General features: G+C 48.5%; 1 pseudogene; it reads right to left on the bottom strand.

The window, feature by feature from the left end:
* Positions 1-26064: 26064 nt before the first annotated feature.
* On the bottom strand, positions 26065-31256 carry LOC119338607 (annotated as a pseudogene).
* Between the last annotated feature and the right edge of the window lie 40833 nt (positions 31257-72089).

Genomic DNA, 72089 nt, shown 5'->3' with positions numbered 1-72089 from the left:
GCCATCAGGTCAGGTTCGGAAATCTTAACTACACGGCCGACATCCGTGGAGACTTGATCTTCGACGGATTCGGGCCTGCGTCAGGAGCGCTGAATGGCCACAACGAGCATGACTAAGATCTGCCGTTGGACAGTGTTCAGGATATCACACCTGCTGCAGCTCCGGACTTCAATCTGGAGCAGATCGCGCAATCCGAGGACGGGTGGATGGACCCCATCACGGAGGCCGCACACTCATCGGCTTTGGAGCCGAACACAGACTCCGCCTCTAAGGAAATCTGTGTCGCCAGACCCCCGGACTCGTCTCCGGCTTCAGGGTCTGAACCGCGTGCATCCGTGCCCATCGAATCTGATTGGGCACCGATCATGGAATTCACCGCCGCGAACATCTTTCAGCACTGACACCTCCGAGACGTGCTAAAGTCATTAAGGTCTCTCTCTTTGTCAGGAGACTTGGCTGAACTATATCCGGCTCGAGTGGGAAGCGGATGACGAAGAAATTCGTTACCCACCCACCACCCAGTTAATAGCGACTGTCGATGATTTAACCGACGTGCTCGACTTCGACTCCGAAGACATCAACGATATGGACGACGATGCAGGAGAAGAACAGGAACCACCGCCCACAGGGCGCTGGCAGCCACCTCTTCATATGATATATATATATGGTGGACACCCCCAAAGAAAACAATGGCGATGAGGCAACAGAGGATAACCCCTTAGGAAAGCAATCAAAGCATGGGCGTCATCGGCGCCGCTCCAAGACCCGCCATAGCAATATCAGTTGGGGAACGTAGCAGAAATTCAAAATTTTCCTACGTGTCACCAAGATCTATCTATGGAGAAACCAGCTACGAGTAGAAGGAGAGTGCATCTACATACCCTTGTAGATCGCTAAGCGGAAGCGTTCAAGTGAACGGGGTTGATGAAGTCGTACTCGTCGTGATTCAAATCACCGATGATCAAGTGCCGAACGCACGGCACCTCCGCGTTCAACACACGTACAGCCCGGTGACGTCTCCCAAGCCTTGATCCAGCAAGGAGAGAGGGAGAGGTTGAGAAAGACTCCATCCAGCAGCAGCACAACGGCGTGGTGGTGGTGGAGGAGCGTGGCAATCCTGCAGGGCTTCGCCAAGCACCGCGGGAGAGGAGGAGTACTTGTGAGAGGGGGAGGGCTGCGCCAGAACTTCGTCTGTAGCTCCCATGCGCCTCCCCACTATATATAGGGGTGGAGGGGCTGGTTTCTTGCCCTCCAAGTCCATTGGGGCGTTGGCCAAGGTGGGAGGAAAGAAATCTCATTATTTCCTTCCCCACCGATTGTTATCCCCCCTTTTTAGGGATCTTGATCTTATCCCTTCGGGATATGATCTTATTCCTTCTAAGGGGGGATCTTGGTGCGCCTTGACCAGGGGTGTGGGGCCTTTCCCCCACTACCCACGTCCATGTGGGTCCCCCCATGCAGGTGGGCCCCACTCCGGAACCTTCTAGAACCTTCCCGGTACAATACCGAAAAATCCCGAACATTTTCCGGTGGCCAAAATAGGACTTCCCATATATAAATCTTTACCTCCGGACCATTCCGGAACTCGTCGTGACGTCCGGGATCTCATCCGGGACTCCGAACAACATTCGGTAACCACATACAAACTTCATTTATAACCCTAGCGTCATCGAACCTTAAGTGTGTAGACCCTACGGGTTCGGGAGACATGTAGACATGACCGAGACGTTCTCCGGTCAATAACCAACAGCGGGATCTGGATACCCATGATGGCTCCCACATGTTCCACGATGATCTCATCGGATGAACCATGATGTCAAGGACTTAATCAATCCCGTATTCAATTCCCTTTGTCTATCGGTATGTTACTTGCCCGAGATTCGATCGTCGGTATCCAATACCTTGTTCAATCTCGTTACCGGCAAGTAACTTTACTCGTTCCGTAACACATCATCCCGTGATCAACTCCTTGGTCACATTGCGCATATGATGATGTCCTACCGAGTGGGCCCAGAGATACCTCTCCGTTTACACGGAGTGACAAATCCCAGTCTCGATCCGCATAAAACAATAGATACTTTCAGAGATACATGTAGTGCACCTTTATAGTCACCCAGTTACGTTCTGACGTTTGATACACCCAAAGCACTCCTACGGTATCCAGGAGTTACACGCTCTCATGGTCGAAGGAAGAGATACTTGACATTGGCAAAGCTCTAGCAAATGAACTACACGATCTTTTGTGCTAGTCTTAGGATTGGGTCTTGTCCATCACATCATTCTCCTAATGATGTGATCCCGTTATCAACGACATCCAATGTCCATAGCCAGGAAACCATGACTATTTGTTGATCACAACGAGCTAGTCAACTAGAGGCTCACTAGGGACATATTGTGGTCTATGTATTCACACGTGTATTACGATTTCCGGATAATACAGTTATAGCATGAATAAAAGACAATTATCATGAACAAGGAAATATAATAATAATACTTTTATTATTGCCTCTAGGGCATATTTCCAACAGTCTCCCACTTGCACTAGAGTCAATAATCTAGTTCACATCGCCATGTGATTAACACTCACAGGTCACATCGCCATGTGAATAATACCCAAGAGTTTACTAGAGTCAGTAGTCTAGTTCACATCACTATGTGATTAACACTCAATGAGTTTTATGTTTGATCATGTTGCTTGTGAGAGAGGTTTTAGTCAACGGGTCTGAACCTTTCAGATCCGTGTGTGCTTTACAAATCTCTATGTCATCTCCTAGATGCAGCTACCACGCTCTATTTGGAGCTATTCCAAACAACTGTTCTACTTGGAGCTATTCTAAATTATTGCTCCATTATATGTATCCGGTCTCTCTACTCAGAGCTATCCGGATAGGTGTCAAGCTTGCATCGTCGTAACCTTTACGACGAACTCTTTTACCACCTCCATAATCGAGAAAATTCCTTAGTCCACTAGTTACTAAGGATAACTTTGACCGCTGTCCTGTGAGCCATTCTTGGATCACTCTTGTACCCCTTGACTGACTCATGGCAAGGCACACTTTACGTGCGGTACACAGCATAGCATACTGAAGAGCCTACGTCTTAAGCATAGGGGACGACCTTCGTCCTTTCTCTCTATTCTGCCGTGGTCGAGCTTTAAGTCTTAACTTCGTACCTTACAACTCAGGCAAGAACTCCTTCTTTGACTGGTCCATCTTGAACACCTTCAAGATCATGTCAAGGTATGTGCTCATTTGAAAGTATCATTAAGCATTTTGATCTATCCTTATAGATCTTGATGCTCAATGTTCAAGTAGCTTAATCCAGGCTTTCCATTGAAAAACACTTTCAAAATAACCCTATATGCTTTCCAGAAATTCTATGTCATTTCTGATCAACAATATGTCAACAACATATACTTATCAGAAATTCTATAGTGCTCCCACTCACTTCTTTGGAAATACAAGTTTCTCATAAACTTTGTACAAACCCAAAATTTTTGATCATCATCAAAGCATACATTCCAACTCCGAGATGCTCACTCCAGTCCTTAGAAGGATTGCTGGAGCTTTGCATACTTATTAGCATCTTTCAGGATTTACAAAACCTTCCGGTTGTATCACATACAACCTTTCCTCATTAAAATCGTCGAGGAAACAATGTTTTGACATCCTATCTGCAAGATTTCATAAATAATGCAGTAATCGCTAATATAATTCCAACAGACTCTTAGCATCGCTACGAGTGAGAAAATCTCATCGTAGTCAACTCCTTGAACTTGTCGGAAAACATCTTAACGACAAGTCGAGCTTTCTTAATGGTGACATTTACCATCATTGTCCGTCTTCCTTTTGAAATCCATCTGTACTCATTAGCCTTACGACCATCGAGCCGTTCTGCCAAAGTCTACACTTTGTTTTCATACATGGATCCTCTCTCGGATTTTATGGCCTCAAGCCATTTATCGGAATCCGGGCCCACCATCGCTTCTCCATAGCTCGTAGATTCATTGTTGTCTAGCAACATGACCTTCAAGACAGGATTACGTACCACTCTGAAGTAGTACGCATCCTTGTCATCCTACGAGGTTTGGGAGTGACTTGATCCGAAGTTTCATGATCAATATCATAAGCTTCCACTTCAATTGGTGTAGGTGCCACAGGAACAACTCCCTGTGCCCTGTCACACACTAGTTGAAGAGACGGTTCAATAACCTCATCAAGTCTCCACCATCCTCCCACTCAATTCTTTCGAGAGAAACTTTTCCTCGAGAAAGGACCCGATTCTAGAAACAATCCATATTTCTTTCGGATCTGAATTAGGAGGTATACCCAACTGTTTTGGGTTTCCTATGAAGATGCATTTTATCTGCTTTGGGTTCGAGCTTATCAACCTGAAACTTTTTCATATAAGCGTCGCAGCCCCAAACTTTTAAGAAACGACAACTTAGGTTTCTCTAAACCATAATTCATACGGTGTCATCTCATCGGAATTACGTGGTTCCCTATTTACAGTGAATGTGGTTGTCTCTAATGCCTAACCCATGAACGATAGTGGTAATTCGATAAGAGACATCATGGTACGCACCATATCCAATAGGGTGCAACTATGATGTTCGGGCACACCATCACATTATGGTGTTCCAGGCGGTATTAATTGCGAAACAATTTCCACAATGTCTTAATTGTGTGCCAAAACTCGTAACTCAGATATTCATCTCTATGATCATATCATAGACATTTTATCCTCTTGTCACAATGATTTGCTACTTCACTCTGAAATTACTTGAACCATTCAATAATTCAGACTTGTGTTTCATCAAGTAAATATACTCAACATTTACTCGAATCATCTGTGAAGTAAGAACATAATGATATTCACTGCATGCCTCAGCACTCATTCGACTGCACACATCAAAATGTGTTACTTCCAACAAGTTGCTATCTTGTTCCATCTTACTGAAAATGAGGCTTTTCAGTCATCTTGCCCATGTGGTATGATTTGCATATCTCAAGTGATTCAAAATCAAGTGAGTCCGAACGATCCATTTCCATGGAGTTTCTTCATGCATATACACCAATAGACATGGTTCGCATGTCTCAAACTTTTCAAAAACGAGTGAGTCCAAAGATCCATCAACATGGAGCTTCTTCATGCGTTTTATACCATTATGACTTACATGGCAGTGCCACAAGTAAGTGGTACTATCATTACTATCTTATATCTTTTGGCATGAAAATGTGTATCACTACGACCGAGATTCAATAAACCATTCCTTTAGGTGCAAGACAATTGAAGCTATTATTCAAAAATAGAGTAACCATTATTATCCTTAAATGAATAACTGTATTGCGATAGACATAATCCAATCATGTCTATGGTCAACGCAAACACCAATCTCGGTGGTAGAGGGAGCGTGCGATGCTTGATCATATCAACCTTGGAAACACTTCCAACATATATCGTCAGCTCACCTTTAGCTAGTCTCCGTTTATTCCGTAGCTTTTATTTCGAGTTACTAACACTTAGCAACCGAACCGGTATCCAATACCCTGGTGCTACTAGGAGTACTAGTAAAGTACACATTAACATAATGTATATCCAATATACTTCTATCGACCTTGCCAGCCTTCTCATCTACCAAGTATCTAGGGTAATGCTGCTCCAGTGGTTGTTCCCCTTATTACAGAAGCACTTAGTCTCGGGTTTGGGTTCAACCTTGGGTTTCTTCACTAGAGCAGCAGCTGAATTGCCGTTTCATGAAGTATCCCTTTGTTCCCTTGCCCTTCTTGAAACTAGTGGTTTCACCAACCATCAACAATTGATGCTCCTTCTTGATTTCTACTTTCACGGTGTCAAACATCATGAATATTTCAAGGATCATCATATCTATCCCTGATATGTTATAGTTAATCACGAAGCTCTAGCAGCTTCGTGGCAATGACTTTGGGGAAACATCACTATCTCATCTGGAGGATCAACTCCCACTCGATTCAAGTGATTGTTGTGCTCAGACAATCTGAGCACAAGCTCAACGATTGAGCTTTTCTCCCTTAGTTTGCAGGCTAAGAAAATCGTCGGAGGTCTTATACCTCTTGACGTGGGCACGAGCCTGAAATCCCAATTTCAGCCCTCGAAACATCTCATATGTTCCGCGATGTTTCGAAAACGTCTTTGGTGCCTCTACTTAAACCATTTAATTGAACTATCACGTAGTTATCAAAACGTGTATGTCCGATGTTCGCAACATCGACAAACGACGTTGGGGTTCAGCACACTGAGCGGTGCATTAAGGACATAAGCTTTCTACTGATCGCATAATCACTACTATCAACTTTCAACTATATTTTCTCTAGGAACATATCTAAACAGTGGAACTAAAGCGCGAGCTTACGACATAATTTGCAAAAGGTCTTTTGACTATGTTCAGGATAATTAAGTTCATCTTATGAACTCCCACTTAGATAGACATCCCTCTGGTCATCTAAGTGATCACATGATCTGAGTCAACTAGGTCGTGTCCGATCATCACGTGAGACGGACTAGTCATCATCGGTGAACATCTTCATGTTGATCGTATCTACCATACGACTCATGCTCGACCTTTCGGTCTCCGTGTTCTGAGGCCATGTCTGCACATGCTAGGCTCGTCAAGTTAACCCTAAGTGTTTTCGCTGTGTAAAACTGTCTTACACCCGTTGTATGTGAACGTAAGAATCCATCACACCCGATCATCACGTAGCACAGTTAGGGGAGAACACTTCTTGAAATTTTGTAAGGGATCATCTTATTTACTACCGTCGTCCTAAGCAAACAAGATGCATAAACATGATAAACATCACATGCAATCAAATAGTGACATGATATGGCCAATATCATTTTTCTCCTTTTGATCTTCATCTTCGGGGCTCCATGATCATCATCGTCACCGGCACGACACCATGATCTCCATCATCATGATCTCCATCATCGTGTCTTCATGAAGTTGTCACGCCAACGACTACTTCTACTTCTATGACTAACGCGTTTAGCAATAAAGTAAAGTAGTTTACATGGCGTTCTTCAATGACACGCAGGTCATACAATAAATAAAGACAACTCCTATGGCTCCTGCCGGTTGTCATACTCATCGACATGCAAGTCGTGAATCCTATTACAAGAACATGATCAATCTCATACATCACATATCATTCATCACATTCTTCTTGGCCATATCACATCACATAGCATACCCTGCAAAAACAAGTTAGACGTCCTCTAATTGTTGTTGCATGTTTTACGTGGCTGCTATGGGTTTCTAGCAAGAACGTTTCTTACCTACGCAAGACCACAACGTGATATGCCAATTGCTATTTACCCTTCATAAGGACCATTTTCATCGAATCCGTTCCGACTAAAGTGGGAGAGACTGGCACCCGCTAGCCACCTTATGCACCAAGTGCATGTCAATCGGTGGAACCTGTCTCACGTAAGAGTACGTGTAAGGTCGGTCCGGGCCGCTTCATCCCACAATACCGTCGAAACAAGATTGAACTAGTAACGGTAAGCATATTGAACAACATCAACGCCCACAACTACTTTGTGTTCTACTCGTGCAAAGAATCTACGCAATAGACCTAGCTCATGATGCCACTGTTGGGGAACGTAGCAGAAATTCAAAATTTTCCTACGTGTCACCAAGATCTATCTATGGAGAAACCAGCTACGAGTAGAAGGAGAGTGCATCTACATACCCTTGTAGATCGCTAAGCGGAAGCGTTCAAGTGAACGGGGTTGATGAAGTCGTACTCGTCGTGATTCAAATCACCGATGATCAAGTGCCGAACGCACGGCACCTCCGCGTTCAACACACGTACAACCCGGTGACGTCTCCCAAGCCTTGATCCAGCAAGGAGAGAGGGAGAGGTTGAGGAAGACTCCATCCAGCAGCAGCACAACGGCGTGGTGGTGGTGGAGGAGCGTGGCAATCCTGCAGGGCTTCGCCAAGCACCGCGGGAGAGGAGGAGTACTTGTGAGAGGGGGAGGGCTGCGCCAGAACTTCGTCTGTAGCTCCCATGCGCCTCCCCACTATATATAGGGGTGGAGGGGCTGATTTCTTGCCCTCCAAGTCCATTGGGGCGTTGGCCAAGGTGGGAGGAAAGAAATCTCATTATTTCCTTCCCCACCGATTGTTATCCCCCCTTTTTAGGGATCTTGATCTTATCCCTTCGGGATATGATCTTATTCCTTCTAAGGGGGGATCTTGGTGCGCTTGACCAGGGGTGTGGGGCCTTGCCCCCACTACCCACGTCCATGTGGGTCCCCCCATGCAGGTGGGCCCCACTCCGGAACCTTCTAGAACCTTCCCGGTACAATACCGAAAAATTCCGAACATTTTCCGGTGGCCAAAATAGGACTTCCCATATATAAATCTTTACCTCCGGACCATTCCGTAACTCCTCGTGACGTCCGGGATCTCATCCGGGACTCCGAACAACATTCGGTAACCACATACAAACTTCCTTTATAACCCTAGCGTCATCGAACCTTAAGTGTGTAGACCCTACGGGTTCGGGAGACATGTAGACATGACCGAGACGTTCTCCGGTCAATAACCAACAGCGGGATCTGGATACCCATGATGGCTCCCACATGTTCCACGATGATCTCATCGGATGAACCACGATGTCAAGGACTTAATCAATCCCGTATTCAATTCCCTTTGTCTATCGGTATGTTACTTGCCCGAGATTCGATCGTCGGTATCCAATACCTTGTTCAATCTCGTTACCGGCAAGTAACTTTACTCGTTCCGTAACACATCATCCCGTGATCAACTCCTTGGTCACATTGCGCATATGATGATGTCCTACCGAGTGGGCCCAGAGATACCTCTCCGTTTACACGGAGTGACAAATCCCAGTCTCGATCCGCATAAAACAATAGATACTTTCGGAGATACCTGTAGTGCACCTTTATAGTCACCCAGTTACGTTGTGACGTTTGATACACCCAAAGCACTCCTACGGTATCCAGGAGTTACACGCTCTCATGGTCGAAGGAAGAGATACTTGACATTGGCAAAGCTCTAGCAAATGAACTACACGATCTTTTGTGCTAGTCTTAGGATTGGGTCTTGTCCATCACGTCATTCTCCTAATGATGTGATCCCGTTATCAACGACATCCAATGTCCATAGCCAGGAAACCATGACTATCTGTTGATCACAACGAGCTAGTCAACTAGAGGCTCACTAGGGACATATTGTGGTCTATGTATTCACACGTGTATTACGATTTCCGGATAATACAGTTATAGCATGAATAAAAGACAATTATCATGAACAAGGAAATATAATAATAATACTTTTATTATTTCCTCTAGGGCATATTTCCAACAATATCGGCACAAGAGACAACAGCAATCCGGATGGTGCCAAAGATGAATACAACCCTGATCAGCCTAACTTCGAGCACGCCGAACAGGACGGGCAAGCTAGCCCAGACGAACAGGCAACGGACGGAGACTCGGAGAACGACAATTATATGCCTCGCTCCGAGGACGAAGTGAGCCCTGGCGTCGACGAACTTGTCGTGCCTGAGGATCCCATCGAGCAAGAGCGCTTAAAGCGCCTTCTTATAGCCACTGCAAGAATCCTGAAGAAGAAGCAGCAGCAGCTCCAAGCTGATCAAGATCTGCTGACAGACAGATGGACTGAGGTCCTGGCAGCCGAGGAATACGGACTCGAACGCCCAACCAAAAGTTACCCAAAGCGCATGTTACTACCTCAACTCGAGGAGGAGGCACTAAAGCCCGAGCACCAGCCTGCACCCCGCCGCCAACACACTACGGCCAGGGGCTACATGCAAGACCTGCGAGACATACTGGAAAACAAAGCAGAATAGCCAAGATCGATCTACGGATCGCGAGGGCGCGCCACAACACGTGACGATGACCATCATGCCGGATATACTAACAACAAATCCGGCCGGTCCAAACACAGCAGACCAGACTTATTCAAACTGCATCGTGACATAGCCCGGCATGGAGGCGCCGAACACCCCCTCTGCTTCACTGAGGAAGTAATGGATCATGAATTCCCAGAAGGGTTTAAACCCGTATATCGAATCATACGATGGCACAACAGACCCCGCGGTATGGATTAAAGATTTCCTTCTCCACGTTCACATGGCCCGTGGCGATGATCTACATGCCATCAAATATCTCCCACTTAAGCTCAAAGGACCGGCTCGACATTGGCTGAACAGCCTGCCGGCAAACTCCATTGGTAGTTGGGAGAACTGGAAGACGCGTTCCACGACAACTTCTAGAGCACTTACGTGCGACCACCGGACGCTGATGACCTAAGTCACATAATCCAACAGCCCGAAGAGTCAGCCAGGAAATTTTGGACTCGGTTCCTAACTAAAAAGAACCAAATCATCGATTGTCCGGATGCCGAAGCCCTAGCGGCCTTTAAGCATAATATCCGCGACGAATGGCTCGCCCGACACCTCGGCCAAGATAGGCCAAAGTCCATGGCAGCCCTCACGACAATCATGACCCACTTTTGTTCGGGCGAAGATAGTTGGTTGGCTCGTAACAACAATACAGCAGACAATCCTGGCACATCAAAGGCCAGAGATAGCATCAGAAAACCTCGACGCAACAAACATAAGCGTCGCAAGAACAATGATGATGCCCAAGATACAACAGTCAATGCCGGATTCCGTGGCTCTCAGTCCGGTCAGCGGAAAAAGACACTTCAAAAGAGTAATTCAGGCCCATCCGACCTGAACCGCATACTTGACCGCCCATGTCAAATTCGCGGTACCCCAGGAATGGCAGCTAATCATACCAATAGAGAATGCCGGGTCTTCAAACAAGTCGGCAGGTCCGTCGCCGAAAACAAGGAGAAGGGGTCTCCAAGCGACAAGGACGGCGAGGAGCCCAGATCATCATACAATAGAGAGCAAAAGAAATTTCTCCCACAAACCAAAACGGTGAACATGATAAACACCATCGACACCCCCAAATGGGAACGGACGTGGACTCTTCGGGAGGTCGACTCCACAAAGCAAGTCGCCCCACCGCATAAAAATACGGCCGATCATCTTCGATCGTATAAACCATTCGGCCAATATCAACCAGGGCAATGCAGTCGCACTCATCCTCGACCCAATAGTTTGCGGGTTCCACCTCACACGAGCCCCTATGGGCGGAGGCAGCAGTCCAAACCTGCTGCACCAGGACACAATGTGCCAGATAGGTTTTGATTGCTCAAGGATCAGACCCACCAAAAACATCTTTTACAAGTGTCATACCAGGTGTGAAGGTCAGTTGTATAGGCCCCATCACTCTGGAGGTAGTCTTCGGATCACTAAACAATCACCATACCAAAGGGCTAGTCTTCGACATTGTACCTTTATGCAGTAACTATTACGCACTACCAGGGCGAGCGGCGTTCAACGCGGTATCACACTATGCCTATCGCAAGCTTACAATATAAGGCCCACGTGACGTGATCGCAATTATGGGCAAGGCCGAACTCGACCTCGGCACGGAAGAGTATACCACCACTTTAACGACAGAAGCAGCGAGTTGTGCCTTTTAATCGAACCCTGATTTGACAGCCAAACTCCCGGACTCCGACAAAGGAATCCGAACTACTTCACGGCGCGATAGCTCGGCTCGACCAGGGCTCAATCAAACACTCCGGCATAAGTTGGGAAGGGCCACACCCCGCGGTTCAACTGCTCCGTGGCACACAAATGTCCCTAGCATTTTCTTTGCAGGTTCGCTTTTGCTAAAAACAGGACTAGCAGCATGGGATCAGCTCGGACACGCAAAGGGGGAATATTTCGACATTCCCCCCCAAAGATAATCCGGATATAATTCGGATTCGCACACAGCTCCCTTCCGCCCGGTCTAAGCAGGTTACGCCATCATACCTCCTTTTCTTTATAAACATCAACCGTACTCATACGCATAGACGTATTACTCGAATACAACATGTAGAGTTATATGACGCTTATCTGCTATCATTTCTCATTGACACCTTTCGTCATAACGGCATCCGTACATCGTGTCATGCCTTAATACGCCAGGGGCTTCATTATACCCACACTATGGCAACAAAGTCCGACCACCTTCTCGGTCGCTTGGCACCCCGAACTTATAGCATTATATGCATCAGCTCCGAATCATGTCTTGGGTCAATAGTTGGGTTTGCCCAGCTCCCATGTTTTGGTACCTTACGTTTCGCTATATCGGCTAAGGTAGCGCTGGGAGAACTACTGCAATTGTGTCCCGGTTCTTCCGGACGAGCACCTCAGTAGATAAAGCCGAAAACTGACTGTCATGATAGGGCGAGAGCTGGTCAGCTGTTTGAGAGGTTGTAAAATCTTTAAGGATTTATTCCGCATAATGCCGTAACCAATATAGTGTGCGACGGATCGGTCTTCCGATCAGGTGCTGATAGAGACCCTCGTGCGGTCTTCCGAACACCAGGGGCTGCGCCTACCTTACTTAAACTCCTATGGCTACGTGAGAGTGATAAAGCCCTATAGTCTGATTGTCTGGTTCGTTGTGCTGAACACCTCCTTCAAGGACCCAAAAATGGGATCAAGAGTGTTCAGGTTTATCCCGAACACCCCCGTACTTTCTACGTGGGGGCAGAAGCCGACGACTGGCCAACTCTCAGGATATATATATATATATATATAACGGCCGCACAAGAGGAAAAACTTTCAGATAACAGGCAACACATAATAAAAGTGACTTTGTTCCGCCTTACAAAGGACAGCATGACTGTCTTCATTGAAATACAATGTCTTTGGTACATTGCTCCGCCACAAGGCGGGCTCCTTTCAGGACACTATCATAATATAATTCGGGCTTGCGGTGCTCCTTCCCCTCCGGCGGTCCCTCAGTCATCAGCTTTTCAGCGTCAAGCTTCCCCCAGTGCAGCTTCGCGCGGGAAAATGCCATTCGCGCACCTTCTATACAGACTGACCGCTTAATGACTTCGAGCCGAGGGCAAGCACTCACAATCCGCTTCACGATCCCGAAGTAGCTGCTTGGAATTGGCTCGGTGGGCCATAGCCGGGCAACTAAGTCCTTCATGGCTAGTCCGGCCGCCTTGTGCAGTTCGATCAGCAACTTTAGCTGATCGACAAATGGCACCGGATAATTCGACGCCAAATACTGCGACTAGAAGAGCTTCTCTGCAGTCTTCTTCTCCGCATTTTGATAGAATTGAGCAGCGTCAGATATGCTGCGTGGCACCCCCGCAAATGCCCTTGAAGAAATAAGAATTCAATTTGCCACCTTGAATTTCTCCTGTCACTACATAATAAATGCCTTGAATAAGAAAAAGCCTTACCAGACGCAATCTTCCTCGCCTCCTGAATGTCCTTTAGAGCACCTTGGGCTTCCTCCCGAGCATCATTTGCGGCTTGGAGAGCTTGGGCGAGTTCGGATTCTTTCCCTGATAGACTCTGCTCCAAAGTCTCGCTTTTCTTCATGGCCTCCTGGAGCTCTCGTTCGGCTTCAAGGACCCTGGCCTCGTGCTTCTCGCAAAGGGCCTGCTCCGCGGCTGCCTTCTTTTCGGCTTCGGCCACCGCCTTCTGAAGCGCCTCAATTTCGGCGTTCGCCCCTAGAGCACACAATACAAATACTTTCATCAGGCACGCCTAGTCATTTGTGCTACAATTAACAAGGTTTCAGCATACCTTGATTGTCCTCCAACTGCTTCTTCACTCGGCCAAGTTCTTCTTCGGCCCACTCCAGACTCTGCTTCAGTCCGGGTACTTCTGCAGTATGAGAGGTGGCAGTCGCTACAGACGCCTGTTTATAAAAAAAGAGATATATGTCATTAAGTGAGTCTCCTGTGAATGGAAATTTGATCCTCTGTCCGGTTCTTTCTTTCACCGGACAGCGTATCAGGGGCTACTATCCATACTATGACAATCTTCAAAAGCTCATAAAACATACCTCAAAGCCTTTTATAAGGCTGATGCAAGATTCATTCAGTCCACTCTCAGCGGACCGAATCTTCTCAATCACCTCACCCATAAGGGCGTGATGTTCATTGACGATGGAAGCACTCTTTAGCGCCGTTGATAAGCTGCCCTGCACCTCTGGTTGGGCAGAGGTGGTTGGCGGAGCAGGCTCGCCCCCTCCAGTGAAGGGGGGCTGCCTGCCTGATCCTGGAACCTCAAAGGTTTCCGAGACTGTGTGCGGCTGTGGGCCGAATTCAATATCACCCCCACCGTCGACGCTCATGGGAGCCATCGCTCCCGTGTATCCCGCCCATGAGGTATGCCCTCCCTGGTCTGGCTCCTTCTGGGAAGACACCTCGGTGTCATGCCCAGGCTTCGGGGAAGGGACCTTCGGAGGTGTCTCGCTCTCCAGGGCATCTGAGCTCAACGAGTCCTCCGACGAGGACTGTTCGGTGCGAGACCTCGCCGGAATGCAAAAAGTGTGGCGCAAATTAAAATATTATGCCTTAATGATCCTGGACACATAGGCGTGTTCGAATTTCGTGTGCTCACGAGTTTAGCAAGGGCTGGTCCCTGGGATCCCACTCCGGGCTGCTATCGGTAGCCGTGGTGGACGCCTCTGGAAGGGGGGTCTTTCCCCTATTAGGTAATTCAGCCTCCAAAGATGAGGAGGCCGTCCTTTTTTCCCTCCCCCCATGGGGGACTCGTATTCTTCCTCATCCTCGTCATCTTTGGAGGAAGGATGGGCGTTGGAGTCTTCAGATTTTGTGTCCAAAGCACCGGGGCGACGGAGGCCGCTCCTGGTCTCCTTGTCCTCCTTGAAGTCCTCTTTCTTCGGCGCATTGTAAGGCGCTGTGACCAGCATCTTCGTTAAAAGTGGTCCTGTCGGTTCTTCTGGCAGCGGGGCCGGACAATGTATCCGCCCCGCCTTCTTCGTCCATCCCTGGGATAATTGTGGAAAGCATGATAAAGCGTCTTCCTCGGTGTCGGTGTCAAAACCGGCGGCTCTCGGGTAGGGGGTCCCGAACTGTGCGTCTAGGCGGATGGTAACAGGAGACAAGGGACACGATGTTTTACCCAGGTTCGGGCCCTCTTGATGGAGGTAAAACCCTACGTCCTGCTTGATTAATATTGATGATGTGTGTTACAAGAGTAGATCTACCACGAGATCAAGGAGGCTAAACCCTAGAAGCTAGCCTATGGTACGATTGTTGTTCGTCCTATGGACTAAAGCCATCCGGTTTATATAGACACCGAAGAGGGCTAGGGTTACACAAAGTCGGTTACAATGGTAGGAGATCTACATATCCGTATCGCCAAGCTTGCCTTCCACGCCAAGGAAAGTCCCATCCGAACACGGGACGAAGTCTTCAATCTTGTATCTTCATAATCTTGGAGTCCGGCCGATCATGGTAGTTCGGCTATCCGGACACCCCCTAGTCCGGAACTCCCTCAGTAGCCCCTGAACCAGGCTTCAATGACGACGAGTCCGGCGCGCATGTTGTCTTCGGCATTGCAAGGCGGGTTCTTCCTTTGAATAATTTATAGAAGATTGTGAACACCAGGATAGTGTCCGGCTCTGCAAAAATAAATTCCATGTACCACCGTAGAGAGAATAATATTACACAAGTTCAATCTGCTGACGTATTTTGTGGCATGACGTCACACCATTACCAAGCCTTTACTCGAATTGTTTTTATCGTATGACCTCAGCGCATTTAGCGAGGCGGTTTCCTTGGCACGTCTTGTCGAAAAGAGATCGTGTTCCCCTTATTCCGGGATTCCCATCAATACAGACGTGGGCAACCCAACCGCACCATTGATTGTGACGCTTGGGAGATAAGCGAGTTTTACCAGGCCGGTGGGGACACATGTTTTTGTCCGCCCATATAAGGGGATAAAGATCCAACCCTTTTACCTGCGCCTTCTTCCTCCTTGGCTTATCCATCTCCGCGAACTCGAGCTCCAGCGCCCAAGTCCGCACTTCTCACCTCAACCTTCTCCAACTATGTCCGGAGCGGGAGGCAAGTGGATGGCCTCCTCCGTCACAGAGGGGCAGATCCAGAAGCTGCGCGACGCCGGATATTTGTCCAGCGACATCGCGCACCGGCTCCCCGACGAGGGAGAGCTCATCCCCACCCCCCGGCCCCATGAGAGGGTAGTATTTCTTCCCCATTTCCTCCGCGGACTAGGCTTCCCACTTCATCCCTTTGTCCGGGGGCTCATGTTCTACTATGGCCTAGATTTCCCTTATCTGGCCCCGAATTTCATCCTCAACATCTCGGCGTTTATTGTCGTGTGCGAGGCCTTCCTCTGCATCCAGCCCCACTTCGGCTTGTGGCTCAAGACCTTCAGTGTCAAGCCGAAGGTTGTGAAGGGCAGCCAAGCGGAGTGCGGAGGCGCCATGGTGGGCAGGATGTCCCACGTTACGTGGCTGGAGGGCACTTTCGTGGAAACCATCAAGGGGTGGCAATCGGGGTGGTTCTATATCACCGAGCCGCGTGACCCTGATTGGGCAGCGGCCCCCGAATTTAGATCCAGCATCCCTACACGGCTCACCTCCTGGAAAGAGAGTGGCCGGATCTGGGGCAATTCGGAGGAGCTGACCGGACTCCAAGCCTGCATCCAGAAGCTGGTGGACAAGAAGCTCAAGCTTGTCAACGTAGTCTAGGTCATGCTCATCCGCCGGATTCTCCCGTGCCAACGACGGGGCTTCAACATGTGGGAGTTCGATCCGGCGCAGCACTAGACTTTGAGCGGGCTCTTTGACACTACGTACGAAGATGTCTGGAAGGTGCTGTTCAAGGGCGTCGAGGCTCCCACATCCGCTACCGAAGATCGCGGATTCCGCTCGCAGCGTCCAGCTGACGAGGTAAGTGATCTTGCCATTGGTTTCCATAGTTTGACTCTATGCGGGATCTAAACTCCCTTTACCTTTGACAGGACTGGCTGGTGAAGGCCGAACGGACTATCTGTCCGGCCCCATTACCAGAGGACCCAGCGGACGCCCGCCTAACGGGGCTGCTGGCTCCGGCACCCCACGTGGTGCCGGAGAAGAAGGCCGAGAAGAAGGCCACGGGGACTCGGAAGAGTTCCCGTTTTCAGGTGCTACGGATGATGAATCCGAGGCCGACTCCTCCCACCAAGGCGAGGAGGAGAAGAAGAAAGCCTCTCCCCCAGCGGGGGGAGGGAAGAAAAGGAAGGCCTCCCCAACAAGGGAGGCCGATGGGTCCAAGAAGGGAAAAACTCTTCCCCCGGACTGCTCTGCCAATGCCAGTGACGACGACAAGGACTGGCCTCCAAGGGCCAAGCCCCTGGCGAGATTGTAAGTATCCGGACTCCCGAATAACTTCAAGGTTTTTCTTTTTCGCCACATAATGTCTTTCTAATGCCGCATATAACCCTGCAGTCCGCCCAAGGATGATCTTCCCGCTTCGTCGAGCGGGTCCTTAGGTGCGTCGGATATGGATTCTCTTCTGACTGCCTCCACCCCCCGTGTCGTGGACGATGCCGAGGTGGGATCCCAGGAAGGGACCCACCAGGAGGAGGAGGCTCCGGAGGTGTCACAGGACAACCTCCCGGACTTTGCACCGGACTCGGCCCAGGAACCCACAGTGGCTCCGGAGTCCAGCGGTCAACCCCTTCGCAAGAAGGGCAAGATCGTGACGCTGGGTGCCTCCGTCCAACCGGAGGTGCCGGATAATCTGCTGGAGGCGCTCAACGGCGCCTCCATCGAAGAGGAACACCACACTGTTATGAGTGCGGTGATTCAAAAGGTTCAGCTCGCCAAGAGTGGGCTGACCGAAGCCTGCAGCAGCCTTCTAACAGGCTTTGAGGTAAGAATTTCAATATGTATAAAATGGTACCACATAGACAGTAGCCCCTGATGCTTGGTTCGGTGTTAGGAAAGAAAAGCCGGACTAAGGATCTAAAAAGATATACGCAGGAGTCATAATAAATATGTCAATATGGGATTGCAGGCTGCACTGCTGACCTCTTCCGCACTCACTGCGGAGGTCATTCGTTGAAGGAAAGCCTCGAGCGGTCTGAGAACGAGCTTGGTCGTGCCAAGAAGCAGCTCGAGGACAAGGAAGGTGAGTAACACCTTACTAAAATTGTACCTTACAGAAAAGGATTTTGGTTGCAAAAAGAATGACAAGGATAACGTGGGTATTGCAGGGGCCACTAACGAGGTGGTGACCCTGAAAGAGGCGGTGGCCACGGCTGAATGCAATGCGGCCGCGGAGCACACCGAGCGAGAGAAGCAGGAGGCGCGGGTGGCGGAGGTACAGCAAGAGCTCCAGGATCTCGTGAAAAAACATGAGAGCCTGGAGCGTGACTCGAAGACTCGAGAGTCTGAGCTTGCAACGGCTCTTCAGAGTGCCAAAGCCGCTAAGGCCGAAGCCTACAAGGCCCTCCAGGAGATTGAGGCGGTGAAGAAAATAGCAGCGGGTAAGGCATTTTTCATGCAAAGTAAGCATGTGAGTGTTAATTACCTGTTGCTTACCCGAATTCGGAGCTCTCCAGGAGCGTTCGCAGATCTTCCTCGCAGCGTGTCCGATGCTGCCGCATTCTACCGGGCCGAGGAGGGGAGCTCGACGGAGAAGGTCTTCTGGTCTCAGTATGCTGAGGCCGGACATCCGGTGCCCCTTAGCGACCAGCTGAAGCAGCTGGTCGAGCTCCACAAGGCGGCCGAACAGGCCATGAAGGGCCTCATAGTTCGGCTGTGGCCTAAGGAGGCCATGCCTGGGAGCTACTTCGGCCTGGTGCATCGGCTGATGGATGCGTGCCCGTGGGTTGAAGTCATCAAGCACTCCGCCTGTATTGAGGGTGCCCGTCGGGCCCTTGCCCGCGCAAAGGTGCACTGGGGCAAGATTGATGCCTAGAAGCTTGTGACGGACCCGCCACCAGAGGGCAAGGAGCATCGCACGCCCGAGATGTATTATAAGAGTGTGCTGAAGGGCGCCCGCACTATTGCGGGGGAGTGCTCCAAAGTTGTAATTTTTGAGTAGACTCGCATTTTGTTATCCTGTGCGCTGATAACTTAGTTCATATGCGCTAAGCAACGCTTGTTAATTTAAAATTTTACCTTCTGTGCGGCTGTTTATCAAATCTGAGAGATGGCAAGTCATCAGCTTCAGCCCCCATGCCACGAGTGCTGGGGTGTTCGGGATAAACTTGAGCACTCTTGTTCCCATTTTTGGGTCCATCTAGGGAGGCGCTCAACACAGCGAACAAGGCAACCGGACTTATAATGCTTGAACACTCTCACTTATCCATAGCATTCTATAATTTTAAATTTCGGCGAAGCCCCTAGTCTTCGGAAGGCCGAAATTGGGGCGCTATCCACGCCTGGGCCGGACAAGATCCGGCTCCTCGCTCTAAGCGGCATAAGTCTTTAAGGACTCGCAAAAAACCTCTTCGAACAGCGACCGACTCTCGCCTCATCATGACGGTCAGTTTTAGCTTTCTCCACTGAGGCGTTAACCCAGCTCAACCGGGGCACAATCGCAGTGGTTCTCCCAGTGCTACCCTAGCCGATACAACGAAACGTAAGGTACCAAAACATGGGAGTCGGGCAAACCCAACTATTGACCCAAGACATGATTCGGAGCCGATGCATATAGTGCTATAAGTTCGGGGTGCCGCACTTGTGAAAGTGTTCGGACTTATCACCCCATGATGCGGGAAACATAAGCCCCTGGTGTATTTTAGCCGTACCAAAGTGTACGGATGCAACATGTCGTAAATGAACATATGTATAAAAAGGAAATGCAATTATAAGCAAAAAGGCGTTGCATTGTTTATTTAAGAAAGACTGCTGTAAGTGCAGAACGATACAAATGGTGCGATAAGCAAGGGATGGGACTGTTAAACATGTCCCCCTCCAAGGGTAGGCTGCCGAATGGTGCGTAAAACAGATTTAATGCTCGTAATGGAGACCACCTGGATATTCGTTGTAGCTTTTATCCTTCCCTGGCTGTTGCATCGTTAGTTCGGAAGGTCTGCTGCCGGACAGGGCCTCTGACAAACGGAGTCCTGTGGGTAAAAAAGGAAAAAAGAAAAGAAAAAAGAACGACACACTTGAGAACCCCTGGTGTGGTTGAGCCGCAGTCTGGGCTTATCATGGTCGTGCCCCTCTCCCCATGCCCATGGTATCTTCAGAGCGTAATGGTGTACGCGAAGGACCTGTTTTGACGTTTTACAGGGGCCGGGGTTGGGGCCGCACTGCTACGCGTGCTCGGAACGTGCCTGGTGGTCTTGTTGTAGGTTACTCCGGGCGCGCTTAGCTGTGTCCGGCCGCTTAACGGCCGGACTCAAGAATTGCCTTAAGAGGCTGCATTGTACTTCTGCCGCGAGAGCCGCTGTATGTTCCTCCGTTCGGAGAGAACGTTCAGTGTTTCCGTTGACCGTGATGACTCCTCGAGGGCCTGGCATCTTGAGCTTGAGGTATGCGTAGTGCGGCACCGCGTTGAACTTTGCAAACGCGGTTCGTCCGAGCAGGGCGTGATAGCCGCTGTGGAACGGGACTATGCCGAAGATTAACTCCTCGCTTCGGAAGTTATCCGGGGATCCGAAGACCACTTCCAGTGTGACTGAGCCTGTACAATTGGCTTCTACACCTGGTATGACGCCTTTAAAGGTCGTCTTGGTAGGTTTAATCCTTGAGGGGTCTATGCCCATTGTGCGCGCTGTATCCTAATAAAGCAGGTTCAGGCTGCTGCCGCCGTCCATCAGGACTCTGGTGAGGTGAAATCCATCGACGATTGGGTCTAGGACCAATGCGGCAAATCCGCCGTGGCGGATGCTGGTGGGGTGGTCCCTTCGGTCAAAAGTGATCGGGCAGGAGGACCATGGATTGAACTTCGGGGCAACTGGCTCCATCGCGTATACATCCCTTAGCGCACGCTTCCGCTCCCTTTTGGGTATGTGCATTGCGTATATCATGTTCACCGTCCGCACCTGTGGGGGGAAACCCTTCTGTCCTCTATTGTTCGGCGGTCGGGTCTCTTCCTCGTCATCGCTATGCAGCCCCTTGTCATTGTTTTCGGCAATTAACTTGCCTGCCTGCTTGAATACCCAACAGTCCCTATTGGTATGGTTAGCTGGCTTTTCGGGGGTGCCTTGTATCTGGCACAAGCGGTCGAGTATTCGGTCCAAATTGGACGGACCCGGAGCAGTTCTTTTGAATGGCTTTTTCCGCTGACCGGGTTTAGAGCCTCTGAATCCGGCATTGACTGCCGTATCCTCACTATTGTCGCCGTTAATGCGGCGTTTGTTTTTGTTACGACGCGACCTGCCATTACGGTCCTTGATGTCCGGACTGCCAGAATTTTATCTGAGGTTGTTGCTGCGTGCTAGCCAGCTGTCCTCACCCGCGCAGAAGCTGGTCATGAGTGATGTGAGGGCTGCCATGGATTTTGGCTTTTCCTATCCCAGGTGCCGGGCAAGCCACTCGTCGCGGATATTATGCTTGAAGGCTGCGAGGGCCTCCGCATCTGGACAATCGACGATTTGGTTTTTCTTTGTTAAGAACCGTGTCCAGAATTGTCTGGCCGATTCGTCTGGCTGCTGAATTATGTGGCTTAGGTCATCAGCGTCTGGTGGTCGCACATACATGCCTTGGAAGTTATCGAGGAATGCGGCTTCCAGGTCTTCCCAACTCCCAATTGACTCTGCTGGGAAGCTGTTAAGCCAATGCCGGGCTGGTCCTTTAAGCTTGAGGGGGAGATATTTGATGGCGTGAAGATCGTCACCGCGGGCCATGTGGATGTGAACAAGATAGTCTTCGATCCAAACCGCGGGGTCTGTTGTGCCATCGTAAGATTCGATATTCACGGGTTTAGACCCTTCGGGGATTTGGTGATCCATTACCTCATCTGTGAAGCATAGTGGGTGTGCGGCGCCTCTGTACTGGACGATATCACGACGGAGCTCAAAAGAGCTTTGTCTGTTTTGTTCGGCCCGGCCGGACTTACTGTGTCCGGCGCGACGGTTGTCGTCACATATCGTGGGGCGCCCACGCGATCCATAGATCGATCTTGATTGTCTTGCCTTATCCTCCAATATATCTCGCAAGTCCGGAGCGTTCCCCTGTGGCCTTGTGCTTTTCGAGCGATGCCGGGGTACGGGTCTAGTGAAGGTCCTAGAGGCCTCTCTGTCGCGACCACGGGGTGGTCGGTCAGCCGTATTGTCTCCTGGTGATGCGGGTTCATACGCTTCCTCCTCTAATCGGGGGAGCAGCTTGCGTTTAGGGTAGCTTTTGGAGGGGCGTTCGAGCTCATGCTCTTCGGACGCGAGGACTTCAGTCCATCTGTCGGCTAGCAGATCTTGATCATCTCTAAGCTGTTGCTGCTTTTTCTTGAGGCTGTTCGCCGTGGCCATAAGCCTGCATTTAAAACGCTCTTGTTCGACAGGATCCTTAGGCACGACGAATTCATCGTCGTCGAGGCTTGCTTCATCTCTGGAGGGAGGCATATAATCTTCTACCTCTTCTTCTGCCGCTCTCTCAAGAGGGCTGGTGTCTCCGCCCTCCTGCGCTGGATCTTGTTGGAGTGGGTTGTCTTCGGCGCTGTCCGGTGTATCATTATCTCCAGTGCCGAAATCTTCATTCTTGCTGTGGCGGGATTTAGAGCGGCGCCGCTGACGCCGGCGCTTGGGCTGTTTCTTGGAGGGGTCATCCTCCGCTGTTCCTTCGCCATTCCCATCTTTTGGGATATCCACCATGTATATATCGTATGATGAGGTGGCTTTCCAGTGCCCGGTGGGCGCTGGTTCTTGGTCGTCTCCGGCATCGTCGTCCATACCGTCGATGTCTTCGGAGTCGTAGTCTAGCATGTCGGTTAGATCGTCGACAGCGGCTACCAAGTGGGTGGTGGGTGGGCTTTGAATTTCTTCATCGTCCGCATCCCAACCGTCCTGACCGCAGTCCGGCCAGGGCTCTCCTGATAATGAGAGACACTTTAGCGAACTCAAGATGTCGCCGAAAGGTGAGTGTTGAAAGATGTCCGCTGCGGTGAACTCCATGATCGGCGCCCAATCAGATTCGATCGGAGGGGGCGTAGGAGGTTCGGAGTCCGGCGAGGAGTCCGACACCTCAGAGTCACGAGCTTTATGAGGGACAAGGTCAGTGTTCGGCTCTATCGCCGTAGAGGTTGCAGCCCCCGAGGCGGTGTCTAGCCATCCGTCCTCGATCTGCGCAGCCGGCTCCGAATTGAAGATCGGAGCGGGTTCGAGCGCGGCCTCTAGGGTACTGTTCGGCTGCAGAGCTAAATCATGCTCGTCGTGACAGTGCGGCACGCTCGGCTGTGGCTCGAATCCATCAAGGATCAAGTCCCCGCGGATGTCAGCCATGAAGTTCAAACTTCCAAATCTGACCTGATGGCCAGGGGCGTAGCTTTCGATCTGCTCCAGATGGCCAAGCGAATTGGCCCGCAGTGCAAAGCCGCCAAATACGAAGATCTGTCCGGGGAGAAAGGTCTCACTCTGGACTACGTCGTTGATGATGGTCGAAGAAGCCATCGAGCCTATCGGTGACGACATAGAGGAACTCTCAATGAAAGCACCAATGTCGGTGTCAAAACCGGCAGATCTCGGGTAGGGGGTCCCGAACTGTGCGTCTAGGTGGATGGTAACAGGAGACAAGGGACACGATGTTTTACCCAGGTTCGGGCCCTCTTGATGGAGGTAAAACCCTACGTCCTTCTTGATTAATATTGATGATGTGTGTTACAAGAGTAGATCTACCACGAGATCAAGGAGGCTAAACCATAGAAGCTAGCCTATGGTATGGTTGTTGTTTGTCCTATAGACTAAAGCCATCCGGTTTATATAGACACCGAAGAGGGCTAGGGTTACACAAAGTCGGTTACAATGGTAGGAGATCTACATATCCGTATCGCCAAGCTTGCCTTCCACGCCAAGGAAAGTCCCATCCGGACATGGCACAAAGTCTTCAATCTGGTATCTTCATAATCTTGGAGTCCGGTCGATCATGATAGTTCGGCTATCCGGACACCCCCTAGTCCGGAACTCCCTCACTCGGGATATGCCAACTAAACATGGATGGACAAAACATAGCGATGACTTATCGGACTTGCAGGGCGGGACAGTTGATACCCACGGTCCTCGGCAGAGTCCGGCCACGGTTTGCCGGACTTGAAGAGCACCTTCTAGATATCCTCGTGCGAGGAGCCATAGAGCTCCCACAGGGTCTGGTGCTCGATCGGGTCGTACTCCCACAAATTACAGGTCTGGTGTTGGCAAGGAAGAACCAGGCGAACTAACATCACCTGGACTACATTGACGAGCTTGATGTCCTTGTCTACCATACCCTTGACGCGCGTTTGGAGCACCGACAGTTCATCATATGAGGACCAGTTCAGTCCCTTCTTGGGCCGGTACATGAGCTCCAGGGGGGCTCCGGATCTAAATTCAGGAGCAGCGGCCCACTTTTGCCGCGTGGCTTAGTGATCTAGAACAACTGTTGTTGCCACTCCTTGACGGAATCATTGAAGGTGCCTGTCAGCCATGTGACCTTGGGCATCTTGCTCACCATGGCACCTCCACACTCGGTGTGCTCATCGTTCACCACCTTGGGCTTCACGTTTAAGATCTTCAGCCATAAGCCGAAGTGTGGCGAAATACGGAGAAAGGCCTCACACGCGACAATAAATATCGAGATGTTGAGGAAAGAGTTAGGGGATAGATCATGAAAATCAATCCCGTAATAATACATGATGCCGCAAACAAATGGGTGAAGGGAAAACCCGAGCCCGTGGACAAATTGAGGGAGGAACACAACCCTCTCGTGGGACTCCGGAGTAGGGATGATATGTCCCGCCGTTGGAAGACAGTGGCCGATTTTCTTGGCCAGCTACCCGGCCTCCTGAAGCTTTTTGATATCCTTCTCCTGGACGGTACAGGCCATCCATTTGCCTCCTGCTCCGGATCCAGACATTTCCGAAGAACCTCTTTTGGTGGAGGAGACGAACGCTTGGGCGCTAAGGGCTCGAGCGAAAGGGAATGGACGAGCAGAAGGAGAAGGCGTGGGTAAAGGAGAAGGGGCCTTATCTCTTTGTAAAGGCAATAAAACTTTGCGCCTCCCCGCTTGCCTAGTAGAACCTTCTCATTCCCCACTCACTGTGATTGGTGGTACAGTTGGGTTACCCACACCCGTATTGATGAGAGTCCCGTGATAAGGGGACACGATCTCTTCCTCGACAGGACGTGCCAAGGAAACCGCCTCGCAACATGTGCGGTGGCTGGTTGAGAAGGAAATGGTTCGAATAATGACCGGGCCGTGGTGTGATGTCACGCTGTGTAAAGTTGTTAGCAGATTTGATTTGTGGAATATTGTTCTCTCTACGGTGGTATGTGGAATTTATTTTGCAGAGCCGGACACGATCCTTGTGTTCGAAATTTGCCTGGGAGTATTCTGAGATGGAACCCACCTTGCAATGTCGAAGACAAACTGCGCACCGGACTCATCATCATTGAAGCCTGGTTTAGGGGCTACTGAGGGAGTCCTGTATTAGGGGGTATCCGGACAGCCGGACTATATACTTTGGCCGGACTGTTGGACTATGAAGATACAAGATTGAAGACTTTGTCCCGTGTCCGTATGGGATTCTCCTTTGCGTGGAAGGCAAGCTTGGTGATTCGGATGTTAGATCTCCTTTTTTGTAACCGACTCTGTGTAACCTTAGCCCCCTCCGGTGTCTATATAAATCGGAGGGTGTAGTCTGTAGGACAAGGACAACAATCATAATCATATGCTAGCTTCTAGGGTTTAGCCTCTACGATCTCGTGGTACATCAACTCTTGTAATACTCATATCATCAAGATCAATCAAGCAGGAAGTAGGGTATTACCTTCATCGAGAGGGCCCGAACATGGGTAAACATCATGTCCCCAGCCTCCTGTTACCATTAGCCTTAGACGCACAGTTCGGGACACCCTACCCGAGATCCACCGGTTTTTACACCGACACCTGTGACCAATATTTTGTTTAAAAATAGAAAAAGGCAGTCATCTCATAAAGTTGCAAAACATAAATCATTTGATGCATTGTAATTTTGGCACGTCATTGACAACCTTGCATTAGCAACCCCATTAGGGACAGCTAAAACAACAGGAGTAGGATCTTAATTACTAACACTATTCCCATATGTATGGGTGATAAATAATTAAATATCCTCGCGAGAGTATAAAAGCATCAGTTCTTGTCTTGTTTGCAGAGATCAAGAACAATCCTTGCGATATTCGGCTTTGGTATTGGCTTCGTCAGGTGAAGATCTATCCCAGCTTCGATGGCCTCCCGCGGCCCTTCCTCTGCGGAATTCGCCGTCAGTGCAATGATCGGGGTGCGGACGCCGTGTCGGCTTTCTTCCTGATGGATGCGCCTCGTCGCCTCATAGCCATTCATCACCGGCATCTAAAACAAAAAAAATCGAATTGCCAGCAACGTTAGATATGACTAAATCACATCATCTAAAACAAATTAACCGATGCTTGGCATGGTATTGCTTAAGAAATGTACGCACCTGGCAATCCATGAGGACCACGTCATACAGCAAGGCGTTGTCAAGAGCTTCTGTGAACATGGCCACCGCCACGGAGCCATCGCCTGCAATCTCCACGGTTGCTCCGAGATCGTTCAACATCTGCCCGTGGATTTTCTGCCGAAGCATGGTGTCGTCCACCAACAGCACGCGCATCCCCTCCAGTGCCTTGCCGTCTCCAACATTGGTTGGTCCCATGGGCACCGCGGGCGTGATCTCAGATGCCGACGTACTGGTTTGATCTGCCGCCCGCATCTCGAACTGATATGGGTGAAGGTGATCGAAAGGGGATGCCTAGAGGTCTCTCATGACCTGGAGGAGCTTGTGCAGCCGGGAGCCGTGGATGGGCTTGCGGAGCTCGAGGTCGCAGCAGCTCGCCTCTTTAAACCTCCCTAGGTCCTTGGAGGGGATCTTCGGGTCCGTCAGGCAGACGACCCTGCACGGCGCCTGGAGCTTGGTCCTCGCCAAGCTCGCCGCCTCCCGGGCGGCCTCGTGGAGCCTCCCAGCGGAGACGTCGACGACTACGAGCAAGCTGAAGGCGTGGAGGTGCCCGGCGTGGTTGCCGCCCATGCCCCTGCTGCTCCTCAGGTGGCTGGACATCTCCTTGGAGACGAGGAAGCGATCTATGGTGTCTTCCAAGTCGTTACATCCTGCGCTGTGCAGCGACGACATCGACGGTGGCCTTGACGGCGAGGCGCTGAAGGTGGAGCACACCTCGCCGATGGTCGGGCCGAGGAGCTCGGCGCACGAGATGGGCCAGACCTTCACCCCGACGCTCTCCATCCATGTGTGCAGGATCCGGCGGGTCTCGTCGCCGTGGACAAGGAGGATGCAGTGTCCGCCCTTGAAGCAGGCGGGCTCCCTGAACAGAGAAGGCGCCGCCCTCCCTTCCTCGAGGTTGTCTTCAACCTATGGACTCTCGCTGGCCTTCAGGAACACGTTGAAGCCAAAGCACGTTCCCGCTTCTCCTGGCTCCTTGTCCTTGATGCTTATCTCCCCTCCCATCAAGACGAACCTATATATACCAATAAAAACAACAAACAAAATCATAAGTAAATAAGAAATAACAGACACGTGAGTGAACAATATAGTTTTCGAAGATAAAGAGTCAAGAACGTTTTTAGAGTGTCAAGCGCTACAAGCAAAGTTGCATGAATTTGTCCTAAATCCAATCAAATTTCTACGCATCTGGATTAACATAGCCACCTTCATCTCAAGTCACTCTTACTTTATATATATAACCTCCAATTAATACAATTTTAGACTTTGGAGTGTGTAAATTTAGATAAAAGTTTAGGAAGTGGCAATTCAAAAGCGAAAAATATACATTGATGCACTTGAGAGCAGAAAGATGAGATCGCTTACAAATGATTGCACAATTCCAAGTCCGAGCCCGGTGCCACCATGCCCAGCCTTCACTTGAACGTAGTTGTCAAACACAGACTCCCTCCTCTCTTCAGGTATCCCAACACCAGTGTCAACAACCTCAAAATAAAACTCAACCGAATCGGGATCAATTTTCAAGGACAAGCCGCCATTCTGTTCGGCACAATTCTCACTCTTTCCAAGTAGCCGACCGAAGACCCTAGCGGCACGACAGCGGGGCGCAAACCTCGACGGGGTGCTGATCATGGAGCCCCTTATGACGGGGCGGTTGGCCCACGCCCGGAGCATGACATGGCCTTCGTGCGTGAACTTGATGGCGTTGCCGAGAAGGTTGTCGAGGATCTGCTTGACACGTTTACAGTCACCGACGGTAGCGGTGCACCGGAGCATGGAGAAGTCGCAAGGGTCCCAGATCACCTCGACACCTCCTGACATTCCAATGACGTTCGCCAGGTCCATGGATTCCTCGAGGACATCTGCCATCCTGAACTCGACCTCTTCTAGCTGTATCTTTCCAGACTCCAACTTGCCCATGTCCAGTATCGTGTTAAGAATATCTGAAAGTAACATAGGCATGTATAAATATATATGGATGATAATTAAGTCAACAGATGCTCAGCTGAAAACACATAGATGGTGTAAAGTTCATTTTTCTCGAATAATAAATTTATCGCTTATGCATAAATGAAAGGCACGATAACATGGTACATGGTACGTAAATGCAGCGAAATTTTTCCTAACCAGAAATTTGACGATAAAACAGTATTAGAACATGGTGTGTTTACTGGCCGCTAAGATATTCATATGTGATAGCTCCATTTCAACTATCCTATATTTTAATATTTTTAGAAAAAATAATTCTTTTTTGTAAATCAAATATTAATCCTTTTACCGAACAGAGAATGATTCCTTAAATATTCTAGAAATTATAAGCAAATGTTATATTTAAAACGTAGAATTGAGCTCTTGGACACTTCTACACCTAAAATTGTAAACAAATTATTTGAGGAAACTTCGCTTTTACAATATGCAAAATTATAATGCTATGGTCAGGATCTAGTACTAAATAGTCCTATACATGGGAATGATATGTATGGATGGTAAGTAGGGCCATGGTTGTGGACTAAACGAAGACGAAGAGCTTATTGGTGCCGACATCCATCTGGTTGAGGTTATAGATGAGGTTGGTCTTGCCGAGGGCCTCCGACCGGGAGATCTCGATGAGTCCGGCGACAGCAGCGAGCGAGGAGCGGATGTCGTGGCTAGCGCGGACGAAGGCATTGCTCTTGTTCATGCTCTTGCGCTCCGTTTGCTGGAGCGCTTCCTTCTGTTGCACTAGGTCGGCCTCCAGCATGACCTCCCGCACCCCGACCTTCCACAACACACGTGCATGAGGAAGCACACCACCATTGCCACTATCGTGACTGCACACACGATGCACACGACGGCCACCCCGATCCGTCGGACCTTGGTTGCCCCGCTCAACTCGCTGAACAATAGCCAGACTCCCTGGAGAACAAGAAGAAATACAACCGTACATAATTGTTTGTACGATGTTGCCAGATCAAATTTTTAGACATACATATGTGTGCTACTGCGAAGAAGGAAACAAAATTTTCATGGAGAGGATAATCTTCGGATCTGGGATGGGAATATATAGGCGAATCACTTCGACTGGGCCGTTGATTTGGAAACTTTTGAGCTTTCTCTTTTACATAACTTTTTCTTCTTGAGAAGTCGATGACATTTGCTGCGAATATTTCGCAGATACTTGCCACCTTAATGCACGTTCTATGATGTGGTGTCATTAGTTAATTATAAGCTTAAATTTAGTACTTATGTGTTAGATACGCATATATGGACGATGGCTTGTGATGGATGCTAGATGGACAGGGTGTTACCAGGTTCACGCCGGAGAGGTCGAAGCTCGTGCACCCAACTTGGTCCGACCCGACGCTGTGGATCACGATACCGGGCTTGTCAATGGCGGACGCGGTGCAGTTGCTATCCGAGAACAAGGTCTTCATCAGCTTCGCGCCGTGGCCGGGCCTCCCACGAGCGAAAGGCTTATAAACCTTCGCCGCGCCGCTGCGCTTGTCGGTGATCGCGCAGTAAGTGTCCGCGGCCGGATCGGCCGCGGTGCCCAGGCTAGTGATCGTCAGGACGTCGACGTGGACGACAGCGGAGACCACGGCGGTCTGGCCGACCGGCGCGGAGAAGACCACCACCTGGACGCTGGAGTGGACCCACCCGGCCTGGAGCGCCGCGGGTGAGCCGCTGTTGGCGGCGGCGATGAGCTGTGTCGCGTTGGGCAGGTGCTCCGGCCTCGTCGCTGGGACGGGGTGTCCGGTGAGACGGCCGGTCACCGGATCAACCGCCTGCTCGGTGTACCATTTGCGGCGTTGGCTCACGAGCTTCGCTGTCTGCTGACCGTCCTCGGCGCGGTAGTATGTCAACGTGGTGCCGTTCACGCTGGTGTATGACATCTCGGCCACCTGAGGCTGCATGGCCAACGCCATGAACAGATGTGATCCCACCTGTCAGGTAAACACATAAACATATATGTACATGAGTAATTCAAGTGGTGAAATTGAATGTATTGGGACGTGCCATATTTCTCACATATACATAGAATTTATATACATGCAAAAAGATACTTATTTGTCTGTGTATGTGCATGCGTATATATACATATCAATGCGCACATTTATACGGCAAATCAAATAAGATCATACGTATTAACAAGTTACCACCCCTCAGAAAAAAAAACAAGTTACCACGTCGGCCTGGGTGGTCATTAAAGATTGTTATTCAAAGTAAGAAAGTAATCGTGGTTCAAAAAAGGAAGGGCACATACGTGTTGAAATTAGTTACGATTGCAAAAAGAAGAAGGCAAAGTTAAACCATAGGGATGCTCGGTAAATTACCTGTCAGAAATGAGATGATTTGTTGCTAGGGATCTGCAAAGAGTGTGCGACCATGGTGGCGGAGTGGTTGGCTTCCATGAGAGACTGCATGCCGGCGGCGACATGCGCCAGCGACACCTTCACATCGCTCGTGGCGGCGCTACGCGCGGCATTATTTATGTGAGAGGAGACGAAGAGTACGCGACAACCACCGTAATCACGACCACTCCATGAGCAATAATCTACGTGACATCAAACACACTCACAATGAATAAAAAATAAAATAAAATATTGCATAGTTATTAATTCAAAATATTTTTTTGGCTTACAAGGCCGCGACAAGTGGCCTTGCAACATGTTTCAACTCATCTAACGGTAACATTTGTCGTCACATTCAATCGATATTCGCTGTGGCAATCCATCGGCATGCAAGCAATAACTCAAGATTCCGAGCATTTTCAATAATCTAGTGGTATCGTTTGTAGTGATATTCCACTAATAGATTCAAGTGGTAAGGTAATATTCTGGGTCTTTACGCTCACCTAACGGCAACATTTGTCGTGACATTCCATCGATATGTTTAATACAACGACATGAAGACAGTGGCGGCGCCAGGAAATGAAGGCTGGGTATTCATCCAAAAATTTTTTGCTCTAAATGTAGTATATGAACCAAACAACACAACAGTAGCAATATATGAACAAAACAACACTAGCATAACGTCAATAGCAATATTTCAATGTATCAGACCATAATGACATGAATACATAAGTACCTTTTGATTGATAAAGTGATGATATCCTTCTTACAATATAACTCTGCGGTCGCCTTTTTGGAACAGATTGATGACATTTTTATCCTTCACTTGATTGAGCTTCGTCATGTGTATGCACTAGTGCTAGCTGTAGGTTTCACTCAACCTCAACGGAAAGAGCAGTTGGTGTGGATGTACAACTTATTTTCCTTGCCTTTGAAGATTTTTCCCACAATTCAAACAAGCTAACATCCTTCTTCTTGATCCACATCACAATCACATAAACAGAGTAGAAATAAGTGGCATTTGCATTTTGGCATCAAATCCATCACATAAACATCCTTCTTCTTCAAACTTCAATGCCCATTTAGTTCAATTTCAGTTTACACACAAATCTTCATATTTCTTACAAAATACACAGGGCAAAAAGGCAAAAAATACCTTGGAGCTGGTCAGCTGGAGGAGACGGTTAGCCGTGGAGGGAGTCAAGTCAGCAGGGGCCACTGGAGGCCGGAGGCCGGATCTCGAAGGCGGACTGACGCCTTGCGGAGGAGACGGCCTGGCGGCAGATGCGGGACTGGGACCGGTCGCCGGCGGGACGCCCTGACCGGAGGCGGACCAGATGCATTTCGCGGAGGGGAGGGGCGGAGCCGGAGGCCGAGGCCCGAGGGGAGGGAAGGAGAGGGCCGGTCGGACCTGGAATCGCTGCCGCCCACCGCCGCTAGGATTGGTATTGGGAATCGGGGCATCCGAGGAGGAAGACTGGGAAGTGGGAACTGCTTGGCTGGGAGAGGACGAGAGGCGCTCGCCTGCTTGGCTCCCCGCCCACGCGAGTTGCGCAACCAACCAGACACCGCTCGGTTGTCTGTCTGGTTCGCTGCGTGGCTCGCTTTTTCCTCTGTTTGGACTAGGCCAAAATAACGTATGTATATTGAAAAAAAAAATTGGGCCTAAATCTTGGGTTTTCCAGGGAATACCCAGGAAGACCCAGCGTCGCCGCTGCATGAAGAGCGATATATGAGCATACGACAAAAGAGAGTTCTTCTGGTAATTATGTCAAAAAAGTGAAATGCATCTGGGACAAATTGACAAAAATGACCCCCATGGCCGAAGGGGTCCTTTTTGTCAATTTGTCTCGGAGGGGGTCTTTTTTGGCAATTTCAGTGAGCAGGTGGTCTGTTTCGACAAATATTCCACTTCTTCACCTGTTGTAGCCATTTTTTCTAAATGATCCGACTTTATTCATTAAATAGATAAATTACATCAGACACATGGATAAGAAATATTCAACCAACACTTACATCAAAATTCTTTTACATTGCTGTCTCTCGTTTCAATGAAAAAGTCGTAGAATATCAAACTTGCACAAGTTGTACTACCTAATAGGTATTTTAAAGCTGCATGAGCTACCTACCCTAACGGGTGAGAACCTAAGATCGTTGAATGTATTGTGGCCAATGAAACACCACTTACAAGGCAGGTTCTCGAACCGTCACTTTGATGCCATACTATCGGGGGAGCCATGGACTAAACCAACCTTTTCCTCACACTTGCGGCCACTCCAGCCTCGATACGTCAAAGCGCCAGACGATAACCCACCAGAATTAGATCCGACAATGCTGAAGGAAAAAAACACCATGTGCTCCCTGATGCGTATGTCTTGGTCACGATAACAAGAAAGAGATAGAGCCATGTGACTTTTATTTTGCGTGACATTTCCTTCACCGTCTAGATGCGGCAACCACTGACATAGAAAACTAAAAATATAGTCTAACTAGTCCTCAACTTTGATCCATGCCCTCCTCCCCTGCCGAAGTGGCCACCAAAAACGTGGGAAACATGTGAAAACACAAGCTAGAAGATAGGGCTTTCTTGCATCCTTCAGGCATTATAACGAGGCTGGGGATGTGATATTTACAACTCATGCTGGTGGCTACACTCGCTCCGCGGGAAGGGATCTCCTATTGCGTAGGACATTGCGCGACCTATTAACAGATACAGTGGTTTTTATTTTATTAAATCTCATAATTTGTATAAACTTTGTCATAACTTTGAAAAAAAAATTAAAAATTATGTGTTGCACAATAATAAAATGTTATCAACATTTTACTACTCGAAGAATAAATGTTCATGCCTTTGAAAAAATGTTTAATATATGTGCAAAATGGTCAAATATTTTCTCAAATATTCTCATGACACCGATTTGTGACATAAAAATGATGTGCATGTATATAAAGTATAAACAATGTTCATCTGGCATCAAAACAAATTTCACTGCATACAAAAATGTATTCATGTATTTCAAAAAATTTATATGTTAGAGAATAGTTGTTCACGCGTGTAAGAATATATATTCATGTAATTCAAAAAAAATACGTGCCCCTCCCCACGCCCCACCAAAGAAACAAAAGGTGATGAAAATTAAACACACAAAAATAAAGCAATAAGCATTAAAAAGAATAACATAAAAAATATGAAAGAAATATAAGAGAAAAGTGGGAAATCAGGAAAGAAAAAACCAAAAGAGGAAAAAACGAGAACCCCATTATTGGGCCTGGCCTACCCACAGACAATACAAGCTAAGCAACTCCTGCCAGATTGTTTTAGAAAACATTTTTAGACATGTCTCATATTTTTCAAATACATGGCTAACAATTCTTGAAATGTATGTTTTGATGCCTACTTTTTTCCATACATGTATATTGTATATTTTTCTCATACATCTAAAATAATTTGCTATATATGTTTAACATTATTAAATACATGGTTAACATATTTTTAATAATTTATTAAAAAAATTGCGTTACACGTTGAAACATTTCTGATACGATACCAAACATTATTTGTAAACTACGTGAATTTTTTTATAGATGAGATACAATTTTAAATATTCAGAAAAATCATATTAAATTTTCCTGCGTATTCTGAGCACTTTAATTTTTGGGTCATTTTTATTGCACAGAAAATCCAGAAAACAAAGAAAAACAGAAAACAAAAGGTAAGGACAGAAGGTAGTGACAATTAAATTCATCAACTTCATACATCTCAAAGATGATCCATTAATAAGGTTGATCAAGTCTTATTAACAACCACATTCTATTAGCATGGAACCGAAGAACTTTCATGAAATACTAAGTTACCTTAATAGGGATATGCATGTCCCAAACAATAAGTATATCATATTTCTTTTTGGCAGTAGGTAGAGGTAGTTGAAAACTCCCAATAGTGATTGTCGGAGATTTTTAATAATATTAATACCATTCACTTGGAATTGTTTATTAGGAAAATGCACTGTATGCTCATTAACATTGTTAGGAAAAGTGACCTTGATTTTATTGCAATCGATAACAGCCCCTGCAATATTCATAAAGGGTCTACCAAGGATAATCGACATGTTGTCCTCCTCGGGCATCTCAAGTATAACAAAGTCAGTTAAAATGGTAACATTCGCAACAACAACAGGGACATCCTCAAAAATACCGATAGGTATGGCAGCCATTTGCAAAGATATTTCAGAAGGTGTGAGTTTATTCACATCAAGTATTTTTATATAAAGACGAAGGCATAACACTAACACCAGCTCCTAAGTCACACAAAGGAGTTTTGACATAATTTCTTTTGATGGATCAAGGTATAGTTGGTATTCCCGAATCTCCAAGTTTTTTAGGTACTCCATCCTTAAAAGAATAATTAGCTGTCATTATGGAGATTTCAGCTTCTGGTATCTTTCTTTTATTAGAGAAGATGTCTTTCATGTTTTTGCATAAGGGGCCATCTTTAAAATATTAGTCAAGTGAGTGCGCAAAAAGACTGGCCTAAGCATTTCAGCAAAGCGTTCAAATTCTTCATCATGTTTTTCTTAGTTGATTTAGGTGGAAAGGGCATGGGTGAATGAGTCCTGGTTTGGGGGGTCCTCAGGTGTCCGGCTCGAGGATGTGGGCCAGACTGGATGGGCCGTGAGGATAAAGCTAAGGGCCATCACTCCGTGTTCAGGCAGGACTCCTGTTTGCGTGGATAGCAAGATTAGAGTATAGATGTATTGTTTCTTCCCTTGTAAACTGACTTTGTACAAAGCCTAGGCCCCTCTGATGTGTATATAAATCGGAGGGGTTAGTCCGTAGAGGCTATTCTCATAATACTCATAGGCTAGACAAGTTAGGGTTTAGCCATTATGATCTCGAGGTAGATCAACTCTTGTAACCCCTATACTCATTAAATACAATCAAGCAGGACGTAGGATTTTACCTTATTTAAGAGGGCCCGAACCTGGTTAAACATAGTGTCCCTTCATCCACTGTTACCATCGATCCTTAGACGCACAACTTGGGCCCCCCTACCCGAGATCTGCCGGTTTTGAGACCGACATTGATGCTTTCATTGAGAGCTCTATTGTGTAGTCCCAAAAAAATGATCTATGGCTCACCTAGTCATCAGCAACAACATTACCTCTAGAAGGAGCCTGACCTCTGGCCAAACCCTCCAGCTCGGTGGTTTCATCGTAGGCGCCCATACGACCGTCAAGCCTACAACACCCCCTACAACCGTCGAACACCGTCTCCGCATCGGTCTCGAATGCTCCAAAAATATGGATCCGACAGATGTCTCATCCTTTAACGAGCCGCTAGACCGCATTGCCACCCTGGGGGTCTCCACAGATTATGGTCGGATCGGGCTTAAGCCCAACCAGAGGAAGATTTATTGACCGCCGATCACCCACCTGGCTGTGTTTGTTGAGGAACGAGCCGAGGACACTTCTCCACCTATGTTGAGAACCAAATATGTTCAGATCTCCGAACCTCTCGAGCCGGATACTCTCCCTCTAGGTGGGAATCCAAGTCCCCCGAACTCGGGCTCGGGTACAGGATCGGGGGAGCACTTGGATCTCCCCGGATCTGAACCAGTCACTTCGGAGATTTTTCAAGCTCCAAGCACTGACGTGGGTCGGGATTCAAATTTTACCCCACCCACCCACCACAATCAAAACTCTCTAGGAAACTTAGGCCCTCCAGACATATATGACCTGATGTATATATGGCAGTAACCTCAGGAAATGGTCCATCACTTTTGGGCCAGATTCCTACTTGTCAAAAACAAGATCAAAGATTGTTGCGACGATGATGTAGTCTCGGTCTTTCATCGCAATTGTGCCGATGATAGTGCAACTTATTTGTGGCACTGTTGTTTGGGTCATATCGGTGTAAAGCGCATGAAGAAACTCGATAAAATGGACTTTTGGAATCACTTGATTATGAATCATTTGATACTTGCGAACCGTGCCTTATGGGCAGGATGACTAAAACTCCATTCTCCAGAACAATGGAACGAGCTACTGACTTATTTGGAATAATACATATCGATGTATGCGGTCCAATGAGTGTTGACGCTCGTGGCGGCTATCATTATTTTCTGACCTTCACAGATGATTTGAGCAGATATGGGTATATCTACTTAATGAAACACAAGTCTGAAACACTTGAAAAGTTCAAAAAAATTAGAGTGAAGTGGAGAATCATCGTAACAAGAAAATAAAGTTCCTACGATCTGATCATGGAGGAGAATATTTGAGTTACGAGTTTGGCCTTCATTTAAAACAATGTGGAATTGTTTCACAACTCACGCCACCTGGAACACCACAACATAATGGTGTGTCCGAATGTCGTAACCGCACTTTATTGGATATGGTGCGATCTATGATGTCTCTTACCGATTTACCACTATCGTTTTGGGGTTATGCATTAGTGACAGCTGCATTCACTTTAAACAGGGCACCGTCAATGTCTGTTGAGACGACACCGTATGAACTATTGTTTGGTAGCAAACCTAAGCTGTCGTTTCTTAAAGTTTGGGGATGCGATGCTTATGTCAAAAGGCTTCAGCCCCATAAGCCAAACCCAAGTCGGAGAAATGTGTCTTCATAGGTTACCCTAAAGAAACAATTGGGTACACCTTCTACCACAAGTCTGAAGGCAAGATTTTTGTTGCTAAGAACAGAACCTTTCTAGAGAAGGAGTTTCTCTCAAAAGAAGTGAGTGGGAGGAAAGTAGAACTTGATGAGGTAATTGTACCAGCTCTCAATTTGGAAAGTAGCTCATCTGAGAAATCTGTTCCTGTGATGCCTACACCAACTAGAGAGGAAGTTAATGATGAAGATCATGAAACTACATATCAAGTTGCTACAGAACCTCATACGTCTGGCAGAGCACGATCCGCACCAGAGTGGTATGGTAATCCTATTCAGGAGGTTATGTTACTTGACCATGACAAACCTACAAACTATGAAGAAGTTATGATGAGCCTAGATTCTGATAAATGGCTTGAGGCCATGAAATCTGAGATAGGATCCATGTATAAGAACAAAGTGTGGACTTTGGTGGATCTTCCTGATGATCGGCGACCCATAGAGAATAAATGTATCTTCAAGAAGAACATTAAGGGTTGCTGTCTATAAAGCTCGACTTGTTGCAAAGGGTTTTCGACAAGTTCAAGGAGTTGTGTACGATGATACGTTCTCACCCGTAGCGATGCTTAAGTCTGTCTGGATCATGTTAGCAATTGCCGCATTTTATGATTATGAAATCTGGCAAATGGATGTCAAAAATGCATTCCTTAATGGATTTATTAAAGAAAAGTTGTATATGATGCAACCAGAAGGTTTTGTCGATCCTAAAGGTGCTAACAAAGTGTGCAAGCTCCAACGATCCATTTATGGACTGGTGCAAGCATCTCGGAGTTGGAATATACACTTTGATGAGGTGATCAAAGCATATGGTTTTATACAGACTTTTGGAGAAGCATGTACTTACAAGTGAGTGGGAGCTCTATAGCATTTCTAATAATATATGTGGATGACATATTGTTGATTGGAAATGATGTAAAATTTCTGGATAGCATAAAAGGATACTTGAATAAGAGTTTTTCAATGAAAGACCTCGGTGAAGCTGCTTACATATTAGGCATCAAGATCTATAGAGATAGTTCAAGACGCTTGCTAGGACTTCCACAAAGCACATACCTTGATAAGGTTTTGAAAAATTTCAAAATGGATCAGTCAAAGAAAGGGTTCTTTCTTGTGTTACAAGGTGTGAAGTTGAGTCAGACTCAATGCCCGACCACTTCAGAAGATAGAGAGAAAATGAAAGTTGTTCCCTATTCTTCAGCCATAGGTTCTATCATGTATGTTATGCTGTGTACCAGACCTGATGTGTGCCTTGCTATAAGTTTAGCAGGGAGGTACCAAAGTAAACTAGGAGTGGATCACTAGACATCGGTCAAGAACATCCTGAAGTACCTGAAAAGGACTAAGGATATGTTTCTCATTTATGGAGGTGACAAAGAGCTTGTCGTAAATGGTTACGTCAACGCTAGCTTTGACACTGATCCGGATGACTCTAAGTCACAATCCGGATACGTATTTTTATTGAATGGTGGAGCTGTCAGTTGGTGCAGTTCCAAGCAGAGCGTCGTGCTGGGATCTACGTGTGAAGCGGAGTACATAGCTGCTTCGGAAGCAGCAAATGAAGGAGTCTGGATGAAGGAGTTCATATCCGATCTAGGTGTAATAACTAGTGCATCGGGTCCAATGAAAATCTTTTGTGACAATACTGGAGCAATTGCCTTAGTGAAGGAATCCAGATTTCACAGAAAGACCAAACACATCATGAGACGCTTCAACTCCATCCGAGATTTGCTCAAGGAGGGAGACATAGAGATTTGCAAAATACATATGAATTTGAATGTTGCAGACCCATTGACTAAGCCTCTTCCACGAGCAAAACATGATCATCACCAAGACTCCATGGGTTTTAGATTCATTAAAATGTAATCTAGATTATTAACTCTAGTGCAAGTGGGAGACTGAAGGAAATATGCCCTAGAGGCAATAATAAAGTTGTTATTTTATATTTCCTTATTCATGGTAAATGTTTGTTATTCAAGCTCGAATTGTATTAACCGGAAACTCCATACATGTGTGGATACATATAAAAAAACAACATGTCCCTAGTATGCCTCTACTAGACTAGCTCGTTGATCAAAAGGTGGTTAAGTTTCCTAGCCATGGACATGAGTTGTCATTTGATAACGGGCTCACATCATTAGTAGAATGATGTGATGGACAAGACCCATCCATTATCTTAGCATAATGATCGTTAAGTTTTATTGCTACTGCTTTCTTCGTGTCAAATATATATTCCTCCAACTATGAGATTATGCAACTCCCGGAAACTGGAGGAATGCCTTGTGTGCTATCAAATATCAGAACATAACTAGTGATTATAAAGATGCTCTACAGGTATCTCCGAAGGTGTTTGTTGGGTTGGCATAGATTGACATTAGGATTTGTCAATCCGAGTATTGGAGAGGTATCTCTGGGCCCTCTCGATAATGCACATCATATGAAGCCTTGCAAGCAATGTGACTAATGAGTTAGTTGTGGGATGATGCACTACGGAAAGAGTAAAGAGACTTGCCAATAACGATACTGAACTAGGTATGAATATACCGATGATCGAATCTCGGGCAAGTACCATACCGATGACAAAGGGAATAACTATATTGACATTGCGGTTCGACTGATAAAGATCTTCGTAGAATATGCGGGAACCAATATGAGCATCCAGGTTCCGCTATTGGTTATTGACCGGAAAGGTGTCTCGGTCATGTCTACATAGTTCTCGAACCCGTAGGGTCCGCACGCTTAATGTTTGATGGCGATTGGTATTATATGAGTTATGTGTTTTGGTGACCGAAGGTTGTTCGGAGTCTCGGATGAGATCATGGACATGACGAGGAGTCTCTAAATGGATGAGAGGTAAATATTGATATATTGGAAGGTTACATTCTGACACCAGAATGGTTTCGGGAAGTTTCGGATGTTTTTAGGAGTATCGGGAGGTTACCGGAACCCCCCGGGGAAATAATGGGCCAACATAGGCCATTGGAGAGAGGGGAGCCATCCCACAAGGGGTGGCCACGCCCCCCTCCCATAGGGAGTCCGAATTGGACTAGGGGAGGGGGCGCCCCCCCCTCTCTTTCTCCGGTTCCCTCTCCCTTACCCTTTTCCCCTCCGGAAAGAAGGAAAAAAGGTGGTGAATCCTACTAGGAGTGGAGTCCTAGTAGGACCCTCCCCCCCATGGCGCGCGCCCCTGGTGGCCGGCCTCCTCCCCCCTCCTTTATATACAAGGGCGGGGGCACCCCAAAGGGACAACAATTGTCTTAGCCGTGTGCAGTGCCCCCCTCCACCGTTTACTACTTTGATAGTATCATCATAGTGCTTAGGCGAAGACCTGCGCGGATCACATCACCAACATCATCATCATGATGTCGTGCTGACAGAACTCATCGACTCCATCAGCACTCTGCTGGATCAAGAGTTCGAGGGACGTCATCGAGCTGAACGTGTGCAGAACTCGGAGGTACCATACGTTCGGTACTTGATCGGTTGATTTGAGAGGATGTTCGACTACATCAACCGCGTTAAGTTAACGCTTCCACTTTCGGTCTACGAGGGTACGTGGACACACTCTCCCTATCTTGTTGCTATGCATGTCCTAGATAGATCTTCCGTGAGCGTAGGATTTTTTTTGAAATTGCATGCTATGTTTCCCAACAGAAACCCATGGTTGAACCCAAACCCAAGACTAAGTGCTTCTATTGTAAGGGGAATGGTCACTAGTAGCGGAACTAGCCCAAATACTTGGTAGATAAGAAAGTTGGCAACTTCAACAAAAGTATATTTGATATACATGTTATTGATGTGTACCTTACTAGTACTCCTAGTAGCGCCTGGGTATTAGATACCGGTTCGGTTGCTGATATTGATGACTCGAAACAAAAGCCACGGAATAAACAGAGACTAGCTAAGGGTGAGGTAACGATGTGTGTTGGAAGTGTTTCCAAGGTTGATATGATCACTATCGCACGCTCCCTCTACCTTCGAGGTTAGTGTTGAACCTAGATAAATGTTATTTGGTGTATGCATTGAGCATGAACGTGATTAGATCATATTTATTACAATACAGTTATTCATTTAAGTCAAAGAATATTGGTTATTCTGTTTACATGAATAATACCTTCTACGGTCATGCATCGAATGTGATTGGTTTATTGAATCTCAATCGTAGTGATACACATGCTGATAACATTGAAGCCAAAAGATGTAGAGTTGATAATGATAGTACCAGTTTCTTGTGGCACTACCACTTGGTTCATATTGGTGTAAAGCGCATGAAGAAAATCCATGATGGTGGACTTTTGGAGTCACTTGATTTCGAATCACTTGACACATGCAAACCATGCCTCATGGGTAAGATGACTAAAACCCCATTTTTCGGAACAATGGAACAAGTGACTTGTTGGAACTCATACATGCTCATGTGTGCAGTCCGATGAGTGTTGATGTGCGTGGTGGATATCATTATTTCCTCACCTTCATCGATGATTTGAGTAGATATGGGTATGTTTACTTAATGAAGCATAAGTCTGAAACGTTTGAAAAGCTCAAGCAATTTCATAGTGAAGTTGAGAATCATCGTAACAAGAAGAAAAATTCCTACGATCCGATCGAAGGGGAGAATATCCGAGTTATGTGTTTGGAAATCACTTAAGAAAACGTGGAATTTTTTCACAGTTGACGCCACCTGGAACACCACAGCGTGATGGTGTGTTCGAACGTTGTAATTGTACCTTATTGGATATGGTGCGTTCTATGATGTCTCTTGCCGATCAACCACTATTGTTTTGCGGTTATTCATTAGAGATAACTACACTCACTTTAAATAGGGCACCATCTAAGTCCATTGAGATGACACTGTATGAATTATGGTTTGGCAAGAAACCTAAGTGGTCGTTTCTAAAGGTTTGGGGCTACGACGCTTATGTGAAAAGGCTTCAACCTGATAAGCTCGAACCCAAAGTGGACAAGTGCGTCTTCATAGGATACCCTAAGGAAACAGTTGGGTACACCTTCTATCCCAGATCCGAAGGCAAGGTCTTTGTTGCCAAGGATGGATCCTTTCTAGAGAAGGAGTTTCTCTCGAAAGAATTGAGTGGGAGGATGATAGAACTTGATGAGGTTGTTGAACCTTTACTTCAACCAGAGAGTAACACAGCAAAGAAAGATGTTTCTATTGCACCTACGCCAATTGAAGAGGAAGCTAATGATGATGATCATGAAGCTTCAGATCAAGTTACTACCAAGCTTCTTAGGTCGAGAAGGACTCGTACCGCCCTTGAGTGGTACATAAAATCTTGTCTTGGATGTCATGTTGTTAGACAACAGTTAACCTACGAACTATGAAGAAGCGATGGTGGGCCCAGATTCCAACAAATGGCTAGGAGCCATGAAATCCGAGATAGGATCCATGTATGAGAACAAAGTATGGACTTTCGTGGTCTTGCTCGATGATCGGCAAGCTATTGAGAATAAATGGATCTTCAAGTAGAAGGCGAATGCTAATGGTAATGTCACCATTTATGAAGCTTGACTTGTCGCAAAGAAGTTTCTGACAAGTTCTAGGAGTTGACTATGATGAGACTTTCTCACTCATATCGATGCTTAAGTCTGTTGGAATTATGTTAGCAGTTGCTGCATTTTCAATTACGAATCTGGCAGATGGATGTCAAAACAAAGTTTCCTTGATAGTTTCCGTGAGGAAAGGTTGTATGTGATACAACCAGAAGGATTTGTTGATCCTAAGGATGATAAAAGGTATGCAAGCTCCAGCGATCCTCCTATGGACAGGAGCAAGCATCTCGGAGTTGGAACATACATGTTGATGAGGTGATCAAAGTTTTTGGGTTTATACAGAGTTTGTAAGAAACTTGTATTTACAAGAAAGTGAGTGGGAGCACTACAACATTTCTTATAAGTATATGTGGATGATATATCGTCGATCGGAAATGATGTAGAATTTCTAGAAAGCATAAAGGGTTGTTTTGAAAGGAGATTTTCAAAGGAAGACCTGGGGAAAGCTGGTTACATATTGGGCAACAAGATCTATAGAGAGATCAAGACGCCTGATAAGACTTTCACAGAGCACATACCTTGACATGATTTTGAAGGAGTTCAAAATGGATCATTCAAAGAAGGAGTTCTTGCCTGAGTTATAAGGTGTGAAGTTGAGTAAGACTCAAAGCTCGACCACGGCAAAAGAAAGAAAAAGGACGACGGTCGTCCCATATGCCTTAGCCACAGGATCTATACAATATGCCATGTTGTGTACCGCACCTGATGTGTGCGTTGCCATGTGTCTGGCAAGGGGGTACAAGAGTGATCCAGGAGTGGATCACTGGACAGCGGTCAAAATTATCCTTAGAGGAATAAGGAAATGTTTCTCAGTTATGGAGGTGATAAAGAGTTCGGCGTATAAGTATAGTGGAGCAGCCATTTGGAATAGCTCCAAGTGGAACATGGTAGTAGAATCTACAATATGACATAGAGATTTGTGAAGTACACGCGGATCTGAATGTTGTAGACCCGCTGACTAAAACCTCTCTCACAAGCATAACATGATCTAACCCGAGAACTCACTGGGTGTTAGTCACATGTTGATGTGAACTAGATTATTGACTCTAGTGCAAGTGGGAGACTGTTGGAAATATGCCCTAGAGGCAATAATAAATTGGTTATTATCAAATTTCCCTATTCATCATAATTGTTTATTATCCATGCTATAACTGTATTGACCGGAAAATCAAATGCATGTGTGGATACATAGACAACAACATGTCCCTAGTAAGCCTCTACCGGACTAGCTCGTTGATCAAAGATGGCCATGGTCTCCTAGTCATAGATATGTGACATATCAAATTTATTGCTATCATTTTTTGCATGTCAAGTATATGTTCCTATGACCATGAGATCATGTAACTCACTGACACTGTAGGAATACCTTGTGTGTACCAAATGTCGCAACGTAACTAGGTGACTATAAAGGTGCTCTATAGTTATCTCCGAGGGTGTTTGTTGAGTTGGCATGGATCAAGATTGGGATTTGTCACACCGTGTGAGGGAGAGGTATCTCAGGGCCCACTCGGTAATACATCATCACAATATTGAACTAGGTATGGAGATAACGAGTAAAGAGACTTGCCGGTAATGAGATTGAACTAGGTATGGAGATACCGACGATCGAATCTCGGGCAAGTAACAAATCGATGGACAAAGAGAACTACATACGGGATTAGCTGAATCCTTGACATCGAGGTTCTACCGATAAGATCTTCGTAGAATATGTGGGAACCAATATGGGCATCCAGGTCCCGCTATTGGTTATTGACCGTAGAGGTGTCTCGGTCATGTCTGCATAGTTCTCGAACTCGCAGGGTCTACACACTTAACGTTTGGTGACGATATAAGTATAGTTGAGTCATTATGGTGGTTACCGAAGGTTATTCGGATTCCTGGATGAGATCCCAGACGTAATGAGGAACTCCGGAATGGTCCGGAGGTGAAAATTGATATATTGGACGAAGGGTATTGGAGTCCGAAATTGTTCCGGGGGTACCTGGTGATGACCAGCATGATCGAAAGGGGTTTCGGTGGAGCCCGACAAGTGTTGGGTGGCCTCATGGGCCAAGGAGAGGGGTCACACCAGCCCACTAAGGGTATGTGTGCCCCCCTCAGCCCATCCCATGTTGCCATAAGAGGTGGGGGCCCCTCCCTAGGGTTTGCCTCCACCTGGCTTGGGGGCCAAGTCTCCTATGGGGGAGAACCCATCTAGGGTTTCCCTCTTGTAGCCGCCGGCCCTAGATGGGATCCCCTGGGGGCGCCCCCTCTCCCCCTTGCACCTATATGTAGAGAGGTAGAGAGAGGGCAGCCGCACCATTGAGCACAACTCCACGCCACGGCGCTGCCCTTCCTCTCCCTCGTAGTCCATCTTCGGCATAGCTTGGCGAAGCCCTGCTGAGATTCCACTAGCACCACCGCCACCATGTTGTCGTGCTGCTAGAGGACTCGAGCTACTACTTCACCATCGCTCTCTAGATCGAGGAGGTGACGGCGTCATCAAGCTGTACGTGTGTTGAACGCGGAGGTGCCGTCCATTCGACACTTGGATCGGGAGTTCGCGGGACGGATCGTGATTGCATCACGAAGCAATTCGACTACATCAACGTCGTTTCGTAACACTTCCGCTTAGAGATCTACAAGGGTATGTAGGTCCAATCGCTCCTCTCGTAGATGGTCATCTGCTAGATTGATCTTGGTGAGTGTAGGAATTTTTTTGTTTCCCATGCAATGTTCCCCAACAATACTTGTGGGTCATCGGCCCACCATCCCTGGGCCTTGCTTATGGCCCACTGATATCAGAAGGAAGGACTCTAGAAGCCTCGAACCCCGCCGTGATCCCGATGGACTTTACTAAAGACTTGGCGTGTACTTCAAGGATTACTTCGGCTGTTGGTGTGTATGTTGCTAAGTTGGTAACCGACCATGTGTAACCCTAGATCCCCCTGGCAACTATATAAGCCAGAGGATTTAGTCCATAGGGACAAAATCATGAATACTAGCCTTGGGTTTAGAACACAACATACGATCTCGAGGTAGATCATCCTGTACTCAATACTCCATCATCAATACAATCAGAGCAGGACGTAGAGTTTTACCTCTTCGAGAGGGCCCTAACCTGGGTAACATCATCACCTTTATCTCCTGTTCGCCAGCGTTCCTAGATCCACAGCTCAGGACCCCATACCCAAGATCTGCCACTATTACTACTGGCAGTCTGCATTTCAGTGAACAAGCGCATCGGCCAAGAAAGAAGCGGCGGCGTATCCAAACCGGTGGATCGGTGGGGGCTCTAGTGGAACGGCTTTTGTACGGGCATGGGCGGCAGGGTCGGGGTGGATAGATGACCAACGGCGGCAACATTTCTGGGGTTAAATCACCGGCTGCGGGAAGCAGGGTGTTTCATATTTGCAGTTAGGCGTTCGCGCTGCTGCTGGGCATTTACATCACTGAACGGCTAGTGATGTATATTTGCATCACTTGGTGATGCATTTTACGTTATATGTAAATTTACAGTAGAATTGCAAGCATCTATATCATCTATCGGAGATGCTCTAAGCGCTAGATCCATCCGGGTCCACGCCACCACACAGCTATAGGAGGCCCACGTGATCGGGACCCTCGCACCTAGCCACCACCCCATCGCATGTTCACACTGTCGATCCACTCTCACACACTGATGTAATCCACCACCGACGAACACAACCCCTTTCCAATCGCCTCCACGAGCATCCCTGCTCGCGAGAGATGTCGCCCACTGCAGCAGGAACAGTCCCCGTCGTCACCAGGTCCATGCCGCCTTTGCCCAGTGGAGGCGACAGCGAGTGAGAGAGAGATGTAAGTGGGTAGGAGGTCACCAGGGTTGGTGTCGGTGTCAAAACCAGCGGATGTCGGGTAGGGGGTCCCAAACTGTGTGTCTAAGGCTAATGGAAACAAGAGGCGGGGGACACGATGTTTACCCAGGTTCGGGCCCTCTCTATGGAGGTAATACCCTACTTCCTGCTTGATTGATCTAGATGATATGAGTATTACAAGAGTTGATCTACCACGAGATCGTAGAGGCTAACCCTAGATGCTAGACTATGATTATGATTGTTGTTGTTGTCCTACGGACTAAACCCTCCGGTTTATATAGACACCGGAGGGGGCTAGGGTTACATCAGGTCGGTTACAAAGAAGGGAATCTACATATCCGAATCGCCAAGCTTGCCTTCCATGCAAAGGAGAGTCCCACCTGGACACGGGACGAAGTCTTCTATCTTGTATCTTCATAGTCCAACAGTCCGGACAATGTATATAGTCCGGCTGTCCAAGGACCCCTTAAGCCAGGACTCCCTCAGTAGCCCCCGAACCAGGCTTCAATGACGATGAGTCCGGCACGCAGATTGTCTTCGGCATTGCAAGGCGGGTTCCTTCTCCGAACTCTTCAAAGTACCTATAGTAAAGCACAATGTCCGACTTCCCTTTTAATGCCATGCTCCTCGGCTTATGTACTCCAGTAATTCCAGCTTCCACGTGTCGATGAATGTGAGAAGTCGGGGAATTTTTACACTTGCCACCCTAACCATGTAAGTAAATCGTTTATTTAAAGAGACGGGGATCTTCAGATCCAATCCACACCATCTTCCCCAAGCAAGGAATCATCATAGCGCACTCGCAAAAACCATTCCAACATGGCCAGCGCTCGCAGCTCCTCCTCCTGCCCTCACAGCCTCAAGCCGAGCAATTGGGAGAAGTGTACCGTCAACTGGTGAAGTTGCAAACCCAGTGGTTTCTCTCTCCTGCATATCTAGTCCCTGTTCGAGCCGGATTGGCCTCTTATGACGGTGGGGAGCAAGCATCGAATTTTCCCAATCCATCCAGGGGGGAGCGGGTGTGCCTTGTCCCTTACTTGCTGAGGGGTGTCGGATTTCCAATCCATCCATTCATCTGCGAGCTCCTGGAGCACTATGGCCTCCAGCTACACAATTTCATCCCAGCCTCCATCCTGCATGTCGCAGGTTACGTTGCTCTTTGCGGGCTATTTCTGTGCTGTGAAGCCCATTTTGAGCTATGGAAGAAGCTTTCCTGCCTCTTCCCTCGTAATCAAGAGGGATCGATATTCCAAGTGGGCAGAGCCGAGATATGGCACATCGCCGGGACTGGATACCTATCCGGCACACCGAAGAAGGCACCCGAAGAATGGCCTTCCGAGTGGTTTTATATAGAGGACGTCTCCCTTCCTGACCCAATCCGAATGGGTCTTCCTGAGTGTACAAACACTCCATTGGAGAAGCGCCGCAACTGGCATCCCCGGAACCCCAAGGAGGAATATAGCAGAGAGGTCCTTCAATTGATGAGCAAGATACAAACGCTTGCTCAATCTGGATTAACAATAATCGAGGTTATGGCAATATGCATAATGCGGGGGATACAGCCACTCCAGTACCGAGGGCGTCCCATGTGGCACTTCAACGGAGAAGACGACACCACCCGCTGCGGTCGCAAAGGTCCAGACTCCACCACCCCTCTGGTGAAAATATTGTCCAATTTATACAAAGGAGAAGAAGAGGAGTTCATCCGCATTAAGCCACGGGACGGATTCTCCATGTACAACCCTCCCAGCTGGGTAAGTTGCTATGCATTACTCAACTCTATTCATTCCCCCAGTCCTTTTGAAAGTGAAACTATCCCTAGGTGGTTTTGGCAATTCATAACAACATATAGCCCATTGAGTAATGCTATTCCAAGAATATTGTTTCAGGAAAGCTCAATGAATGGCATGGCATGGATGATGAAAGTGGATCCCTCAAAATACTAAGGACAAAGGATTGGCTCAAGCTCAAAAGCTCAAGACTCTTCATTTTACATTTTAGTGATACAAGATCACATTGAGTCTATTGGAAAAGCCAATACTATTAAGAAGGGATGAGGTGTTGCTTAATGAGCCTCTTGCTTCATGTGCTTAGTGATATGCTCCAAAACCCTCAACTACTTTCCCACATCCACAAATGACCTAAACCTAAAGCCAAAATCAGTCACACCGATTCTTTCTATCCGGCACCACCAATTCCAAAAGTCATAGCCACTTCCACAAACCCTAAGCAAATAGGTCTTACCGATAGGGATCTCGGTCTCATCGAGATGGGGTTGTAATCTCTCTGTTTCCCTTCGTAACGTTTCGGTCTAACCGAAGTGAGCGATCGGTCCCACAGAGATTGCAATGTAAACTCTATGTTTCCTTTTCGTAACATTTCGGTCTCACCGAAAAGAGCGAATCGATCCCACCGAGTTTACCTGACCAACTCTCTGGTTAGCTAATTACCAAAATCGGTCTCACCGAGTTTGTGTAATCGGTCTCACCGAGATTACGTTATGCCCTAACCCTAACCGAATCGGTCTCACCGAGATGCATGTCAGTCCCACCGAAAATCACTAACGGTCACTAGGTTTACTAAATCGGTCTGACCGAGTTTAACTATTCGGTCCCACCGAGTTTGGTAAATTGTGTGTAACGGTTAGATTTTGTGTGGAGGCTATATATACCCCTCCACCTCCTATTCATTCGTGGAGAGAGCCATCAGACTAAACCTACACTTCCAACTTACCATTTCTGAGACAGAACCACCTACTCATGTGTTGAGGCCAAGATATTCCATTCCTACCATATGAATCTTGATCTCTAGCATTCCCCAAGTTGCTTTCCACTCAAACCCTCTTTCCACCAGATCCAAATCCTATGAGAGAGAGTTGAGTGTTGGGGAGACTATCATTTGAAGCACAAGAGCAAGGAGTTCATCATCAATGCACCGTTTGTTACTTCTTGGAGAGTGGTGTCTCCTAGATTGGCTAGATGTCACTTGGGAGCCTTCGACCAAGATTGTGGAGTTGAACCAAGGAGTTTGTAAGGTCAAGGAGATCGCCTACTTCATGAAGATCTACCGCTAGTGAGGCAAGTCCTTTGTGGGCGACGGCCATGGTGGGATAGACAAGGTTGCTTCTTCGTGGACCCTTCGTGGGTGGAGCCCTCCGTGGACTCGCGCAGCCGTTACCCTTCGTGGGTTGAAGTCTCCATCAACGTGGATGTACGATAGCACCACCTATCGGAACCATGCCAAAAACATCCGTGTCTCCAATTGCGTTTGAATCCTCCAAACCCCTCCCTTTTCTTTCTTGGAAGTTGCATGCTTTAATTTCCGCTGCCTATACACTCTTTGCATGCTTGCTTGAATTGTGTGATGATTGCTTGACTTGTCCTAAAATAGCTAAAATCTGCCAAACTCTAAAATTGGGAAAAGGTTAAGTTTTTAATTGGTCAAGTAGTCTAATCACCCCCCTCTAGACATACTTCAAGGTCCTACAAGTGGTATCAGAGCTTTGATCTCCATTTGCTTTGATTTCCATAGCTTTTGGTGGTCATAGCCTTGGTTTCACAACCTAGGAGAGTATGGCGTCTAGCAAGGGATCACCGTAGAGGTCCTTACTTTGATGGTACTAATTTTGCTAGTTGGAAGTAAGATGAAAAGGCATATTCTTGGACATAACCCCGCCGTTTGGGCAATTATTTGTATTGGCTTGCAAGGTGAATTCTTCAATGGGAGAGAACCAAACCGCGAAGCAAATGCGGAAGAATTGAAGATGTTGCAATACAGTGCTCAAGCTTGTGATATCATCTTCAATGGGTTGTGCCCCAAAGAGTACAACAAAATCAGCCGTCTTGAGAATGCAAAGGAAATTTGGGATACTTCGATTGATATGCACGAAGGTACCGAGTCCGTCAAGGAATCCAATTTCGATGTGCTCCAAAGTCAGCTTGACAAGTTCAAAATGAAGGATGGTGAAGGTGTCGCTGAAATGTACTCTAGGCTTGCACTTATCACAAATGAGATTGCCAGCTTAGGGAGTGAAGAGATGACCGACAGATTCATCATCAAGAAGATCCTAAGAGCATTGGATGGAAAGTATGATACCATGTGCACGTTGATCCAAATGATGCCAAACTACAAAAATCTCAAGCCAACGGAAGTCATTGGAAGAATTGTTGCTCATGAGATGTCACTCAAGGACAAGGAGGAACTTCACAACAAGTCAAGTGGTGCTTACAAAGCGCCAAGTGAAGCCCCCACATCATCAAGTGAGAAACAAACCTTCAATGATGAATTGAGCTTAATGGTGAAGAACTTCAACAAATTCTACAAGAATAGAAGCAAAGAAAGAAGCTCCAAGTCAAGGTCTTATCATGACAAGAGATCTTCTGGTCGAGAGCGCAATTGCTACAATTGTGGGAGGCCTGGACACTATTCCAATGAGTGTACGGCACCCTACAAAAGAAGAGAAGATTCTCCAAAAAGAAGAAGCAAAAGAGAAGAATCACCACCAAGAGAGAGGAGGAGTAGAGATGATCGTTATGAACGAAGACCCTCACAGAGAAGCAAGGATTCGGAAAGGAAGGACAAGTCATCAAGGAGCTACACAAAACGAAGACATCAAGCTCATGTTGGTGAATGGGTTTCCGGCTCCGACTCCGACAATCACTCCGAGAGAAGCTATCACTCCGACTTCGAACATACTCAAGATGAAGGTGTTGCCGGTCTAGCACTTGTGTCAACCAACTCCTACGACATATTTGATTCACCAAATGAAGGAATTGGAAGATGCTTCATGGCCAAATGTCTAAAGGTAACACATCCCTAGTATGTTGATTTCAATAGTGATGAAGATGACTTGCTTGTGGATGATGATTTACTCGTTGACAACTCTAGTGATGAATACTATGATGAAACGTCAATTAATCATGCTAATCAAATGAATGACAATGATAAGGAGAAAATTGAGCTTCTAACTAAAGAACTAAACACTCTTAAGTTAGCTCATGAAACTATCTTCGAACATCATCGAGAACTTTTAAGGGCTCATGAGAAGTTACGCTTTGAAAAGCTCAATCTTGAGCAAGAGCATGAGTTCTTAAAGGCAATCAATGATGATCTCCGCAAGAAAAGTTCTTCTTACATTGCCAAGCGTTTACTCTTATCTACTTACATGCCTCAAGTCAAGTCTAGTAACAAGTACAAGAATGATACTTCTTCTAGTAGTAACAATAATAATGTTAAATGCAATGTTGTTGCTTCTAGTAGTTCTTTGGATTCCACTAATGATTCTCTTAGCCAAGTTACACTTGAGCAAGAAAATAGTTTATTGAAGGGAATTATAGAGAAAGGTGTTTACAAGAGCCTTGCCGAAAGTAAGCAATTCGAGGAAATTGTACGCAAGCAAGGAAGACACCGGAATAATCAAGGTGTTGGTTTTGAACGAAAGTTCAATGCCAATGGAGTTGAGTGGGAAGAAGATCAATACCCCAAGACAAAGTTTGTTCCTCAACAAGAGAAGTATGATCCTACTTCTTTCAAGGGGACACAAGCTCAAGATGATCTTCCACCACAAGACCACAAGAACAAAGGCAAGGACAAGCTTCAAGAAGAGATTGATGCATTTGAAGAAGCACCCAAGGCCTTGGTCAAGTGGATTCCCAAGACTATGTCAAGTTCTACTTCATCAAGTACAACTACAACTCCAAGGATTCCCATCAATATGATGTGGATCCCGAAGAAGAAGAACTAGAGAGTTCCTGAGGGTGACTCCGCCAACATTATTCACTCATATCATTTTGGCAAGAACAAGTGCAATCAACTTCCACATCTTGCACTAGTTCAAGGAGTCACAAACCCTCATGTTGGTAAGGCAAGGGACAAGGTAACCTAATGTTTTCATGGAAATCATCTTGTGTATGCATCACTCTATGTCTATGGATATTCTTGTTTGTTCCTTGTGGGACTAACCCATGTAGGCAAGTTGAAAGTGCAACTCACTCCAAAGGATTGCTCCAAATGATCTACATCAACATTGAGCATCTACATCTTCAACAACTACATGAAGTCATCATCGACAAAACCCAAGGTTAGTTCATCCCTCTAAGGGGGGATCTCACATCTAGGGGGAGCTTAACTCTAAGAATTGAGTCAAAGCAACTCTAATGGTGTGAACACATTAATGCATTATGTAAAAGTGGTAACCCCACTTGAGCTTAAACGATGAGTATGACCTATGATCAAATGTTCTCATTTGACTCCTAAGTCAATATACTCATATATAGATGACCTAGTCATCACCAATTGTTTGATAGATGCTAGAATTGGTTGTGCATGCTTTGCCACATATTTCATTTGCCATCTTATTGTGTGAGCATGTTGGTGCATATTTTACTCATTCAAGGACATCCACTTGTAGTTTTGATTGTTTGGTTCTATCTTCTTTGTGCCAAGTGGATGGACAAGAATGCCTAAGAACCTTCTTTAGCTATCTATGCTTTTCTCGTCTCAAACTCTATTCATGCTACATCACAAAATTTGATCAAGTCAGATTCGAACCACTCTGTGTGAGGAGCACTCGGAGTCCCCGATTCGTCATAGACTTAAACTTCCAAAACCTCTTTGAGATTCTCGGTCTGACCGATTCCACCATTTCGGTCCTACCGAGATCAACAAGTTGATCTGAGTTTTCAATCTCGGTGCAACCGATTTGAACTTTTCGGTCTCACCAATTTGCTGTAACTGAACACAGTTATGCATCTCGGTGCCACCGAGTTGTTCCACTCGGTCACACCGACAGGGTCAGGCTATATATAGACACATGCAAAATTTTGGAAATTTCTCCGAAACCCTTCACCCGCGCAACAGCTCACTCTGCCATCGTGGTCTCTGGATCGTCTCCTCGCTGCCAGCAGCCTCCTGTCGCTGGTCTTTGCCGCCGTCAATGGATTTCGTCCCCGCCGTTGCCGCCGTAGCAAGTCCACCGCCAAGTTAGGGTATGGACTTGATCTTTGTGCTATCCATGTCTGATTCCTAGCACATTGTACTCTTATTGATTCTTGCCACGATTGAAACAATCCTATCCAGCCAAAGTAGTTCGTAGAATAGATTAGATTCAAATTTTTAGGGTTAGGTTTCCGTCGAAACCATCTCGAACCCACCAAGTTGAAAAACTCGGTCTCACCGATTTGGCATATGCCATTGCACTAGTGACTCTCGGTCTGACCGAGAATTACTAATCGGTGCCACCGATTTTAGGATTCAGTGAAACCCTAGCAGTCTCGGTGCCACCGAACTGTGACTCGGTCCAACCGAGTTCATCAGTTTAGGTTCCAAAAACTGCTTCGGTATCACCGAGTTTGAAAATCGGTTGATCCGAAATGCTTTCTGTGGAAAACTAAAACTGAACTTTTGAGTCATTCTTTTGCAAAAACCTCTGCATTTGGTGATGCTCATCTTTTCTATCTCATCTATAACTCTTCACAGGGTCAGCAGTCAGTATGTCTGATCAAAGTGACAGCCAGAACAGGCCAAAAGAGCAGATTCACTTGAGTGAGGGCACTAGTCCCTCTAGTACTTCAGATGAAGGGAGCAGAAGTACTCCTAGCAATTTGCCTAAGGATGCAACTAGGCAAAGGAGGAAAAGAACTTCAGATTCAGAGGATGAAGACTACAAAGCTAAGGAAGATGAGGCTACTTCCAAGAAAGTGGTGCTCAAGAAGGAATATGGCTCAGCAAAGGATATAAATCCATGCATGAAGATTAAGAGGCCTGCAAGAAGGCAACCTATGCCCAAGGCCAGAGCATCAACTCAACTGCCTGAAAATCCTGATCCCAAAGAGCCAGCTGATGAAAGGAAGAAGAGGAAGGAAAGGGTCAAGAAGACCATGGCCAGAGTTGTAGGGCAACCTTCCATGATGGAAGAGGAAGAGCTTTCTGCACCAGCACCAAAGGCACCAAAGCTTATGGGTGATGCAATCAGGTCTGGGGCTGCAACATCTAAGCCCAAGGAAGCACCCAAAGCTGCCCCCAAGGCCAAGTCTGCACCAAAGAAGAATACCAGGAGTATTCCAGCTGCTGAGAAGAACAAGGCCCCAGTGCCAAATGTTGCTGAGGAGGAAGATGAAGAGGGACAGGTCCTAAGGAAGCTCAAGCCAAAGATACCAGACCACAATGATGCCCATCCTGTGGCTGAGGACATGAGAATCAGAAAAGACTCAGGATTGAGACTGTGGAGGATGGCAGATCCATATGCCACAAGGAGAAGAACTGCTCTTGATTACAGGTTCCACACAAAGGAACAACAGGACTTCTATGAGACAATTCTACTGGACAAGAAGCCGATAGTTTGTGACATGAGATGGGTTGACTGGAAATTCATCAAGGAGAATGAACAGCACTATCCTGGAGTGCAAGACAGCTTTGTTGCTTGTGGAGTTGCAGATCTTGTTGGGCAAAAGTTCACCAACTGGAATGATGAGCTTATCATGCAATTCTACTCCACAACACACTTTTATCCAGATGGGAGAATTGTTTGGATGTCTGAAGGTACAAGGTACCAATCCACTGTAGAAGAATGGGAAAGTCTGATAAATGCCCCAAAGGAAAATGATGATGATGTGGACATTTATGCAAGGAAGAAGATGGGACACAATTCAATGTCACACATGTACAAGGAGATCCCAGACAAAGCTCTAGAGACTTTCTCTTTTGGATCAGTCCACTTTCTGTTGTCAGGGTTGCCAACTATAAATTGGATTCCGAGGCACACTTTGTTGCCCAAGTCTGGTGACCACAACATGATCAGAGGGCATGCCATCAACATGTTGCATTTATTTGATGTGCCACAAAAATTCAAAGTCATGAGCCTTATAGTTGAAACCATCAAGAGGACTGCATCAGATCAGAAGAGGAGCTGTGGATATGCACCTCAGATTCAAGAATTGATAAACTCAAAGATGGGCACAGGAAAATATCTATTGGATAGGGAACATTTTCCACTCTATCCAGACTTTGAGGACAATGAGGTTGTCATGAATGAAGATGATCCATCATCAGTTCAAGCACAAGAAAAGAAGGAGAAGACAAAGAAGGAGAAGGCTGCCAAGATGCCAACTCAAGAGGAGGCATCTGAATATTTCTTGAAAACCAAGCAGGAGCAGCTAGGTTACTTGATAGCATCATCTCTGAGGATTGAGAAGGGGTTGGCCACCCTAACTCAAAACCAGGAGAGCCTGGAAAGAATCATGGAACAAAAATTCTATGATCTAGATGTCAAAGTAACTGAGATTTAGTTAGTTGTGGAGCAGATGCAGGATGACATGCAGGAGAGGAAGGGAAAGACTACAACAAATGTGTTTGCCAGAGTGCCCAGAGCTCAGAGGTCAGCTGCTGTGCCAGTGCCAGACACTAGAGCAACATCTTCAGCACTAGCTACTGCCCCTTTAGCTCCAGTGCAACCAGCTTCAGCATCAACTCCAGCACCCTCTACATCAACTGAAGCCTTCGTCCAAGGAGTCATCAGGACACCACCACCAGAAGATCAAGCCTGAGAGTCGATCTAGCACTATGCATTTTCTATAAACTTTTTGGTAACTTGTTGCCAAAGGGGGAGAAAAATGTATAGATCATAGGCTTCGAGAGAGAGAGTATTGCTTTTGTTCTCTCTTGCTTTGTTTGGTGGTTTTTCAATCTTTGTTTGCTTTTGGTTGAGATACTATGCTTGTGAGACATTGATGATCATGTGTTTGATCATAAGCTACACTTATGCATGCTTGATATTATCCTATCTATCTTATGTGATCACTCACTATGCTTGGTGATGAGTGCATGTATTCATTGTGTATTATTTTGAGCGCTCCACCAAGATGTATGTGACATGGAAGAGTAACCCATGAGCCTAATTCATTGTGCATTTGCAGTCCAAAGCAAATCTAAAACTATGCACAAATTTAGGGGGAGCTCTTGCTTATCACATACTTCTCAAAGCGACGATGTTATTTGAATTTTATTATCATTTGTCGAAGCTTTGATCTATATGTTGTCATCAATTACAGAAAAGGGGGAGATTGAAAGTGCAACTATCCCTAGGTGGTTTTGGCAATTCATAACAACATATAGCTCATTGAGCTAATGCTATTCCAAAAATATTGTTTCAGGAAAGCTCAATGAATGGCATGGCATGGATGACGAAAGTGGATCCCTCAAAATACTAAGGACAAAGGATTGGCTCAAGCTCAAAAGCTCAAGACTCTTCATTTTACATTTTAGTGATCCAAGATCACATTGAGTCTATAGGAAAAGCCAATACTATCAAGAAGGGATGAGGTGTTTCTTAATGAGCCTCTTGCTTCATGTGCTTAGTGATATGCTCCAAAACCCTCAACTACTTTCCCACATCCACAAATGACCTAAACCTAAAGCCAAAATCGGTCACACCGATTCTTTCTATCCGGCGCCACCGATTCCAAAAGTCATAGCCACTGCCACAAACCCTAAGCAAATCGGTCTTACCGATAGGGATCTCGGTCTCACCGAGATGGGGTTGCAATCTCTCTGTTTCCCTTTGTAACGTTTCGGTCTAACCGAAGTGAGCGATCGGTCCCACCGAGATTGCAATGTAAACTCTCTGTTTCCTTTTCGTAACATTTTGGTCTCACCGAAAAGAGCGAATCAGTCCTGACCAACTCTCTGGTTAGCTAATTACCAAAATCGGTCTCACCGAGTTTGTTTAATCGGTCTCACCGAGATTACATTATGCCCTAACCCTAACCGAATCGGTCTCACCGAGATGCATGTCAGTCCCACCGAAAATCACAAACGGTCACTAGGTTTACTAAATCGGTCCGACCGAGTTTAACTATTCGGTCCCACCGAGTTTGGTAAATTGTGTGTAACAGTTAGATTTTGTGTGGAGGCTATATATACCCCTCCACCTCCTCTTCATTCGTGGAGAGAGCCATCAGACTAAACCTACACTTTGAACTTACCATTTCTGAGACAGAACCACCTACTCATGTGTTGAGGCCAAGATATTACATTCCTACCATATGAATCTTGATCTCTAGCCTTCCCCAAGTTGCTTTCCACTCAAACCCTCTTTCCACCAGATCCATATCCTATGAGAGAGAGTTGAGTGTTGGGGAGATTATCATTTGAAGCACAAGAGCAAGGAGTTCATCATCAACGCACCATTTGTTACTTCTTGGAGAGTGGTGTCTCCTAGATTGGCTAGGTGTCACTTGGGAGCCTCCGACAAAGATTGTAGAGTTGAACCAAGGAGTTTGTAAGGGCAAGGAGATCGCCTACTTCGTGAAGATCTATCGCTAGTGAGGCAAGTCCTTCGTGGGCGACGGCCATGGTGGGATAGACAAGGTTGCTTCTTCGTGGACCCTTCGTGGGTGGAGCCCTCCGTGGACTCGCGCATCCGTTACCCTTCGTGGGTTGAAGTCTCCATCAACGTGGATGTACGATAGCACCACCTATCGGAACCACGCCAAAAACTTCCGTGTCTCCAATTGCGTTTGAATCCTCCAAACCCCTCCCTTTTCTTTCTTGCAAGTTGCATGCTTTAATTTCCGCTGCCTATACACTCTTTGCATGCTTGCTTGAATTGTGTGATGATTGCTTGACTTGTCCTAAAATAGCTAAAATCTGCCAAACTCTAAAATTGGGAAAAGGTTAAGTTTTTAATTGGTCAAGTAGTTTAATCACCCCCCCCCCCTCTAGACATACTTCAAGGTCCTACACCTTTATCATATATATTTACTCCGTCCATCTATAACAGGAATGGCCGAAATTTACCAGGGAGATCCATAGCCCGGCTCCACAGCCAGAGGACCACAACCGGGCCCTTGACCCCGGATTCGAAGAGGATCTGGACATATTCATGGAGCTTGGCGAAGGGGTGTTTTACCAGGCGAGTTGTGATGGCACTGAAGTGGCCATCATCGCCGACTATCCCGGCCTCCTCCCTGTATCACATGTAAGTAAATAGGAGACTTATCTTCCGAAAAGGATTCACTCTTTCCGCCTTACCCATCGCACAATTCTTATGCTTTAAAGGGAAGGCGGTCGTCATGCCATGCCGAACCCGAGGTGACTCACCAATAAGGAGTGCCTAAGCCGGGTAGGCTTCTAAAAAGGTAGGTGAACAGAAACGCGGTCGAGCCATCATCAAAGAGTTATGGTTTTAAACGTGCTCCATGGTTGTCATCTTAAAGTATGACACTATCCGTTGGGTCTTGGCAGAAAAAACATCCGCCGGACTATGTCCGAGGATCCTACCCATTGTCGGTGTCAAAACCGGCGGATCTCGGGTAGGGGGTCCTGATCTGTGCGTCTTAGGCTGATGGTAACAGGAAGCAAGGGACACAATGTTTACCCAGGTTTGGGCCCTCTCGATGGAGGTAAAACCCTACTTCCTGCTTGATTAATATTGAAGATATGAGTAGTACAAGAGTAGATCTACCACGAGATCGTAGAGGCTAAAACCTAAGAGCTAGCCTATGATGGTATGATTGTAATTGTGGTCGGCCTTCTAAGGACCATCCTCTCCGGTTTATATAGACACCGGAGAGCTAGGGTTTACATGGAGTCGGTTACAAGGAAGGAAACATAATATCCGGATCGCCATGCTTGTCTTCCACGCAAAGGAGAGTCCCATCCAGACACGAGCCGAAGTCTTGAGTCTTGTATCTTGATGCTTCTATAGTCCGGATGATGTGTACAGTCTGGCTGTACGGATACCCCCTTATCCAGGACTCCCTCAGTAGCCCCTGAACCAGGCTTCAATGACGATGAGTCTGGCGCAGTCTTGTCTTCGGCATTGCAAGGCGGGTTCCTCCTCCGAATACTCCAAGGTTATTATCGAACATGTAGGCCATGTCCGGATCTGCAAAACGATCTTCACATACCACCGTAGAGAGAATTATACTTCTGTTGAAATTTTTTTTGACGATGTGATATGCCCTTTCGGTCAGATCGAACCGTTTTTCCACTACCAGCCACAGCGTATACTGCGAGGCGGTTTCCTTAGCACGTCTTGTCGAAGCGGAGATCGTGTCCCCTTATCACGGGATTCTCATCAATACGGGTATGGGTAAGCCAACCATACCGCTAATCGCAGCGAGTGGGAGACGAGCGGGTTCCACTAGGCAAGTGGGGAGGCGCCAAAAAGCTCTTACCTTCTCTTATAAAGAGATAGGGCATCTTCCTCTTTTACCCATGCCTTCTCCTTTCGATAACTCATTCCCCTCTGCTCGAGCCCCAACGCCCAAGCGCTCTTCTTCTCCATCAGAGAGGTTTTTCTAAGATGTCCGGATCCGGAGCAGGAGGAAAATGGATGGCCTCTACCGTCCGGGAGAAGGATATCAAGAGGCTCTGAGAAGCCGGTTATCTGGCCAAGAAGATTGGCCACCGTCTCCCACTGGCGGGACAGGTTGTCCCTACTCCGGAGCCCCACAAGAGAGTCGTGTTCCTTCCCCATTTCGTCCGCGGGCTCAGGTTTCCCCTCCACCCATTTGTTCGAGGAGTCATGTATTACTACGAGATTGACTTTCACAATCTTTCCCCCAACTCTTTTCTCAATATCTCGATGTTCATCGTCGTGTGCGAGGCCTTCCTCCGGATTCCGCCTCACTTCGGCCTGTGGCTGAAGATTTTCAATGTGAAGCCCAAGGTGGTGAGTGGCGAACACGCCGAGTGTGGCGGCGCCATGGTGAGCAAGATGCCCAAGGTTGTTTGGCCGAAGGGCACTTTTAGCGACTCCGTCAAGGAGTGGCAGCAGCAGTGGTTTTATATCACCAAACCACGTGGCAAAAAATGGGCAACAGCTCCTGAGTTCAGATCCAGAGCTCCACTACGGCTTACATCCTAGCCCAAGAAGGGCCCGAACTGGTGTTTGTCTGATGAGCTGTCACTGCTCCAGACGCGTGTTCGGAGTATGGTCGACAAGGACGTCAAGCTTGTTGACGTGGTCCAGGTGATGCTAGTTCGCCTGGTTCTCCCTTGCCAGCGTCGAGCCTATACTTTACGGGAATTCGACCCAACCGAGCAGCAAACCCTCCGGGAGCTCTATCATTCCTCCCACGAGGATATCTAGAAGGTTCTCTTTAGGTCGAGCAAATCATGGTCGGACTCTTCCGAGGACCGGGGGTATCAATTATCCCATTCTGCAAGCCCGGTAAGTTATAGCCACGCCCTGTCCCTCCAGGCTTCAGCTGGCATATCATGAGGGGGACGTTTTAATCGTGCTTCATTGTGGCTTCAGGGATGGATAAAAAAGGTGGAGCGGATACAATGTCCGGTCCCGCTACCGGAGGAACCAGTCGGACTTCTTCTGATGGAGATGCTGGTCCCTGCGCCTTACAAGGCGCCAAAGAAGGAGGCCTCCAAGAAGGTCAAGAAGACCCGGAGTGGCCCCCGTTGCCGCGGCGTTTCGGATGCCAAATCTGAAGGCTCCAGCGACGCTCCTTCTTCCGAAGACGAAGAGGAGGAAGCAGAGGAGGACGAGCCTCGCTCTGTAGGCGGAAAGAAGCGTGCGGCTTCCCCTTCCCTGGGGGCCGAATTGCCCAAGAGGGGCGAGGTTCCCCTCCAGAGGCATCCACCCCGGCTGCCGATAACAGCCCGGAGTGGGATCCCGAGGCTCAGCCCCTGGGAAAATCGTAAATGACCGACATCAGAATACACCTATGTATCCAGGGTCTTCTGGGCATAGTAAATTTAACTGTCACCACATCTCGTGTAGCCTGGCAAGGTCTCCTGCCGGACAATCCTCATCGGCTTATTCGTTGAGCTCGGACGTTGTGGCGAACGAGATGCCTCTGAAGGCTCCTTTTCCGCAGTCTAGGCACGACACCGAGGTGTCGTCTCACAGAGACTTAGAGCCGGATAAGGTCCTGGAGGCCTCTAAGGCTCTAGGATCGGGCGAGCGGCCATCCTCCATGGAGGGAGGTTTGCCTACTCCGCCGGCAACCTCAGTCTATGCCAAGATTTCGGGCAGTCTGTTGACAACGTTAAAGAACGCGTCCGTCGTTGATGAACATCGGACCCTTATGGGTGCGGTGGTTGGAAAGATTCAGGCTGCCGAAAGCGGGCTGAATGAGTCCTGTCTTGGCCTTATAAAGGCTTTTGAGGTATGGTTTCTAAGGAACCTTTGAAGAATTATCATGATATGAGGAGTAGCCCCCAATACACTGTCTCGCGAAAGTAAGCCGGTGTCGTGGTATTCTCACGGGGGTGCAAGACGACATATGCCACAAGGTGGCTTCGTGTGAGGGCAAGACTGCTGCCGGAATATCCGGGGATGGGTATGCGAGTAGCATGTGCTAATTTACCCAGGTTTGGGGCTCTCCGGAGAGATAATACCCCTACTCCTGCATGTCTGAGTATATATCTGGGATGTACATCGGGCAGTACAAAGTGCTCCTGAAGCTGTATTGGACTGAGAGTAGTAGCAATGAGCTAGCTAGCTAGTGGCGTGGTGGTCGTGGCCTCTGGCCAAATGAGTGTGTGCGTGAGAGTGTGAATGGATGGATGGATGGATGGCTATATGTAGTGTGGCCTAGCTTAGAGAGTAAGCTATGTAGGCATGGGCTAGGCATGGTGGGGTGTCACACTTGTCCCCTGGGTCACTTCATAAATAGTGCCCAGGGACAAGTGTCACTATACATGATGGATGGGGTGTCGTGTGTACAATGCTCAAGTACATCCATCTTGTCGGTGTCGTGTCGGGCTGCAGTCGGTAGCCGGCTAGTTGGCGCAGTCGGCAGCCGGCTGGTTGGCGCAGTCGGCAGCCGGCAGGTTTGGAGCAGTCGGCAGCCGGCAGCCGGCCGGACAGAGGAGTCGGACAGGGAGCCGGCAGGAGCGGCCGGGCAGTCGGACTGAGGGGCTTTGCTAGCCCCGATGTCTTGAAATATCGTCTTGCCGTCTTCGGGGTACCCGTGGTAATTACTCCGACAGTAGCCCCCAAGCCTCCGGGCAATTTGGCAAAGTTGGGCGGAGGTTTTTTGGCGAGTGTTCATGGAAATGATCATGAAAAAAGACAAAGTTAGTCCATGAAGATATATCAAATGTTTGCTTTTAGCATTGCAAGTTTTATGCGGAGGGTGCCGACTCAGTTTCGTCGGAGCCCCCTTCTATCTTTTTCATGTCCCCTCCGCTCTTTGGCTTGTGCTCTCGCTAGCCAGACAGCCGCTCTGCAGTCTGTGGCTGATAGTGGGCCGCGGAGTGGAGCGTACAATACTCAGACTCTGGGAGCGAATTTAACCGAGTAGATACTCATAAAGGAAATGGTCGGGTCGCCCGAAGCGTTTTTCTTTCCGGACGCTTTTGGCGTGGGTGGCCTCCAGCGTTCACTCTTGCCAGTCGGACAGCCGCTCTGCGGTGTGTGACTGAGAGTGGGCCTTTGGTACCGCGCACGCTACTAAGCCGTCTGCGGGAACTAACGTCTCAGGCCAAGCGGCCAGCCCCCGGGCCAACTCTGGCTGGCGCCGGGATGAACAGTAGTGCAACTGTAATAAAATGCGGAGATAGCCCCCGAGCATCGCTCGAGGTTATCCGTGCTTTCGCGGTGCAAAAAATATGCGGGTGAGGAGCTCACATTGATTTTCATGTAGTCACGGTCGTCGAAGACAGCCGGCGCGACTCGGCGCTCACAGAGCGCGCCGGCGCACCCGCTGGGTGTAGCCCTCGAGCCCTCGGGTGCTCGAAAGGGTCTCGGCCGGTCAGGCTCGACCGGCCAGACGGTGAGGTAACTTGCAGCGCCTGTTTCTTCTTTCTTCTCTTCTGTCGGCTGCTGGCAGCCGGACAAAGCTCTTCTCTTGTCTTTTGTTTTGTTTCTTGCAATCTTTCGTGGGGGCGCGCCAGCGCACCCACTGGGTGTAGCCCCCGAGATTCGGGCCGACTACTGAGCAGTCGGGCCGGATCTCCCGGCAACTACTTTGTCTTCTCTCTCGCGGGGGCGCGTCAGCGCACCCGCTGGGTGTAGCCCCCGAGATTCGGGCCGACTGCTGATCAGTCGGGGCGGATCTCCCGGCAAATACTTTGTCTTCTCTCTCGCGGGGGCGCGTCAGCGCACCCGCTGGGTGTAGCCCCCGAGATTCGGGCCGACTGCTGATCAGTCGGGCCGGATCTCCCGGCAACTACTTTGTCTTCTCCCTCGCGGGGGCGCGTCAGCGCACCCGCTGGTTGTAGCCCCCGAGATTCGGGCCGACTGCTGAGCAGTCAGGCCGGATCTCCCGGCAACTACTTTGTCTTCTTCTCTCTTTCTCGTCAGCCGGCTGTGCTCCGACGGGCCGACTCGTCGGTCGGCCAGGCAGCGAAGCGGGCAGATGAACCAGTCGGTCCAGCGGCAACGCGGGCTGTTGACCGAAGCAGTCGGCTGGACTGCAGTTTGCAAAGTCGGATCCTCCTTTTTTTTAGCGCACCCGGCCTGACTTTTCTCCACCCGGCAAGAATCTTTTTCCTTCTCTTTCTCTCTGTCATAACCGGCTTCTCGCCGGCAGCAGGCAGCTGGAGCTGAGCAGCCGGTCTTTCCTAGTCGGCCCCATGTCTCAGCCGGATTGGCACTCGGCCTCTGTCTTTTTTTTTTAGCAGTCGGCCGTGGGCATCCAGCCTTTTCTTGCAGCCGGATGCGCACACATTTTATTTTTTATTTCGCCTCCGCAGCCGACAATAGAGCGCACAGACGGAGCAGGCAGGAGCTGGTCATGGCACGCAGCGGAGCGGCGCCCGGTAGAGGGAGGCGAAGCCGGCCAGGCAAGGCGGCGAGCGGGGCCGGCACGCGGGAGCCGGCGCAGGCGGCGCGACGGCAGAAGCCGGCGCGGTGCCAGCAGGCGGCAGGGTCGCGCATCCAGCAGCCCGGGCTCGGATCGGCGCGGAGCCAACAGGCGTCCGGGCCGCACAGCCGGCAGGCCGGGTTCAGAGTCGGCGCGGGGCGCGCCCGCGAGGCGGAGCGAAGTCGGCACGGGGGAGGAGCCGGAGCCTGGTGCGTCGAGGAGGTGGAGCGCGGGGCGGAGCCGGAAGGGGTTGTCACGGAAGCTGGCCAGGGTGCGCGGAGGCCGGCCAGCGCGAGGGGAGGAGCCGGCGCGGGGCTGCCGTGAAGCCGGCAGCAGGAGCGGCGCGAAGCCGTCTGCTGTGCACGGAGGACCGGCTGAGTCGCGGGCAGCCGGCACGGGGCGCAGCGGCGAGGCGGAGCCGATGGCGGACGCGGAAGCCGGCGAGGAGCACCCGGCCGCGGGCCGGCGCACGGAGGAGCGAGGCCGGTACGGGAGCCCTCGGGTAAGGACGGAGATGATCCCACGAGGGGAGTGCTCTCCGCGGCCGCCGCTGCGAGGGTGGATGACGGCGATGACGAGACGGCCGCGGCACAACGAGCCAGCGAGACGGCGAGTCGGCTGCGAGGGCGACAGGCCGGATGGCGGAGGACTCGGCGCGCGTGGACCGGGCCGGATGGCGGAGCCGGACGCGGCAGCCCCGATGGTGGTGGGGAGCCATTCGCGGAGGCGCGCGAGCTCATGGCATAGCCGACGCGCGGAGGAGACCGTAGCGGGGCTGAGTGTTGGGACGGCTCGGAGGCGGGCCGGACAGCGCGCGTGGCTCGGCGTGGTGGTGAAGCAGAGCACGGCCGCTGGCGAGGGTCGCGCGCGAGGCGCTGGACAGGGAGCAGCAACGGCGAGGCCGTCACTGTCTGGTTGACGTATGGCCATTATCTGGGTGTCGTACAAGGGATATCTGACCTGTGTACGTGCATTATCTGGGATGTATATGGCCGTTGTATGGGGATTGTTTGGGTGGTATCTGACCTTGATGTCATCTGGGGTATGTGTGAGGCACATACGGGCATTGTCCGACTTGTGTGTTTGGCTAATGGTTTGACCATGGTTTGACTTGCATCTAGCTAGCTAGCATAGATGATATATGGAGTAGAGAACACCCGTTCGGGCCAAAGCAAAGCGCAGCGCGGAGGGGAGCAGACACGAGCGGTGCGCGGACAGACGCGGCCGACGAAGCGAGGCCCCGCGCGCGGCTCGCGCGGACGTACAGCCGGCGTCGCAATGGTGGTGATGACGAAGGTGGCGAGGCCGACGACGAGGACGCGCCGTCCCGCGCGGCCGCTCCGGGGGCGGGTCGAAGTCGAGCCCCCAAGCGCTACCGGAGAGATGGCGTGACGCCGCGGCGGTGGAGATGAAGATGGTCTCGCCCGGACTGCGAAACCAGCAGCAGCGCGGTAGCATAGTACCACCCCACGGTGGGCGCCAAATGTCGTGGTATTCTCACGGGGGGTGCAAGACAACATATGCCACAAGGTGGCTTCGTGTGAGGGCAAGACTGCTGCCGGAATATCCCGGGATGGGTATGCGAGTAGCACGCGCTAGTTTACCCAGGTTCGGGGCTCTCCGGAGTGATAATACCCCTACTCCTGCATGTCTGAGTATATATCTGGGATGTACATCGGGCAGTACAAAGTGCTCCTGGAGCTGTATTGGACTGAGAGTAGTAGCAATGAGCTAGCTAGCTAGTGGCGTGGTGGCAGTGGCCTCTGGCCGAATGAGTGTGTGCGTGAGAGTGTGAATGGATGGATGGATGGATGGATGGCTATGTGTAGTGTGGCCTAGCTTAGAGAGTAAGCTATGTAGGCATGGGCTAGGCATGGTGGGGTGTCACACTTGTCCCCTGGGTCACTTCATAAATAGTGCCCAGGGACAAGTGTCACTGTACATGATGGCTGGGGTGTCGTGTGTACAATGCTCAGGTACATCCGTCTTGTCGGTGTCGTATCGGGCTGCAGTCGGCAGCCGGCTGGTTGGCGCAGTCGGCAGCCGGCAGGTTTGGAGCAGTCGGCAGCCGGCAGCCGGCCGGACAGAGCAGTCGGACGGGGAGCCGGCAGGAGCGGCCGGGCAGTCGGACTGAGGGGCTTTGCTAGCCCCGATGTCTTGAAATATCGTCTTGCCGTCTTCGGGGTACCCGTGGTCAATTACTCCGACAGCCGGGCAAGGGATCAAACCCTCTATTGTAATGGGAGCCTTTATTTAATGATGTGTACCCATTTGTTTGAAAACAGGCTTCTGCGGAGAGGACGGCCGCTCATGATGCGGAAGTGTCCGAACTGAAGCAGAGCCTGGAATGGGCCGAAGAAGAACTTGGCCGTGTGAAGAAGCAATTGGAGGAGAAGCAAGGTATGTTTGAACATTGTCTTGCATTGGGTACAAATGAATAAGTGTGCCTATTGAAAAGCATTTATGTTATACGCCCTAGGAGCGAGTGCCAAATATGAGGCACTGAAGAAGGCAGCGGCTGATGCCCAAGAGAAGGCTGCCGCTGAACAGGCCCTACGTGAAAAACACGAGGCCAGGGGTCATCACAGCTGAGCGGGAGCTCCAGGATGCTGTGACAAAAAGCGAGAGCTTGGAGCAGAGTCTAGTAGGGAAAGAATCCGAACTCGCCCAAGCTCTCCGAGCCACGGAAGATGCTCGGGAAGAAGCCCGAGGTATTGTACGGGACATTCAGGAGGCCCAAAAAGTTGCCGCTGGTAAGGCATGTTGTATCTATGGCCATTATTACTTTATAGTGTGGAGAACTCTAAGCGGCAAGCTGAATTCTTAATTTTACAGGGGCGTTTGCGGATCTTCCTTGCAGCATATCAGATGTTGCCCAATTTTATCAGACCGAGGGGGGGAGTCTGCGGGGTGGAGCTTCTGGTCGCAGTATCTGGCGCCGAACTATCCGGTGCCTTTTATCGATCAGCTGAAGCAGCTGGTCGAACTGCACCAGGCGGCCGAACTAGCCATGAAGGACTTTGTCATCCAGTTGTGGCCTGCAGAGCCAATTCCAAGCAGTTACTTCGGACTTCTGAAGCGGATTGTGGGCGCCTGTCCTCGGCTTGATACTATCAAGCGATCAGTCTGTATAGAAGGTGCGCGAATGGCGCTTGCCCATGCAAAAGTGCATTGGGGGAAGCTTGATGCGGAGAAGCCGATAACTGAGGGGCCACCGGAGGGTAAGGAGCATTGCAAGCCCGAACTGTATTATGAAGGTGTAATGAAGGGTGCCCGCCAGGCGGCGGACAACTGCACCAAGGACATTATATTTCCCTGAGGGCATTCTTGCCAATGTTTGTAATATGGAATAATGGCATTTTTATTATATGCTGCCTGTTTTGTTTGAACATAAGTTCTTCCTTTGCGGCTGTTTATTGTATGTAAATTCTGAGAATTGGCCAGTCGTCAGCTTCAGCCCCCACGTGAGAAGTACGGGGGTGTTTGGGGCATTTATGAACACTCTTTATCCCCTGACTAGGTCCTTATAAGAGGTGTTTCTCACCACAAACCAGGCAATCGGACTATAGGGCTTTACTATTCTCACTTAGCCATAGGAATTCGAGTATGGTCGGTGCAGCCCCTAGTGTTTGGAAGACCAGACTAGGGGCCCTATTAGAACCTGATCGGAAGTCTGATCCATCGCAATCTGCATTTTATAGTGGCGTTATGCGGAATAAATCTTTAAGGATTTTGCAACCTCTCGAACAGCTGACCAGCTCTCACCGCATCATGACAGTCGGTTTTCGGCTTTCTCTACTGAGGTGCTCGTTCGGCAGAACCGGGACACAATCGCAGTAGTTCTCCCAGCACTACCTTAGCCAACGGAACGAAACGTAAGGTACCAAAACATGATAGCCACGCAAACCCAACCAATGACCCAAGACATGATTCGGAGCTGATGCATATAGTGCTATAAGTTCGGGGTGCCGAGCGACCGAAAAGGTGGTCGGACTTTATTGTCTTGCCGTGAAGCCCCTCGCATAGCCAGGCGTAGCACGAAGCGTGGCTGCCGTTTTTATGGCAAAGAGGCGTCGATGATACGGTCGGTGCATGTTTACTTAAGTCTACGCATTGCAGTAATATGATATGTCTATGCATATGAATGCGATTCATGATTATGAAAGAGAGATGGTTTTTTGGCGGAACCTGTGATGGACGGACTTGGAGGGGGCTGTGAATGGATTGAAAGTGAATACGAACTGCCTTCTACCTGCATGGTCCTGTCCTTGTGTGTCCGGGCTGACTCCACGCCGCAAACCTGTTCTGCATAAAGGTTAGTTTGTGAGGGTAAATGCGCGGAGGCCGCCAAACGCCCTCCTGTGGTTGGTCTAAAGGTTCCTTATCGGACTCTGGTGAACTCATCTGCTATACTAGGGAGCAGTGTGGACTCCTTAGCTGGTGTCCGAATAGTTGGCTGTCATATCAAAATATTGACAGGCATGCACAACTTGCTGCTCCGGCAGCTGTACGAGTTCCGCTTCTAAGGGCGGGGTTTGGCTCTCCACGCAGGCGTGAGTATATCACCGGTGCTGGCCTGATGATTTACCACGTAGAATCTAGCCGACGTGATTCATCCTGTTAGCATACGGTGTGATGCCGTATGGGGGAATGCGTCGATGGCGCGGCCTTATTTGGTTATCTGGAAACAACCGTTAGAGCGGCGGGCCAACGAACCTGGCCTTTGTGCCTAACACCTTGTAGAAGGTGCTATTTGTACATTCGTATCCATGGGGGCTTTATGTGTTAAGGAGCCTGTCGGTGTCAAAACCGGCGGATCTCGGGTAGGGGGTCCCGAACTGTGCGTCTAGGCGGATGGTAACAGGAGACAAGGGACACGATGTTTTACCCAGGTTCGGGCCCTCTTGATGGAGGTAAAACCCTACGTCCTGCTTGATTAATATTGATGATGTGTGTTACAAGAGTAGATCTACCACGAGATCAAGGAGGCTAAACCCTAGAAGCTAGCCTATGGTATGATTGTTGTTCGTCCTACGGACTAAAGCCATCCGGTTTATATAGACACCGGAGAGGGCTAGGGTTACATAGAGTCGGTTACAATGGTAGGAGATCTACATATCCGTATTGCCAAGCTTGCCCTCCACGCCAAGGAAAGTCCCATCCGGACACGGGACGAAGTCTTCAATCTTTCATCTTCATAGTCTTGGAGTCCGGCCGATGATGATAGTTCGGCTATCCGGACACCCCCTAGTCCAGGACTCCCTCAGTAGCCCCTGAACCACGCTTCAATGACGACGAGTCCGGCGCGCATATTGTCTTCGGCATTGCAAGGCGGGTTCCTCCTCCGAATAATTTATGGAAGATTGTGAACACCAGGATAGTGTCCGGCTCTGCAAAATAAATTCCACGCACCACCGTAGAGAGAATAATATTTACACAAGTTCGATCTGCTGACGTATTTGGTGGCGTGACATCACACCACTACCAAGCCTTTACTTGTATCATTTTTATTGTACCACCTCAGCGTTTTTAGCGAAGCGGTTTCCTTGGCACGTCTTGTCGAAGCAGAGATCGTTCTCCCCTTATTCCGGGATTCCCATCAATACGGACGTGGGTAACCCAACCGCGCCATTAATTGTGGCGCTTGGGAGATAAGCGAGTTTTATCAGGCCGGTGGGGACGCATGTTTCCGTCCGCCCATATAAGGGGATAAAGATCCAACCCTTTTAGCTGCGCCTTCTTCCTCCTTAGCTTATCCATCTCTGCGAACTCGAGCTCCAGCGCCCAAGTCCGCACATCTCACCTCAACCTTCTCCAACTATGTCCAGAGCGGGAGGCAAGTGGATGGCCTCCTCCGTCACGGAGAGGCACATCCAGAAGCTGCGCAGCGCCGGATATTTGTCCAGCAACATCGCGCATCGGCTCCCCGACGAGGGAGAGCTCATCCCCACCCCCAGGCCCCATGAGAGGGTAGTATTTCTTCCCCATTTCCTCCATGGACTGGGCTTCCCACTCCACCCCTTTGTCTGGGGGCTCATGTTTTACTACGGCCTGGATTTCCATGATCTGGCCCCAAATTTCATCCTCAATATCTCGGCGTTTATCATCGTGTGTGAGGCCTTCCTCTGCATCCAGCCCCACTTCGGCTTGTGGCTCAAGACCTTCAGTGTCAAGCCGAAGGTTGTGAAGGGTAGCCAAGCGGAGTGCGGAGGCGCCATGGTGGGCAGGATGTCCAACGTTACTTGGCTTGAGGGCACTTTCGTGGAAATCATTAAGGGATGGCAATCGGGGTGGCTCTACATCACCGAGCCGCGTGACCCTGAATGGGAGGCGGCCTCCGAATTCAGATCTGGCATCCCCACACGGCTAACCTCCTGGAAAGAGAGCGGCCGGATTTGGGGTGATTCGGAGGAGCTGACCGGACTCCAAGCCTGCATCAAAAAGCTAGTGGACAAGAAGCTCAAGCTTGTCAACGTAGTCCAGGTCATGCTCATCCACCGGATTCTCCCGTGCCAACGACGGGGCTTCAACATGTGGGAGTTCGATCCGGCGCAACACCAGACTTTGACCGGGCTCTTCGACACTACGTACGAAGATGTCTGGAAGGTGCTGTTCAAGGGCGCCGAGGCTCCCGCATCCGCTACCGAAGATCGCGGATTTAGCTCGCAGCGTTCGGCTGACGAGGTAAGTGATTTTGTCCTTTACGAGACGCTAGTTTTCAATAGTTTGACTCTATGCGGGATCTAAACTCCCTTTCCTTTGACAGGGCTGGCTGGCGAAGGCCGAGTAGACTATCTGTCCGGCCCCATTGCCAGAGGACCCAGCGGACGCCCGCCTAACGGGGCTGCTGGCTCCGACACCCCATATGGTGTCGGAGAAGAAGGCCAGGAAGAAGGCCACGGGGACTCGGAAGAGTTCCCGTTTTCAGGTGCTATCGGATGATGACTCCGAGGCAGACTCCTCTCACAAAGGTGAGGAGGAGAGTGGGGAGAGTCGGGTATCTCATCCGACACCATGGTCAAGAGCAAACAATGATGTTGATCACTTTGGGCCATCAACGGAGGAAGAGATGGAGGCTGGCTTAAAAAGGATAGATGCCATGGAGGAGGATCAAAAAGTTACCTCTCGTCTCCAAGCCAGATTTATGATGGAGGAACTCCAGAGCTCACAAATTCCATATTCGGTCATCCCTCCCAATGCTATATTTCTTTCTTATGAAAATATGAAAAAGAGTGTTACTTTTTCTCCTGCAACTATGCAACATCCATGGGTGAAAGAAGCTTTAGCCATCGCGGGTAAACTCCATAAGGAAACAATGGATCTTAAGCAGCAAGTCAATAAGCTCGAGGAAGAGAACCGTATCCTAAGGGGCA

The sequence above is a fragment of the Triticum dicoccoides genome, chromosome 7B (genome assembly GCF_002162155.2).
Source record: "Triticum dicoccoides isolate Atlit2015 ecotype Zavitan chromosome 7B, WEW_v2.0, whole genome shotgun sequence".
Classification (NCBI taxonomy): Eukaryota; Viridiplantae; Streptophyta; class Magnoliopsida; order Poales; family Poaceae; genus Triticum; species Triticum dicoccoides.
The sequence above is the reverse complement of the archived record's forward strand: the minus strand, read 5'-3'. Positions and strand labels throughout refer to the sequence as shown.